Below are 72,089 nucleotides of genomic sequence, written 5' to 3' on the forward strand. Positions count from 1 at the left end.
AACACTATTATTTTGAGCATATCCTAAGAAAACGGTATCAACAGTTTTAGGTCCTATTTTCTCACGCTTAGGTTCTAAAATTGCTACATTTGCTAAACACCCCCACACTTCCAACGTTTTAAGATTAGGTACTCATTTTTTTCCATATTTCATAAGGCGTTTTATCATTATCATTCACAATTACTTTATTCAATATAACACAAGTAGTGAGTATCACTTCCCCCCACATGCTCTTCGGTAAACCAGAACTAATAAGCATTGCATTTATCATATCCATTAGAGTTTTATTTTTCTTTTCCTCTATTCCATTAGATTGTGGAGAATAAGGTGGGGCTACCTCTTGAATAATTCCATGTTCTACACAAAAAGCACTAAGAGGACTTACATTATATTCGACTCCTCTATCAGATCTAAGTTTCTTAATCTTTCTTTCTAATTGATTTTCAACTTCAACTTTATAAATTTTAAATTTACTAAACACTTCATCTTTGGTTTTAATTAAATATAAATAGCTAAACCTAGAACAATCATCTATAAAGATTACAAAGTATTTATTTCCTACTTTAGTTGGTTGTCTATTAGAATCACAAACACTACTATGTATAAGGTCTAAGAGTTGTAAATTTCTTTCTACGGATATATAAGGCTTCTTAAATTGTTTTGCTTGTACACATATTTCATATTTGCGTTTTACATCAACGGGTGATTTAGGTTGAATTCTAAATCCATCATTTTCCTAATTTTATTTAAATTCATATGTCCAAATCTTCCATGCCACAAATCACAAACTTCAAGATTCAAAACATTATGAAAAATGTTATTAACTTCAAAAGATACATTTAATTTAAATAAGCCATCAAATACAAAATCTTTTCCAATAAAAATATTATTTTTACTTATTACAATTTTATTCGATTCTATTACAACTTTGTATCTTAATTGTACTAAACATGATCTACTAATAAGATTTCTTCTAACTTTAGGAACATATCGCACATCCTTCAAAGTTAAGATCTTTCTAGAAGTCATCTTCAAATCTATATCTTCAATGCCAAGTATCGGTGCGACTGATCCATTTCCCAAAGTCACACTTCCTCCATTTGATTTCTGGAAAGTTTTAAAATAACCACAATCAAAACACACATGTATATTAGCCCCAGAATCTAACCACCAATCTTGATATTCAAATATAGAATTAATTTCAAGATTATACCTAAAAGATGTTCCGTCAATTTCCCATTTCTCCAAAATTATATTCACTTAAGTATTATGACCTTTAGTATTTTGTTTGTTATTGAATCTTGGTTTATACTCGTCGGTCTTCTTAAAAAAGCAATCCTTAGCATAGTGATTGGCTCTCCCATACACTTAACACAACTTTTTGCCACTCCCTTGTGCCTTAGAATTATTAGCATTGTCTTGGTAATTATTATGGTGTTTGGCATTTTGACCTCTAGGTTTATGCTTAAAGTTGTTCTTGAAATTTTTAACTCTGGGTTGGAAGTTGTTCTTACTATTAAAACTATTTTTATTCTCACTTTCCATCAAATTTACCTTAGGAGTTTTCTCATTTTCAGTCTCCAGATTTGATGTATGTTTTTCTTTCACCCTAAGTGTATTGATCACTTGAGTTAATGACAAATCTCCTTATTTGTGCCTAAGACACTTAGCAAAGTCATTCCAAGATGAGGCTAATTTATCAACAAGGCAAGACACTTTAAACTCCTCACTAAAAGTTGTTCCTTTATTTTCTACTCCCCTAAGTAGTTCTTGAAACTCATGTATTTGACCTCTTACAAGTTTGTTATCTTCTATTTATACCCATTAAAATTGGAGACAGTGAACCTATCAATACCAGCATCTACAGTTCCTTATTCGACCTCTAAAATTTTCCATTATTCTTTTTGCAGTCAAGGTGGTTGAGTGATATACATCATACAAATGGTCAGACTAAACACTAAGGATCTGGTTATAGCAATGAAATTTAGTTTGTTTGGTGACAACCAAGATCTAACAAAATCTTAATCTTCTATAGTAGACATAAGACCCCCCACACGGTCAACCAATATTTTGTTTGTTTTTACCATCTTTTAAAAAAAAATTCATTGAATTTTTTAGGTTTCACATTAGCAGTTTCTTCTAAATTAGCCATAAAAATAATTTGTTTAAGGTACAAGAGAGCAAACAAGTATAAAATTTGTAAGAGATAACAATCAAACAATCACTAATGTTATTAAATTAGTAATTGAAATTAACATTCAACAATTCAATAAAATACATATTGATAAAATATGATAAAGAAAAATTCTTGACGCAAGTTAAATTTGTGATATAAATATTTTATTACTATTATTTTGTATGTACAAAATTTGTAAAAATAAATTACAATTATGTAACAAATTGTAATACAAGATAATTATTATATTGTTATGATTATGATTTAAAATAATAGATTATACATATACACAACTCCAACACTGTATGAATTTCAAAGGTTCAAAAATAAATATTACAAATTTAATATTAACACAATGCAAATAATGCTAAGATAATATACCAATTGCTATTGAGAATACAATTACTCAAGTTATTATTAAATTATAAAACTAAAGGAACATGGAACAAGCAGAATACGGAAGTATTTCGAAAAAACTAGGATTTTGGAAAACTTGAAATCACGAATTAAAGAATTATTTTTTTTTATATAAATTAACGACTTTAGATTGTTGCAAGAGTTGAAGAATAATTTATCTAAATTAATTTTGCAAAATAATGATATTAAATAAAACAGATTTTGAAAATAGATTTTGTACAATTTGATAAAATTAAATATATATACACATATAATAGAATGCTAAAGAAGAAGAAGAAGAAGAAGAAAAAGAAGAAGAAGAATGTTTAGAAAATAACCTGTGTAATTTTGAGAGGTATGTCAAAGACGTTGTCCTAAAATCGTTATGTGCTCCCTCCATGCAAGTTCTAACAATCATAAACGACTCCAAAATACAACCCCAAATTCACAGGGATCTGACACAATGCACAGTTGCACCAGATAGATTTTGCCAAGTCTATATCAGTTGTCCAGAAATATAGAATATAAAAAATTACAATAGAGAGAGAGAGAGGGGGGGGGAGTAAATCAGAATACGTTGTGTATATTTTGGCTGAATTAGAGTCATATATATAAAGACTATTTGATGTCTGTTAAGAACAGACAGACCCATTGTTTTTTAATTCAAACGCTATTTGAATTATAAATAAATATGACTGTTTGAAAGAAGGAAAAAAAAACAATTAAAAATATAATAAAATAAAATAAAAAACAATAAATAAATGAAAATAAAGTTTGAAAACTTTTAAAAATAAGAAATTTCCAACACATTCTATGTTTAGTATTTATGTTCCAAACGCTACTAATATGACCTTCATTTTTGAGGTTTTATGGACTAATGATTTGGTCAATAGTCATTAAAACACCAAATCAAAATTAGGGACTGTATCAAATGATCCAAAGTCACCATCAGAGACCTTACGCCTACACACACACACACACACACACACACTATTTTGAAAAGGAAATCAATTTGGAAAATGGGGTCATTCCCATGTTTCAATGACTTGGTCTCTTTTCCCATCCCTTTCATGCATACCCCTTTTTTAATCTCTCTCTCTCTCTCTCTCTCTCTCTCTCTCTGTAACAACCCTCGTACTGTTTACTGATTTATGACCGATTGATTACCGTTAATCACCGATTACTGTTAAACGAAGCTGATAATGACTGATAACTAACTGATAATCGAACTGAATGAAATACTGAACCGACTGACTGAAATTGAAACTGAATTGACTGAGTATATGTTAGTTAATTGCATTCTATCTGTTTGATTGTATGATTATCTGTTCATGCTTATATGTTTAAACTGCTAATTGAAGGCCTTATCGGCGGCCGAACTGGGAATTGATTAATGTTTTATGATCTTCGTAATTAATGTGATTTTATGGTGTATTTACCTGAAAACTGATTAGGTATGATTAAATTAGATTAAATTAAGCTAATTAAAGAGTTGGACTTAATTACTATTTTGCCACCCTTAGTGGCCCACTCAATATAACATATTTGAGCCTCAATATACACTTAGGCAACATTTTGCTCAGCCATTTTCTTGCTCTAGCCGACCAAGAGAGGGAGAGAGTGAGAGAACTTGGAATTCATCTTGAAGAATTGCTTGGATTGAAGTGTAGATTCCACATTGAGCTTCCCTATCCTAAATACAAGACTTAAGGTAGCTCCATTGTCTTCTTGTTCATGTTTTGAGTGGATTCTTGCATGGTTCATGTCATATTGATGGAGTTTAGAGCCAATCATGGGTTAGATGTTGAATTGAAGCTTGATTGTTGCATGCATGTTGCCATTCTTGAGTTTTGAGGTTGTAAGTTCATGTTTCCTCACATGCATGTTCATAATTTTGTAATGGTCCATGATTTCATCATGTTTTGAAAAGAATTGGCTCTTTAGAACATCAAATCGAAGCTTCAAAGTGGTTTGAATTCATGCATGTTGCATGTTCATATTGTTCTTGAAAATGGTTTGAAATTGAGTTTGAATTAAACACCCTTGGGCTTTGATTTCTCAAATTGAGCTTTAAAACATGTTGTGCTATGTGTTTATAAATGTTTTCCAGAAAATGAGCCCAAGAGGATCGGTTTTGATGCATTTTAGCTTGAGTTTGAGCTTGGAGGTGCAATCTGGGTTTTCCAGATTTCGCACTTCCGCTCGAGCGGGGAAATTTACGCTCGAGCGTGGAATCCGAGCATCCAGTATCTCTGCACTGTTTTACAGTACGCTCGAGCGGAGGATTGGGCGCTCGAGCAGAATCATGTCTCACGCTCGAGCGGGAGTCGAGCGGAGATTTCACCCATCCAGTGCTTTTACAGTACGCTCGAGCGGGAAAGTTTGAGCTCGAGCGTGTACCTTTGTTTGCCTGTACGCTCGAGCGGGGAAACCTGAGCTCGAGCGGGACTCTGTTTTTCTGAAAATCCTGAAAATGCTTTTAAATGTGCATTTTTGCATCCTCATCCCATCCTAGGTATTCTTAGGCCTAGTTTAAGGCATTTAGATGAGGATATCATTGTAGAACACACCTAGGCAAATTAGGGATTAAGTTATGATATTTCCCAACTGTGTAGCTTAGTGTGTGTTCAACCTGTGAACTGTGTAGGGTTGGCAACTGGGGAGACACGCTCTAGCATACTGTAGCCCAGAACTCTGTGAGTAACAATTGTGTAAAGATATGTTCAACTGATTATCTTTCGAATACTGAACTGAACTGTTTACTGAACTGGTATTATTTACTGAATGAATGTATGTCCTTTATTTCTGAACTGTACTGTGGCATCCTTAGTACCTACTGTTTACTATTACTGTTACTGCGACAGAATTCTCTGTCGGTTCCCTCGTGGAACCACTACTGTTTACTGACTGATGGCCATCATTACTGTTCGGTCTTTCAAGACCTACTGTTACTGTTATGCTAATGGATGTACCACATATGACTGTTTACTGTACTGAACAACTGAATGACTGATTGAAATGAACTGTTTTCATACTGTAAGGACATTCATTCTAAACCCCTTTACGCTTTATGTTATTCACTGGGCTTTAGCTCACTGCTCATATATATATGTAGGTGTACAGGCACCAGATCGGAGCTAGGAGCGTCAGGGTAACTCCAGTTTTGTCAAGCCAGCCTTTGTGCCTCACCGCGAGGTTCCGAGTTGCCATGCTATGGCTTTGGGGGTGTTTTGTTTGTTTCCCCCGTCTGTCTCCATACTGTTTGGATTACTGTATAGACTGACAGTTACTAACTGTACTGTTATCAAGGGATTAGGTCCCCGTACTGTGTGACTGTAAACTTTGTATAGACCGTACTGTTTTGTACAGACGGAATGTTTCTGTACTGTTATGTAGGGTTGAGTCCCTAGTTTGAATGGATGTCAATATTGTACATACTGTTCTGTACTGTTTATGTATGAATGCATGAAAAATCTTTTTGGCATACTGACTGTCACAGCTCATTGGACATTGTTTAATTACTGTATTGGCTTCCGCCAGGCCCTGTACTCTGTTTTACTGTATTACTGTTAAGCAGGCCTTCGGTAATCTCGGATTACTGGCCGGTTACGGTGCTAAACCCATAGGGCCGGGTTTGGGCTGTGACAGAGTGGTATCAGAGCGATACTTACCACGAGTTATACCGCACACACGTGTCCAAATGAGCTATAGGGTGTCCTAGAAAAGTGATTAGGGCATCTCATGAGCATGATAAGTGTGTGGTTATGTTATGACTGAATGCATGCTAATGTGGTAAACTGTTAAACAAATGACTGTTTATGTCTGTTAAACAAATGACTGCTTATGTTTAAAACTGTTATAACTGCTTATAGCGAAATGGACAATGCAAATGAACCTGAATCCTCGTCTACCGAGGCAAGAATGGAAAGAATGGAAAGAATGATAGAACTGATAACTGCTAGACTTGAACAACAGAACCAACCTCCTCCTCCTCCGGTTCAGCCGGAACCTAATGTGAATGTGAATGATGGGGATATAATTGCTCTTACCCAGAAGTTCAGCAAAATGAAACCGCCATCCTTCCAGGGAGGCCTTGAACCGTTAAAAGCTGAAGCTTGGGTTCTGGAAACAGAGAAACTATTTGAAGTGTTTCCGTGCTCTGAAGCGAATAAAGTACTGTTAGCTACCTTCACCCTCCAAGAAGAAGCTAGAAGGTGGTGGATGTTAATCCGTGAAACAAACACTGTTATGACTTGGGCTCAGTTCAAGGAGTCCTTCTTTGAAAAATACTTCCCTCAGTGTGTCAGGGATAGAAAAGTGACTGAATTTGAACAGCTGAAGCAGGGCACAATGTCCGTTGCAGAATATGAAACCAAATTTACTGAACTTGCCCGTTATGCACCGCATATGGTGGATACTGAGTATAAGAAGGCCAGAAAATTTGAAGGTGGCCTTAATGTGGCAATACTTGACCGGATAAATGTTTTGAAGTTACCGACTTTTGTGGGTGTTCTCGACCGGGCATTGATGGCCGAGTCGAACATTGCAGCGGTGAAACAATCTGAAACACCAACAACTGAATGGCATGGTAAAAGGCAGGGTTTCAAATTTAAGAAGGGCAAGCACAACCCAGCCAACAAGAAACAGAATACGGGGTCAACGACTAGCCCCAGCCAAGGGAGTGGGTTCATTCCACCCTGCTCTGTATGTGGTAACAAGCATAAAGGGACTTGTCACAAATTATCTGGAGCCTGTTACAGGTGTGGCAAGGTGGGCCACATGGTTAAAGATTGCCCTTCTGCTCCTCAGGGCAATAGCAAAGCTGCAGCCAGCGGCGCAGCATCAAATGCTCCACCAAAACCGAACCCTAAAGCTACCGGGAAAGAGCCTATGAGGCAGGGCCGAGTGTTCGCCCTAGTACCCGGAGACGTCCAGAATACCGAGACCGTTGTGTCAGGTATTCTCTCTATTTGTACCCAGAATGCTTATGTATTAATTGATTCGGGGTCTACGCATTCTTATGTATCGCATGCTTTCTCACGGAAATTGGATAGACCCTTAGAACCCATGAACTATCTGCTAGCCGTATCATCACCCGTAGGGGGATCCATGACATGTGATTATATGTACCCCGCATGTGAAATTATTGTTGGGGATATGCATCTGTTTATTGATTTACTGCCATTGAACATTGATCATTTTGACGTAATATTGGGGATGGATTGGTTACAAAAATATCATGCCACTATTGACTGTGTGACCAAGCAAGTTGTTTTCCGTCCACCTGGTTTGCCTGAATTTGTGTTTAATGGGAGTGGAGTAGTACCTCCTCCGTATTTGATTTCGTCAGTGAAAGCTGTTAAATTAATTAGAAAGGGGTGTAAAGGATATCTGTGTTCTGTACTGACTGTGTCTACTGATGATAGTGTTAAAACTGATGTGAATTGTATTCCTATAGTCAGGGAATTTCCAGATGTTTTTCCAGATAATCTTCCAGGAGATTTGACTGATAGGGAGATTGAATTTACCGTTGATGTGATTCCCGGAACACAACCAGTTTCTAAAGCTCCTTACAGAATGGCTCCAACTGAACTGAAGGAACTGAAAGTGCAATTGCAAGAACTGTTAGATAAAAAGTTCATCAGACCTAGCACTTCGCCATGGGGTGCTCCTGTTTTGTTTGTCAAGAAGAAAGATGGCTCACTGAGACTGTGCATTGACTACCGTGAATTGAACAAGGTAACTGTAAAGAATAAATACCCATTACCGCGCATTGATGATTTATTTGATCAGTTACAGGGTGCACAAGTATTTTCCAAAATTGATCTCAGATCCGGATACCATCAGTTGAAAGTTAAACCAGATGACATTGATAAAACTGCTTTTAGAACAAGGTATGGCCATTATGAATTTTTAGTTATGCCATTCGGAGTCACGAATGCCCCTGCTGCATTTATGGACCTTATGAACAGAATTTTTAAACCATACCTTGATGACTTTATCGTTGTATTTATCGATGACATATTGATTTACTCCAAAAGTGTAGAACAACATGAACATCATCTGAGACTTGTCCTGCAAACCTTAAGAGAACAGAAACTGTATGCTAAACTGTCTAAATGTGAATTTTGGCTTGACCATGTTATGTTTTTGGGGCATGTTGTTAGCACAGATGGAATTTCTGTTGATCCACAGAAAATTGAAGCTGTAGTGAACTGGCCTAGACCAACAAATGTGACTGAAGTCCGAAGCTTTTTGGGATTGGCTGGATATTACAGAAGATTTGTCAAAGATTTCTCCAAAATTGCCCTACCACTGACACAGTTAACACAAAAGGGGACATCATTTGACTGGACTGACCAAAGGAAATCTGCCTTCCAGGAGTTGAAAACTCGATTAGTGACCGCACCAGTTCTTACCTTACCTTCAGGTACGGATGGTTATACTGTATTTAGTGATGCTTCTCATAAGGGTCTGGGGTGTGTTTTAATGCAGAATGGGAAAGTTATTGCTTATGCTTCCCGACAACTGAGACCACATGAAAAGAACTACCCAACCCATGATCTGGAACTTGCTGCAGTAGTATTTGCACTGAAAATCTGGCGTCACTATCTGTATGGGGTGACATGTGAAGTGTACACCGACCACAAGAGCTTAAAGTATTTCTTCACACAGAAAGAACTGAACATGAGACAGCGGAGATGGCTGGAACTGATTAAAGATTATGACCTACAGATACTGTATCATCCGGGAAAAGCCAATACCGTTGCCGATGCATTGAGCCGGAAATCGATCGGAAACTTAGCATGTTTGCTTACCGGACAGAAAGAGTTGCTTTGTGACCTTGAAAAATCTGAAATAGAAATTGTTTTGAGAGAACGAGGTGGAACCTTAGCTGTTATTTCTGCTCAACCAGCACTGATTGAAGAGATTAAAGAGAAACAGCAACTGGATGATTTCTTGAAGAAGATCATCGAGGAAAGAGAATCTAAACCGAGACCGGGATTCAAATTCGAGAACAATGTGCTGAAATTTCAAGAAAGACTGTGTGTACCAAATGATACTGAACTGAAAAGAAGAGTCCTGCAAGAAGGCCACAATTCGAAATTGTCTATCCACCCGGGGAACACGAAAATGTACCAAGATCTGAAACAGAATTTCTGGTGGCCGGGAATGAAGAAAGAAATTGCTGATTTTGTATCCAAATGTCTTCATTGCCAACAGGTCAAAGCTGAACATCAGCGACCTGCCGGATTATTGCAACCCCTACCCATACCAGAGTGGAAATGGGAGCATATCACGATGGATTTTATCGTCGGATTACCTCGCTCCAGAAAAGGTATGGATTCAATTTGGGTGATTGTTGATAGACTAACCAAATCTGCTCACTTCTTACCTGTCAAGACGATTTATAATGCGGACAAATTGGCTGTTATTTATATTGATGAAATTGTAAGACTGCATGGAGTGCCTGTGTCTATTGTTTCTGACAGGGATTCGAAGTTTACATCGAGGTTTTGGCAAAGCCTACAAACTGCACTGGGTACTGAACTGAGACTGAGTAGTGCCTATCATCCTCAGACAGATGGCCAAACAGAAAGGACCATCCAAACTCTGGAGGATCTACTGAGAATGTGCGTCCTTGATTTTCAAGGAAACTGGGAAAGCCATTTGCCCTTAGTTGAATTCGCCTACAACAATAGCTACCATTCGAGTATTGGTATGGCGCCTTTCGAGGCATTGTATGGCAGAAAATGTAGATCTCCAATTTGCTGGGCAGAAGTTGGAGATGGGCCTTTGCTTGGGCCCGAGATTGTGTATGAAACAACTGAAAAAGTGAAACTGATACAGCAAAGACTGAAAACTGCACAGAGTAGACAGAAAAGTTATGCAGATGTCAGAAGACGGGACAGAGAGTATGAAGTGGGTGATCACGTTTTTGTGAAAGTGACACCAATGAAAGGCCAGACTCGTTTTGGAGTCAAAGGCAAGTTAGCACCGAGATACGTCGGACCATATGAGATCATTGAGAAAATCAATCCGGTGGCGTATCAAGTTGCGCTCCCTCCTGAAATGGAGCATATGCATAACGTCTTCCACATCTCTATGTTGAGAGACTACCTTCGGGATCCTTTCCATGTAATAGAGCCTACTCGTGTAGTGCTGAGTGATGACTACACTTACGAGGAACGGCCTATACAGATTGTTAACAGACGGATCAAGAAACTGAGGAACAAAGAGATCCCGCTAGTGAAAGTTGACTGGCAGAACCATGGTGGTGTGTATGCCACTTGGGAAAGGGAAGATGACATGGCCAAACGATATCCTGAACTGTTTCCACTGAATCCTGTTTTCTTCCAGAATGAAGGTAACTCGAGTTTAGAGGACTAAACTCTTTATAAGGAGGGGAGACTGTAACAACCCTCGTACTGTTTACTGATTTATGACCGATTGATTACCGTTAATCACCGATTACTGTTAAACGAAGCTGATAATGACTGATAACTAACTGATAATCGAACTGAATGAAATACTGAACCGACTGACTGAAATTGAAACTGAATTGACTGAGTATATGTTAGTTAATTGCATTCTATCTGTTTGATTGTATGATTATCTGTTCATGCTTATATGTTTAAACTGCTAATTGAAGGCCTTATCGGCGGCCGAACTGGGAATTGATTAATGTTTTATGATCTTCGTAATTAATGTGATTTTATGGTGTATTTACCTGAAAACTGATTAGGTATGATTAAATTAGATTAAATTAAGCTAATTAAAGAGTTGGACTTAATTACTATTTTGCCACCCTTAGTGGCCCACTCAATATAACATATTTGAGCCTCAATATACACTTAGGCAACATTTTGCTCAGCCATTTTCTTGCTCTAGCCGACCAAGAGAGGGAGAGAGTGAGAGAACTTGGAATTCATCTTGAAGAATTGCTTGGATTGAAGTGTAGATTCCACATTGAGCTTCCCTATCCTAAATACAAGACTTAAGGTAGCTCCATTGTCTTCTTGTTCATGTTTTGAGTGGATTCTTGCATGGTTCATGTCATATTGATGGAGTTTAGAGCCAATCATGGGTTAGATGTTGAATTGAAGCTTGATTGTTGCATGCATGTTGCCATTCTTGAGTTTTGAGGTTGTAAGTTCATGTTTCCTCACATGCATGTTCATAATTTTGTAATGGTCCATGATTTCATCATGTTTTGAAAAGAATTGGCTCTTTAGAACATCAAATCGAAGCTTCAAAGTGGTTTGAATTCATGCATGTTGCATGTTCATATTGTTCTTGAAAATGGTTTGAAATTGAGTTTGAATTAAACACCCTTGGGCTTTGATTTCTCAAATTGAGCTTTAAAACATGTTGTGCTATGTGTTTATAAATGTTTTCCAGAAAATGAGCCCAAGAGGATCGGTTTTGATGCATTTTAGCTTGAGTTTGAGCTTGGAGGTGCAATCTGGGTTTTCCAGATTTCGCACTTCCGCTCGAGCGGGGAAATTTACGCTCGAGCGTGGAATCCGAGCATCCAGTATCTCTGCACTGTTTTACAGTACGCTCGAGCGGAGGATTGGGCGCTCGAGCAGAATCATGTCTCACGCTCGAGCGGGAGTCGAGCGGAGATTTCACCCATCCAGTGCTTTTACAGTACGCTCGAGCGGGAAAGTTTGAGCTCGAGCGTGTACCTTTGTTTGCCTGTACGCTCGAGCGGGGAAACCTGAGCTCGAGCGGGACTCTGTTTTTCTGAAAATCCTGAAAATGCTTTTAAATGTGCATTTTTGCATCCTCATCCCATCCTAGGTATTCTTAGGCCTAGTTTAAGGCATTTAGATGAGGATATCATTGTAGAACACACCTAGGCAAATTAGGGATTAAGTTATGATATTTCCCAACTGTGTAGCTTAGTGTGTGTTCAACCTGTGAACTGTGTAGGGTTGGCAACTGGGGAGACACGCTCTAGCATACTGTAGCCCAGAACTCTGTGAGTAACAATTGTGTAAAGATATGTTCAACTGATTATCTTTCGAATACTGAACTGAACTGTTTACTGAACTGGTATTATTTACTGAATGAATGTATGTCCTTTATTTCTGAACTGTACTGTGGCATCCTTAGTACCTACTGTTTACTATTACTGTTACTGCGACAGAATTCTCTGTCGGTTCCCTCGTGGAACCACTACTGTTTACTGACTGATGGCCATCATTACTGTTCGGTCTTTCAAGACCTACTGTTACTGTTATGCTAATGGATGTACCACATATGACTGTTTACTGTACTGAACAACTGAATGACTGATTGAAATGAACTGTTTTCATACTGTAAGGACATTCATTCTAAACCCCTTTACGCTTTATGTTATTCACTGGGCTTTAGCTCACTGCTCATATATATATGTAGGTGTACAGGCACCAGATCGGAGCTAGGAGCGTCAGGGTAACTCCAGTTTTGTCAAGCCAGCCTTTGTGCCTCACCGCGAGGTTCCGAGTTGCCATGCTATGGCTTTGGGGGTGTTTTGTTTGTTTCCCCCGTCTGTCTCCATACTGTTTGGATTACTGTATAGACTGACAGTTACTAACTGTACTGTTATCAAGGGATTAGGTCCCCGTACTGTGTGACTGTAAACTTTGTATAGACCGTACTGTTTTGTACAGACGGAATGTTTCTGTACTGTTATGTAGGGTTGAGTCCCTAGTTTGAATGGATGTCAATATTGTACATACTGTTCTGTACTGTTTATGTATGAATGCATGAAAAATCTTTTTGGCATACTGACTGTCACAGCTCATTGGACATTGTTTAATTACTGTATTGGCTTCCGCCAGGCCCTGTACTCTGTTTTACTGTATTACTGTTAAGCAGGCCTTCGGTAATCTCGGATTACTGGCCGGTTACGGTGCTAAACCCATAGGGCCGGGTTTGGGCTGTGACACTCTCTCTCTCTCTCTCTCTCTCTCTCTCTCTCTCTCTCTCTCTCTCTCTCTCCGTTTTCTTTCTTGTCATCTTGTCTTTATTACAACATTCATTTGGAAAATCTTTGGTTAGATGTTTTGGGGAAACAGCTGTGCTAGTGGATATAATTTTTTTTTTTACAGAATGTAATTTAAAATGTTTGTATTTATAATTCTGAGTATTTTGTGTCCACATCCGATGCATGCACCTAAGAGAAAAAAAAGAACTTCAAAGGTTTACTCGAGATTCAAATTAAGTTTTGAATTTTTAATTAAGAGAATTGCTATTTATTTGTTCTTTTTTTTTTTTTTTTAAAACCTTTTTATGTCACTAAAGTACATGGAAAGGTACCATTTGTTTTTATAAATTCCTTAATAGTGTTTTTATTTTTTGTCAATCGATATATAAGTTATATTGATTATCTAAATCGTCTATTTTATAGGCCTCACAATTAAAATTATCCATACAAAAAATCAACTTCATTAAACAACTATAAACATAGAAACAAATTACATTCCTCTCCATAGAACTTGAACCAGCAACCTCACACCACAAAGTATTGCTACACAACCATTAGGCCAAATATCTTAATTTAATAATTATATTCAATTAAGAGAGATAATCATAAATACTCATGGAACTAGTGATAAAAAAAACAACAATGAAAAATTAATAACAAAATATCAATCACATACAACATTTCCTTTTTAACTTTGTCAATGAAAAATTTCAATCTATGTCGTTGTCAATTCTAGTAAGGTTTATATGCATCCAACATGTTCTCATTAGAGCCTTCAATACGCTTGTGCATTAATCTCGCCCCAATTAGGTTTGCTCATTTCCTTCAATCTTCCCCTATTTTCCAACTTGAGTTTTCCTTCTCTATTATAAGAGCTATGGATCCAAAAAAAATTATCAAAAATTATATACAACACTCATATGGGTGTGGAACTCACACTCATATAAGTATTGTGTAAAATTTTTGAAGTCTCCAACATTTCTGCTCTTGAAATGACCACATTTTGAATGTAGTGCGTGGCTACCTTAAAGCTTCTCCAATGTGACCCATATGACTTGCTATTGTTTTGCTTTATAGTTTCAAAATTTTCACTCCAATAGTAAGATATAAGACTTGTTATATATCACTTATAGCTAAACCATGCTTCAAATATAGCACAAGGTTTTTGGGTAAGTAAATTAACTTTTGGGTAAGTTAGCACAAGGTTTAGTTATAGATAATTTTCTAGTGTCTACATCTTTCTTCTTGGAACCCACATATAACATTTTTATTTGACATTTTGTGAGAAAATTAAATTTTTTTTTTTTTTTTGCATTACATCGTTGGAGCAACATTGTTAAAATAAAGTAATAATACAACTTCAAATTAGCTGTGTTCCATAGCCGAGGTATGGCTTTGCCATCTAAATCTTCCAGACGGTATGTCCCTTTGCCTGCCAGACCGGTTATCTTGTAAGGCCCTTCCCAATTTGCCCCTAGCTTTCCTTCACTCAGCACTAGAGTGTTGCCCATCACCTTCCGCAAAACCCAATCCCCAACCTTGAATTTTTTGGGGTGAACTGCCTTGTTGTACTTCTTGAAAATTCTTGCTGGTATGCCGCGGTGTGGATTAGTGCCTTCATCATGTGTTCTTCTGCAAGGTCTAACTCAAGGGCAATGGCTTTTACGTTTAAGCCCGAGTCAAAATTTTCACTTCGGATGGTGGGCATGCCGATCTCTACCCCAAAATATGAACACATACTTTAGACCTAACAGAACAAAATCTTAACTATATACCATTTAACAATTTCAAAATACCAACAAACAATATATATCTATACTATATATAAAATGAACACTTTTTATGGTGTCTTAAAACCTTGGTTTTTTATGCTACAATGTGTCCACTTTTTTATTTATAATAAAAAAAAAAAAAAAAAGAAAGAAAGAAAGAAAGAAAGATAGATAGATAGATAGATAGATGAGAAAAAAGGACTTGAACCTTGAACTTATGTTAAGTGAAGAAATCTCTTACCCCTTGAGTAGCATACTATATATAATAAATATTTTATTTTATTTTTACTTATTTGAATTGTACACGCATCGCGTGTGCCAACCGCTAGTATATATATATATATATATATATCTAGTATCTACTTCTAAACTTTTCATCAACCTCTGCATGGCTATGGCTCATGAGATTTTCTTCCTCACCATCATAAACCTGATATAATCAAACAATGAAAAATTAAAATTCAAAATTATAGAGTTAAATAGTATATAAAATTGTAAATTCTCACCCCCGTGTTTCATCGGTTTCTTTGTCGATTTCGTTCATGACATCCCAAACCGTCATCCGCGGCAACCAATGAAAAGGGTACTTGTAGCGGGCAACATCCAATATCAAAAGCATGTCTCTGCCTTGGTGATATGCAGCCATTGGTGGAAAAATGACCATCACCCGTCTAAATTTCAAAAAATAATAATAATAAATTTAATTTACTATATTATAACAAAAGTCATAATATCATAAAAATAATTAAATCAATATTCAAATCTAAAACAAAATAAATCAGTAAATTACCTAATTGACCGTCTTCCTAGAGTAGGACAGAATCATATACAACTCTTCTGTTGAAGTCGTTTGGATCACACAGTTTGTAAATTGCTCTAAAGAGCTATGTTGAGCCTTGAATGCTTCAATGTTGACATGTTTCCTAGCAAGTTCAACAAAACCGTCAAATGTGATTCCTTTTTTCTGGACATTCCCCATGATCTCTGAATCCCCGATCATGGGATTCTCAAACCAACACCACGGACCTACAACAAAAAAATAAAATAAAATAATAAAAAATGAAGGAATGAGCATTGAGGCAAAACATAACAAGCATTAATTATTGGAGCATGAGAGAACGAAAGGGCAACAGGAAAGCAAATCAGATATGAGAGCAACGAGCCCCTGGGATGCAGTGTGGTTGCTCTGCCCTTTGCATAGCAGCCACTGCTGTGAGATGTAATAAGGCTCACTTCAGGTCCTATCTCAATGATCCAAATCACTCATTTTTTAGTGTACATCAATTAGTATATTCTCGTAAAAAATTAAGTCAATCAGATATCGATAGCCTCCTAATCAGAACAAATTTATATTCACTTTTATACTAAAAAATACACCAAGCGTTTATTTTTGTAGATACAAATTTGCCCTAAACATAAGTCGATTAATGTCCAATCAATTTGATTTTTTTCAAGAATGTTCTACTCGACGTACCCTAAGAAATAAACGGTTCGGATTATTAAGGAGTAACCCAAAGTGAGCCCTATTACGCTCACAACAGTGGCCACACTGCATCCCCTGCTTATGCCCCTTTCATTTCATTGGCCACCTCATCATTAGTGATGCCATAGTAATTTAGATTTAATAATGTCACATTGAAATATACATGGTAACAAATTCAATTACAAAAATCAATATAACAATCTTTCCTAAATAATTACAAGTTTAACAAATAGAAACTCTAAGACTAAACTGAACTTTTTTAAACACATTGAAACAAGTTTTATACTGAAAATTGAAACAAAATTTAGCAACCTCTTCAGATAAAAAGGGAATTTATTGAAGGAAAACACATTAGGAAAACTAAACCCAACCGCTTTTTTATTAGATCTGAAGGTGGCCCAATGAAATGAAGAGGGGATAGAAGGGGATACTGTTATCAATTTTTTTTCCCCCTCACAACTATCTATACAACCAAAAAAATTATTGCAAATATACTACCCAAAAATTATTGCAAATATACTAACATTTCTCATTGCATAAAAAAGTCAAAAAATAAAAAATCACTAAAAAAATTAAGTTGTAAAACTCACACTCAAATTCATCAAAAATCTGTCAAAAGAAGAGGAAAACAACAAAACCCTACTTGCAACATAAATCAAAAAATTGTTTTAGGACAAATCAACAATAAGTTACCATTCTATGTTTTTTACTTTTCGCACATTTTTTTAATAAAAATTGAAAAAGTTATTCTCAAACACCTTTTATACTTTTACAACATATTTTAATCAAAACCCAAAAAATCACTAGAAAAACACTTCCTAAACGAACCCCTAATCGAAAAACCAATCCAGCCTCAATGGATTGAATACTAGAAAATGAGGCTTTAGACAGAACTTTTAGTGACGGTTTAAAAATCACAAAAAGCTTAAAAAACTGTCGCGAACTTATTTTTTTGCCGACGACATTTGATTTTCGCAAAAAAGACACCGACTAAATATCACTATTAGAGACAGAAAATTCAAGACTGTGCCAAAAAGTAATATTGTACACGACGGTACGTTGCCCATCGTTTTTTTTTTTTTTTTTTTTTTGTGACGCCCTTGGTTAATCCATCGCAAAAGATTTTTTTTTTACTCATTAGTGACAGTCCTTAAACCTGTCACAAAAACTTAATCCTTAATTACCCACACGCCCTCCCCCTCCAACACCCACCCCCACCCCTACCCCCTTTCCCTCTCAGCTCTAAACTTTGGTAATTCATGTTGCAAGACTACTTTACATTTGGAAGTTCAATAAGTTTTGATTATTCACACTACTACAATAATGCTTAAAGATCGCACAAGAAAAATTAAAAATATCTCACTTTTATTATAAGTGTAATTAAAAAAATTAAAATAATATTTCAATCATAGTTAATTTAGTTGAGTGAGATAATATTTATTTTTAATCTCAACATCCAAGTGTGATTATATAATTTTTTTTAATCACAATTTCTATATAAGTGTGATTGTGTATATATTTTTAATTTTATTTTTATATTTATATAATTAGGCATGAGGGTTTTTGAATTTGTCCTAAGGAAAAATATTATAGGTACCAAATTTTCTACCAAACAAATGATTAAATGCCTCACATAAATGTGAGGTCTATAAAATTACGAAGCCACATTTAATCATTTATTTAATATAAAATTTGATATTCCTAACATTACCTTATCCTAAGTGATAAGAAATTGTCTTAGAAATACATTTATAACCAACTATTCAGATCAATATCAAAATCTAAGGGCCAAATATATAACATTGCCTGCCTCTTTGGATTCCTGCTCATGAATACCAATCACACCTCCCCCTATCTTTCACAAACGTCCTCCACTCTCTCTCTCTCTTCTTGGTTTTACCTATGGCAACTTTGTTGAAATTCGAGTGCACTATTTGATCAAATACAAGGTAGATCGGTCGACACAACCAGCGAGAAAGAGAAAGCGCCATCAAGATCGGTATCCTCTTCAAATTTTTCCTCCCTTTCCTTGGCATAGCTAGTGTTTCTTAGTTCATTGTTTGTTTATTTTTTTGTCGATTTTTCTTTTTGGGCATTTTTGTTTTGTGTGTCTCTTTGTATGCATACACTATGTTCTGTAAAATGCCTCACATGTCTCTACATTTTTTTTTCTAAAATGGGTCTCCAAAATGCCTCAATTTTTATTTGGGTTTTCGTTGGGTGTCTAACATATGCGACATGAGAGTGTAATTTTTTAGGGGGTAATCCAATGGCCCCATCAGCATGAGACTCAGGAACAGAATGTTTACAAAAGAGATTAAAATTTGAATTATCAAAGCCCGTGTTTTCAGAAATAGAAGTATGGAAACTATTTCTTTCTCGTTGTAATCTACTGATTGAAAATTCGTCCTGATTACTATTTCTTTTGTTGGGTGGGTGGGTGGGAAGGGGGATTCAATTTTCAAGATATTAGTCTCCTTTCCTTTTTGTTCTTTTTGGTGAATGATTGGTTAAGGCCGTTGATCTAATTACTGAACACGCATGCTGTCACCCCATCTGCAAAAATATGGGCTGATCTTATATTGAAGCAGCCAATTAAAATGTTGATCTAATGCTTCATACCACTCCTTACTTCCTCAAATCTTCAATTAGAGTATCAGATATCTAAATACAATTAAGGAAGTCTGCACTCATCTACTTATACTGACAGAATGGACTCTCAAATCTCTAATATTGTAATAAAAAAAAAAACCATAAAATTCTTAATTCAGCATAACATTCTTTTAAAGTGTTCACATCCAAAAAACTATTTCTGAATTAATAAATTTATTGTAGCATATTCATACTAGTATATTACAGTCTCTCCTTGAGCAATCAATGTCAAGGTATGACATGTGATCGCTCAGATTTTACCAAAATATTAAGCAAACTTAATGGAAAAGTCTATATTTGGGGGAAATTATTAAGAACTGGACCAATTTGTAATAATTCTCTACAACTCTTTTTGTACGAAACTTTGTGTTTGCATGATGTTATGCTATTACATGATCAAACATGACAACAAATTTTGTTTATGGACTTGTTTAAATGAATTTACTCAACAAGTAGATTTATCTGCATCATGCCTCTTCATTCATAAGTATCTCAACCTTAAGTGGTGTTATGACCACCTTGAAAGGTAACTACAAGCTTTTTGGAATATAATGTGCCTATTACTACCAAAACATAAATAGAACATGTACTAGAAAATGTCTCTAGCTCTGTCAGCAAAGCTTGTTAGAGATGGAATAGAGACTTGGGTTCTAGTCAAGTCACCCTTTGAGCTTGAACATCATCTCATGAACTGAGTTTATGTTGGCCTTCTATGACCTGAGTTTCTGGATCAGATATAGGGGGTTCTGAAATGGACAGTAGGAGAATTACTACCAGTCCTTGGCTGTGATGACCGAGAAAGGTTTGATTGTGTTTCTCATTTATATTATGTAATTTGTTTCTCATTTACAGTGTAAATTGTTTCTCATTTACTTCTCACAACCAAGAATATTGCCTCAATTAAAATTTGTCTCTTTCCCCCTCTATATTTTGTGTCTTCATGCATACACCATGTTAGGTAAAAGCCTTAATTAAAATAGTTTATTTTCTTTTGGTTAAACCAGTTGTTTATATAATTCTACTTTTTTGTTGTTCAAATAGTGAGTGAATCTATTATAACGGACCAAGTAAATTACCAAACAACCTTTCCAAAATGTAGTGTGTGGTGGTAAGTTTAGCAAAAATAGAGGTATATTCAAATGGGTAATGCAAACAGTGGGAGTTGGATATTATTTTTAGTAGGCAATTTTTAGGGAGTTGATTTTGGATAATGGATAATGGAGCTTGCTTACTTATATTTTCTATTCTTTGGAATAACATAGGCACGAATTTATTAAGATCATTTGAAACTTTCATTTGCCTCTAAGATTAAAAATTTAAAACTTCCACTCTCTCTATGTGATGCTTTTAATTTTATTTTTGGAGATGTAGGCCCCCAAAGTTCATCAAGGACCAAGGTTGAGAGCTGTGAGTTTTCTCTATTCCAACTGCGCCTTCCAGTAAGTTTCTCCTTTATTCCCAATTTTACTACCTTTAAATTAAGTTCCATTTGGGTACTCTCTCTCATGCTTTTGTGTTTTTGTGGGTATGCTTTCTTTCATATTTGTCAATTGATTTGGTAAGCAATTTCATCAAATTTTTTTTTTTGTTAACCAATGCTTTTATCAATTGATGTCATGAAATGGTTATGTAATATATCTTTTTTTGTTTCAAATTAGAAGGTACTCCCTATCATTTTATTTTTCCTTTAAAATGAGCGGTTTCTTCACTACATAGCTGTGGTGTGTCAACCTCTTAAGCAATTTCGGTGTTCATATTAATTCAAACCATGGACAATATCAATATCAACATCAATATTGAGGCCTAATTTTTACTTATTACTATATCTAATTTCTTCATAATAAAATGCTTTTGTATCATGTTTAACAGCTGGATAAACGGTAATATTAGATCCATATACCAATTTTTTATTTTATTTAATCTGCATTTTCTTAATATGAGTTGTACTACATGTAAATATGACATAACTTTCATCATTGTAGTTTTTGTATGTTTTTTTTCCTCTAAATTATCTGCCAATTGGGGTTTTGTACTAAAAAGACAATCTCCAACACTAGAAAATGTACTGATACAATGCCATCGAAGTTACAAAAACACATACACGTACCCTGCATCTGCAGCTGGTACTCTAAGCAGTTGCTTGTCTTTGGGCCCATTGTCCTATGCTACCATGGTGGTGAACTGAAGGAAGATTGGTTGCTGATGGATTATATGAGAGCTCTACAGCAACTTACCATTTTCTTTCAATGGTCGTCATCCCTGTTCCTATGCTTGTAGAGACCTCAGCTTCAGCTTTAATCTTACAAGCCTTACATCAGTTCACATTTGCAGCCTTATTAGCAACCTTAGTGACACGTGAATGTGACCCCCCCAAAAAAAAAAAAAATTGACAAGAAGTTCTGTTAGCACTTGATCTTTTCTTGTAACATGTAGCTTGAATTGTTCATATTCTTTAACATCTCTTGTGGTCAAAAGTTATGAATCTCTTGATTGCCTATTGTAATATCTCTTCACTTTCACATATACATCATGCACTTTGATCATGTAATGCAAGTAGTTTTTGTGAATATTATTTGCACATAGATTGGCAAGCATAAGTTATCGCTCTTTAAGAGTGTTGTGTTGATTTTTGATGCGTATCAAGAATATGGATATGCAAGCTTCAAAGGAATTCCTTGCTGAACTGAAGGTGTAGTATTTGATATGGATTTTGTTAACATTTAGAACCTAGAGTAATTGGAATTGATTTCATTTTTGGGAATCCTTTTTATTTTTAATCCTCCAGAATTTAACATCATATTATGGTAATTTGATGACCATTATATTTACATTGTGCCATTTACCAGCAGTTAGAGTCCTCGGGCTTTAGATGGAGTTGGGACTTGCTCTGTTTTTTCTCTGTTGGCTACTTGTACCTAACCACCACTGTACACACTAGGGAAAATGATATCAACCTTCACTTGATCAACTCACACAACACATCAAACTGGGGTTGAACTCCATTAAACACACACTCAATGATTATTATTTGTGGACTGCTTTAACTCATAAAACAGGGCACCTCAATATATAGCTACATAATAAACTTTCATGTGGTGTAAACCTTTTGCACTGTGACTTGTGGACGGACTCGTGCAATGTATTACCTGTTTAGTCTAATCTGGTTTTAAAATTACTCGACTGCACCCAAATAGCAACTCTTAAGTCTTGCTAGTAGATTATGTTGACAACACATCACCACTATGACTATTGTATTGTTCATGTGGCACAATTTGAGTGCCTTACTGAAGTAACAATGCCCAAATGGTTTCCTATAAAAATTGGTTTTTAATGTTAGTTAATTAATTTGAATCTTTCAATTGGAGTCATAGAACTTTTTACAAGATTGTATGAAGTTTCTTCGTTTTACATGGCATATTTTTCAGTGGTGATTTTTGCCTGCAGGCTGCATTCCAGTAGTGATTATTATGTGTGAATTTCAGAATTTGAAAAATACGTTCAAATTTGCTTGGGTTTCAAAATTTTGTTTTTAAATAACATGAGTTTGGTTAAAAAACTTTAATTATTGTCATTAGACTTGAATGTTCTCCAAAGTTTTCTCTTGGAAGGTCAAAACATGAAATAATCTATATCCATTAGTGTCTAGTTAAACTTTTAGTATTTTATTTCAACATTCTTATAGAGTATTTTCCTACTTTGAATCGTTTAAATGTTAGGTCGTTACCCTCAAGTAACGCGTTGCGCTTGCCTCCTGATGTTTCAAAAAGTGAGCAAGGGGCGCTGCATCGACGCTTGGGTGCGGTGAAAAACGGGCAAAGGTTTCCACGTTTTTTTGGAAGCGCAGGTAAAGAAGCTAGTTCAAGACTACAGGTTTATGGTAGCCACTTGGAATATAGGAACCTTAACTGATAAGACGGTGGAATTGGTAGATGTTATGATTAGGAGGAGAGTTAGTATAGCTTGCGTACAAGAAACTAAGTGGACGGGTGAGAAAGTTAGAGAAATTGAGGATACTGGCTTTAAACTGTATTATAGTGGTAACGACAGACGCAGGAATGTGGTAGGAATCATAATTGTCAAGGGTCTGGTGGAGAATGTAGTGGCGGTCATTAGGAAAGAGGATAGGATTATGTTAGTTAAACTAGTTATTGGAGGGAATATAGTAAACGTTATTAGTGCATACGCCCCTCAAGTAGGATTAGATGATCAGACTAACAAGGATTTTTGGGAGCAAATGGATGAAATCTTACAGGAAATGCCCGTAGGAGAAAACCTGGTTATAGGTAGAGATTTTAATGGCCATGTAGGCATAGATAAACTAGGCTATGAAAGGGCGCATGGTGGATACGATTTTGGTGACAAAAATTAGGTAGAGATTTTAATGGCCATGTAGGCATAGATAAACTAGGCTATGAAAGGGCGCATGGTGGATACGGTTTTGGTGACAAAAATGAGGCTGGAGAGAGTATCTTAGATTTTGCGTTGGCTTCTGACATGGTGGTGGCCAATACTATGTATAAGAAAAGGGAGGAGCATTTGATAACTTTTAAGAGTGGGTCAGTTAAGAGCTAAATAGATTATTTCTTAGTGAGAAAAGTAGACCGCCTAAAATGCAATGATTGTAAGGTGATTCCTGGAGAGAGCCTGACCTCTCAACATAGGATTTTGGTACTAAATTTATGTTTTAGAGGGCAATACCAAGATAGGAAGGATGGTGGGCGTCGTAGGACGAGATGGTGGGACCTAAAAAGGGATAAATTAGAAATATTTAAGAATAGAATGGATAAGGAAGGTACTTGGGACTTGGAAGATGATGCTAACACTATATGGAACTTGATGGCTAATTGTATGAGGAGAATCTCAAGAGAAGTGCTTGGAGAGTCGAAAGGGACGGGACCCAACGCCGGGGGAACTTGGTGGTGGAGGGAAGAGGTTCAAGCGGTAGTTAAGGCAAAGAAGGAGTGCTTTAAAAAGTGGTAGAAGGATAGAACTGAGGAAAACCTTAAGAGCTATAGATTGGCTAGTAAGTCAGTCAAAAAAGTAGTGAGAGAGGCTAAGTTGAAAACTTATGATGACCTATACACTAAACTAGATAGTAAAGGAGAGAAGAGAGTAAACAAACTTGCTAAGATACGAGAAAGGAAAACAAGAGATTTTAATCAAGTTAGGTGCATCAAGAGTGAGAATTCTAAGATTTTGGTGAAGGAAAGATGGAAGAACTATTTTGAAAAACTATTTAATGGGGAATATGGAGGTACGACAGTAGGGGAAGAAATAGCTAGTAATACGATAAACCAAGACTAGGTTTTATCGCAGGATTAGAAACTTTGAAATGGAGATTGCACTTAAGAAGATGAAATCAAATAAGGCTTTAGGACCCGATGATATCTCTATTGAAACTTGGAAGTGCTTGGGTAAAAAAGAGGTTGCTTGATTGACTAGATTGTTTAGCAAAATTTTGTTAACTAGGAACATACCAGATGAGTGGAGGAAGAGTATTTTAGTGCCAATATATAAGAACAAAGGAGATGTCCAGAATTGCAACAACTATAGAGAAATCAAGCTAATGTGTCATATAATGAAAGTGTGGGAGAGGGTGATGGAACACCGATTGCGAGATATAACAGAGGTGTCAGAGAATCAATTTGGGTTTATGCCCGTCAGGTCAACAATGGAAACGATTTATCTTTTGAGGAGAGTAATAGAAAAGTATAGAGAAAAGAAAAGAGACATTCAAATTGTGTTTATTGACCTTGAGAAAACATATGATAGAGTGTCCCGAGATATAATATGGTGGGTGTTAGAGAAAAAAAGGGTGACAAAAGGCTACATTAATGTGATTAGGGACATGTATGAAGGGGTGGTGACCACTATTAGATCGTCTGTTGGAGAGACAAATGAATTTTCTATTACTGTTGGATTACACCAAGGATCTACCTTAAGCCCTTATCTTTTTGCTTTAGTTATGGATGAGTTGACGAGAAATATTCAGGATGACGTGCCATGGTGTATGCTTTTTGCAGACGATATCGTGTTAGTGGATGAGACTAGAGGAGTTAATACAAAGTTGGAGATTTGGAGAAGAGCTCTTGAATCTAAAGGTTTCCGGATAAGCAGAAATAAGACAGAGTACATGGAGTGTAAATTTAGCAACAGTAATAATGAAGCAGAGGAGAAGTGAAGATTGAGAACCAAGAATTGCCTAAGAGTGAATATTTTCGTTATTTAGGGTCGATTATCACAACAACGAGGGAGATTGATGTGGATGTGGCCTATAGGATTAAAGCGAAATGGTGTAAGTGGAGAAGTGCGTCTGGGGTATTGTGCGATAAACGAATACCCACTAGACTCAAAGGTAAGTTCTATAAAATGGCTATTAGACCAGCGATGTTGTATGGGACGGAGTGTTGGGCAACCAAGAAACATGTAGATAAGATGAGTGGCTGAGATGAGGATGTTAAGGTGGATGTGTGGCAAGACTAGACAAGACAGAATTAGGAATGTGTATTCGGGAATGGGTAAGAGTAGCACCGATAGAAGATAAGTTCAGAGAGAATCGGTTGAGATGGTTTGGTCACATTCAACGGAGACCAACAGAGGCAGTAGTGAAAAGATGCGATGCTGTAACAATAGAGGGGAGTGTTAGGGGACGGGGTAGGCCTAGATTAATGTTGGCTAACGTTGTAAATAGATATATGGATCTACTTAATTTGACTAACGCAATGTTGTCAAAGGCGCGCCTAGGCGCAGGGCGAGTCGAGGCGCACCATCTGCGCCTATCGAGGTACCAGGCGAGGCGACTTCATCCAGGCGAGCGCCTTAGACGCGACTGGATCAAGGCGCGAGAGGCGCAAGGCGATTGCCTATGCGCGACTGAGTGTTCAAGTCGTTGATCCCATCTAACGACTCAGATGAACCTAATCGACCTAATCGAAGGCCTCGTAATCATAAAGGATTACGATTCATGGACTATATGAGCCAAATAGGGCTCAGATAACCCTAATCGAAGTCGCCTCTTCCTGTCTTCCTCTTCCTCCGCGACTACGATCAACTTCGATCAACTTCGCACGTTCGATTAGGGTTCGCAGGTTCGATTCGCAGGTTCTACTTCGATCAACTTCGCAGATTGACTTCAGCTCTGTGATTCGCAGGTTCGACTCTCTCCCCTTCCCCTTCTTCTTCGTCTTCGATCTGGACTTCACTCTCTGATTTAATTTTTTTTTTCTTTTATTTTTTTTTTGAACTGTTTTGCTTTTATTTATTTTTTTTTTCTTTTATTTTTTTTTTCAACTGTTTTGCTTTTATTTATTTATTTTTTCTTTTTTTTTTTCAACTGTTTTGCTTTAATGTTTTATTTTTTTATTTTTTTTTCAATTATTTGAGTTGAGTCTGAAAAAAAATAGGAAGCCTAAAATTGATTATGATAAATAAATAAATAAATTAATTCATAAATAAATAAATAAATTAATTGATTATGATAAATTAATTAATTCATAAATAAATAAATAAATAAATTGATTATGATAAATAAATAAATAATTTTTTTTTCAATTATTTGACTTTCGTAACCCTGATTATTACATAAACAAATAAATAAATTAATTAATTCATACATAAATACATAAATAAAAAAATAGATATATTACATTCATTATGATTATACTGAAATTGATTCATCATTATACTGAAATTAATTAATTCACCTTTAATTAAAAAAATAGAAAATTTATTCATAACATTAATTAATTCATACATTACATACATTACAAGAAAATTAAATGTAACATAAGAATGAATGTAATGGAATGTAATGTACATTAATTAATTAATTCATCATTAATTAAAAAAATAGAAAATTGATTCATACATTACATACATTAATTAATTCATCACATAACATGTATTACATTCATTATACTGAAATTATTTTTTTATTATTTATTTTTTGTGTTGTGTAGCAAGTACTAAGTAAAAAATGACATCGGAAAGTAATAGAAAAGATCCGGCGTGGCAATATGCCCATTTGGTGGAGGAGAATAATTTAAACAAGTTTGAGTGTAATTTTTGTGGTAAAGTATCAAATGGAGGTGTTTATCGGGTGAAACAACACCTTGCGGGAGGTTATACAAATGTCACTGTTTGCCCGAAGTGTCCTTCTCATGTAAGAGAAGAGATTAGAGAGTTCATGTCCAAAAAAAAGACACAAAAAGAAGAAATGAACATGTTGCCTGATTTCGATGACATGGACATGGAAGATGAAGATGATGATGTCGTTGAAATCAATGTCAATCAACACCGCAAGTTGACAAGTAGTAGCCAAGGTTCATCCAAATCCAAATCCAAATCAAAAACGCCAAAGAGAAAAGGGCTTATGGATGTTTACTTCACACCCAATCCTGAATCAGTGGTGAAAAATCGAAAAGACCAAGCAAAAGGGAAACAAACCAAAATTGATGCAAATGACCCTTATAAAAAAAAAATGAGAGCTCGGGCACTACAAAGATTTGCAAGGTGGATGTATGATGCTGGCATCCCTTTTAATGCAGTAAATTATGAGAGTTTTGGACCAATGATTGAAGCCATTGGCCAATATGGTCCTGGTATGAAGCCACCGACATACCATGAAGTGCGGGTTACCCAACTCAAAAAAGAAGTGAAACATACTGAAGATTTGATGAAGTATCATAAAGAGGATTGTGCAAAATACGGGTGTTCCATAATGGCAGATGGTTGGACTGATAAGAGAGGAAGGACATTGATTAATTTTTTAGTTAATTGTCTAAGAGGAACCATGTTTGTTGAGTCGGTTGATGCTTCTAGCTATTCAAAGGATGGGCAAAAGCTATTTGAATTACTAGACAAGTTTGTGGAGAAAGTTGGAAAAGAGAATGTGGTGCAAGTTATCACTGATAGTGCTGCAGCTAATGTGTTGGCGGGTAAGAATATTTCCTCATTTCTTACATCAAAATTGTTTACTCATAGTTTGTTTTGTATTTAAAATTTAAAAACTTGAAAATAATAATTCTTCATTATTGTTACATTATAGGGAGGTTTTTGGAAGCTAAGTATGAACACTTGTATTAGACACCATGTGCTGCTCATTGTTTGGACTTGATGTTAGAAGACATTTTCAAGATACCTAGACTGAAAAAGACATTTGAAAGGGGTATTGCAGTACATGGCTACATTTACAATCGGCCTACGTTGCTAAACATGATGAGGCGCTTTACAAATTTGAAGAATTTGATCAGGCCTGCAAAAACTAGATTTGCAACCGCCTTTTTGACTTTGTCTAGGATGCATCAACAAAAAAACAATTTGAGAAAGATGGTCACCTCCGAAGACTGGACCTCAAGCAAATGGGCAAAGGAGCCACAAGGTAAAAGAATGGCACAAACTTTGTTGATGCCTTCATTTTGGAATACTGTTGTGTTTGCCCTTAAGGTCTCGGGTCCTCTTGTCAAAGTGCTTAGATTGGTTGATACTGAGAAGAAACCTCCCATGGGATACATTTATGAGGCAATGGATAGGGCAAAAGAATGCATTGCAAGTTCATTTGATCATAAAGAAGAGAAGTATAATGAAATTTTCGAAATCATTGACAAAAGATGGGATGTTCAATTGCATCGACCTTTACATGCAGCTGCACATTTTCGTAACCCAGAATTCTTTTACCCAAAAGCGTTGGAGGTGCAAAGAGATCATGAAGTGATGAATGGGTTTTATGAATGCATGCAAAGGTTGGTCCCGGATGTCACTGTTCAAGATCTGATCACTAATGAGATGAGTATTTATATGAAGGCTGAGAGTCTTTTTGGCAAGTCTGTTGCGATTAGGCAAAGAAATACAAGAGCACCAGGTAATATATTATAGACTCATAGAGTTTATTTTTAGTAATACTTTTAGTAAAACTCAATACTTGGTAACAATTATTTCTAACTAGTGGATTATCGCAGCTGATTGGTGGGCATCATGTGGTTCTTATACTCCAAACTTGCAAACTTTTGCCATAAAAGTCCTTAGCCTAACATGTAGTTCATCGGGTTGTGAACGAAATTGGAGTGTATTCGAACATGTGAGTATTTAACATTCTAACTAATTTTTTGTTCAATTCAAATATTTTTTATTCTCATTATATAGAATTTAATATCTTTTTAATAATTGCAGCTTCATAGCAAGAAAAGAAATAGATTGGAACAACAACGTCTCAATGATTTAGTGTATGTCAAATACAATAGAACATTGAGATTTAGGTATGACATGCGCAACACTCTTGATCCCATATCTTTGCAAAATATTGATGAAAGCAATGAGTGGTTGCTTGGGAGGATGGATGGAGAATCAGATGAAGATAATGAGCCTGTGTTTGATGATGATGATGGCTTGACGTGGGCCACTGTTGCTAGAGCTTCTGGAGTAGAAGAAAGTAGCCATGCAAGTAGAGCAACAAGTTCACGCTCAAAGGCACAACCGAGGATATCTAAATCATCAACATTGACTCCACTTCAATTAATAGATGAAGAGGAAGCGGGCTCAGATGACACAGAGGAGGAAGATGTTGAGGGATACAAATCAACTGATGAAGAAGAAGATGATAGTTTGCTTGCCATTGATGTTGAGGATGATGATTGACTGACACCGACCTAACCTACCCTTTCTTTTGATATTGATGTTTTTAAGTGTTAAGACATATATTAGTATTTGTTGGATATTTATGTTTTAGATGTTTAGTGTTTATGTTTTTATTTTATTGAATGTGGATTATTTGATCTTTGAAAATTGAAATGTTATGTAATATGCACTTTCATAGCTTTGAGAATTATTCTATATTTTGTCTTGAATCTTGATTACTTTTTATTTTTTAAAAAATTGTAATAGTACTATGAATGATTAGTCTATATTAATTTTTCTATTTTTTACGAATACTGTGCGCCTTACTTCAATAAAGCCCGCGCCTCGCCTTGCGCCTTGCGCCTAGGCTCCAAGAGACCTTCGGCGCCTTAGTGCGCCTTGAGCCTTTAAAAACACTGGACTAACGAAATGGCCTTTGATAGGGCAGCGTGGAGAAGGAGGATTCATGTAGCCGACCCCATTTGATGGGACTTAGTGCTTGGTTTGGTTTGGTTTGATTTATTCTTATAGAGTTTTTACTGTAGCTGAACATACTCAAACCTGCATTAAATTTGCAGTTTGGCATTGACAGGAAGGGACTAATTGACCTTAATATTTTTGCTTTGACATGAACTAACACATGGGATAGATTTGAGTTCCGTGTCCACAAGCAAGTGATTGATCTCTTCAGCTCCTCAAATGTGGTTAAGCAGATCACCTCTATCACTATTGAAACTGGTGTTGAGGTTGAGGTTAAAATTGCTGATTCTTAAAAAATAGTTAGTGTTATGTGAACCTTTTTCTTTGATGTTTAACATGGGATCAAGATTTGTAGTAGCAACTTACTTGGTCAGAGTTTTTATCAATTACAATTTTGAAGTTTAAAAGTTAAAGTTTGATGTGACATACACCTTGTGATGTTATGTTTTTATTTTTAAGAAATTCAAATGCATGCTATTTTTTTATATTTTTGATCCGCTGATGGTTGGGAAACTCTCTTGGGGTATTGATATCTGGAGATTGGTTTGTGTTTGAATATTGTGCATTAGGTGAAAACTAGTTACATAGACTGGTTGTTAATGGTGTTTTTGTTGGTTTGTCTGTCACTTTACCAGTTATTTTTAAATTTTTTGTTGGTTTGTGTATTATGTTTTTTTTCTTTGTACTCTCGATACTTTTCTTTTGTTTTAGATACAAATTTGAGTTTTAAATTATTAAAAATTATTAATATTGTTGAAGGATGTTTTATATAATTTTGTAAAGAATGTTTGGTTGACACTGTATTGTTATAGGGTACATATATATTATTATTCGTATATATGATTTTATGAACGTGAATGTGTGTGGATGCGGATGCGGATGCATTTTATTGTAGAAAATATTAATAATTTGTATAGGGAATAAATTAATGAAATATATATATTTATTTTATGAAAATATTTTTTTTTGTGACAGTAATAAACCGTCGCTAACGCAATCATTATTTCTTTGCATTTTGTTAGCAACGGGTTAACCTGTCACAAATATTATCTTTAGTGACGGTTTAACTGATGCGAACATATTATTGATTTAATTTTATTTTTTTGCAACATTTAAGACCGTTGCTAATAATACTTTTTGCGACGTCAATTACCATCTCTAAAAAAGTTTTTGGTGACAGCATCCTAAACCATTGCTAAAAGTGATGTTTTCCCCACTTTTTTGTGTCAAGTTATAACGTTGCAAAAATCATTGATTTATTGTTGCTACAAGAAAGCAACGGTTTGTAACCGTCGCAAATATTTTTTGTCACGCTCCCTTTCGCTACCCTCCATTTTCTGTCGCTATTCCGTCGTAAAAAGTCTTTTACGACATGTGAACCTTTTGCTACAACGACATGTGGATCTTTTACGACGTTTGAGACCATCGCAAAAAATTCGATTTTTAGTAGTGTGCCGAACTAATAATCTACTGAACCTCACATATGGAGGCGATTAAGCATGAACCTTAGACACATAATTGACCCATATTATAACAAGACTAAACTAAACTAACCCAATCCATAAAAATTAAGTCGAGTTCCTTCATTTTTAGGATCTTTTGAACACTAGGGATAAGCTAATAAAGATAAAAAATCAAAAAATTATTAAAAAAGTTAAAAATCCTCTACTATTCAAAGGTAGCTTGTGGAGAAAGCCACTAGGGCAAAATGAATTCAACTATCTAAAAAGTCAAAAAATTAAAAGTCAACGAGTCAAAAGGGTGAAATGGTCATTTTGATTTTACTACAATATTTTATTACACATTTTTCGTAAAAAGTCAAAAAGTTATTCTAAACATACATATATATTTTTTTTCTCTATTTTTTTAGCTAAAAAGTCAAAAAGCGCATTTATATAGTACATCCCAAACAACCACCTAATTTGAATCATTTTAGGTTGATAAAATACTCAATATTGATTCAGGACATTCCAAACAGGACCTTAAAGCCAAAAAACTATTCTTAAATAAAAATTTCAACAAATATACTCCTTCCGTCCCAAAATATTAATCATTTATTCTATTTTTTTATTGTTCCAAAATATTAATCTCTTTTCAAAAATCACCTAATTTGAATCATTTTAGGTTGATAAAATACTCAATATTGATTCAGGACATTCCAAACAGGACCTTAAAGCCAAAAAACTATTCTTAAATAAAAATTTCAACAAATATACTCCTTCCGTCCCAAAATATTAATCATTTATTCTATTTTTTATTGTTCCAAAATATTAATCTCTTTTCAAAAATCAAGTACAAAAATAATATAAATTTCCTATTTTGTCCGTTTAAATTTATTAACAACATAAAAAGTACAATTATGACATTGATATTTTTCAAAAAATATACTATCAAAGGGTAATTTTGAAAAATTAATTTTTTTTAAAGTAAAAATATACTATCAAAGGGTAATTTTAAAAAATCAATTTTTTTTAAAGTTTAATAATTGTACTATCAAAAAAGTTAAATTTTTCAAAACGGACTATTATTTTAAAACGGAAGTACTTTTTTAAATCATTGATGATAACTAACTTTACTCCTACAGAAGGTGAATCAAAGTCAAAGACCAAGGAAATCATTGAAAACTGATGGTTTTGAATTCTCACAAATTGGCAATCTAATTTGAGAGAATGATTTAAGCTTGATGGATTTATTTTGAAATCGATTTCAATAATTTAAATTATTCATTTTTTATGATTCATTGATTAGAATATCCATATAAAAAATTAAAATAATTGAAAATGGGTAATTACATGTTCGAATTACATTTTTGTTACAAAAAATAAATGATTATTCTGAAAATTATATTTATTGTCCATTTTACTACCGATATCTAATCATTTTAAATTTTTTCACAAATATACTACTTAACAAATCTTAAAAGGTAACTATTCAAATAATGAAAATCAATCCCAAAATTAATCCATCAAACCCAAATTATTCTCTCAAGTTGAATGGGTACTTGAATCCAATCACAAAAGCAAACAAAACCCGCCAACCGCCCGCCCCCGCCCCCCTCCTCTCTCTCTCTCTCTCACACACACACACACATATGTGAGTACCTGATAATTCTCTCAAGTTCTCACACACACACATGTGAGTACCTGATAATTCTCTCAAGTTCATTGTCATGGAGCAAAACCCACCAAGTTCAAAAACGTTGGTGGAGCAAAACCCATCCACCAACGTTTCTAAAAAGCCAATGATTTTGTTTCTCAAGTTACTTCCTTTAATCTGATAAATCCACCAAAACACCATTGTCATCGAGTTTACTTTACTTCAATTTCTCATTTACTCGATGAACGGGGAGCAAATATTCCGCGGAGCCCGTACTCCTTTCGTCCAAGCTCCTCGTTTGTCTGATCAACTGCGAGCACAACGGCGGTGAGCTATCCGGTGATGTGTGGCCGGAAAACCCCTCCGACGGTCAAGTTAGCACACACTCAGGGATAGAGAGAGAGAGGAGAGAGTTGAGTGTTTTTGGTTTATCTCACCAAATGATGTTCTCCCTCCAGCATGGGGGGCGCAGCCATGCTTATATACTTTCTGCGCTCAACTCTGCACCCATTAGTCTTTCAACACGTGGAGCTGCTCTCCCATCTGTCAGCACAAATCCAACGACCACCACCTAACCAAACCGTCAGACAACATTAGCGGGAACTCGACAGCCCGGCGACATTACCTCGGCCTTCTACGACCGTGCTGCGTAACGTGCCTGAGTGCTCCACTCGCCGAGCTCCATAACGGCCGAGCTCGGTAGCATTCCGGCAAAGTTGAGTTCAAGGCAGGTCGGCCGGTGAACAGAAGACATTCCCCGCCGAGCTACGCGTGCGTCCCATGGAACCCGGGTTGGCAGGCGGTCAGCTCGGCCAAGTAAGCTCGGTCCAAACATAGGACCTGGACCTCGGGCCTGGGCCTCGACCGAGCAAGATCAACTCCAGGGAAGCCCCAGTTAGCTCGGCCTAAACAAGGGGCCTGAGCCACGACCGAGTGAAACCCACTCGAAACAGGCCCAAATTAGCTCGGCCCAAACGTGCTCGGCCCTATCCAGTCCGGCTTCTTCCACGGCCCAAAGCCAGATTATAAATCTCCCTCTCACTCGATAATGGTTTTGAACAACTAAATATACTACGTGAATCGCAACGCGGCATAAAACGCGTTACCACCAATACCCGGCAACTTCGACACTTGGGTCTCACTTAAAAAATAGACCAAAATTTAATACCATTCTTACACATTCATCAACAAATCATTGGATATTGGATTTAACGAAATAGTAGATATATCTATATATATATATATATATATACCTTTCCAAGGTCGTTCTGGATCAACACGAAGAGCATTAAGCACAGTGCACAAAGTTGCCGGACCACAGAAATTCAAATTCCTTTGCATTCCGAAGTTTTCAATTAGCTTTAATGACCCAAAAGTTGTTCCTCCTGCTATGGCTTCACAGAACATAGCCTAAAAAATTTCATACGAATATCATGAAACTGAAACAGCTAATTTCATTGTTCAAAAAACAAAAAACAAAAAACAAAAAGCAAGAAAAAAACCCGCTAATTTCATTGTTCAAAAAACAAAAAGCATAAAAAACCCACCTCTTCTTTAGTCGAAAATGCAATAGCAAGAGGATCCAATGGCCTCGTATATTGTGTTGAGAAAACACGACGCTGGATTCTCTTTTCCTATTAAAACAAAAAATAGAGAGAAAGAACATTAATCTCAAACAAATAAATACCTAAACAAAAGTATTTGAATACAACTCGAGGTTTGCAAAATCAGATTGAGAACTCGCAACCTCAGTTTTGACATTAATACAATCAAATGACGTGGAAATCTAGCTGGTGTTGCTGAGATCAGTGACAGAGCTCCCAATAGGAGAGAGCTCACCGAGAGGTATGAATTCGTCATGTGTCGCCATTTTTAAGCGAAGATTGGGACTCAGAGAGAAACTTGAAGAAATCTAGACAGAGAGAGCCAGAGAAGGCTTTGAAGAATCTCTGGCTGGATGATTTACTATAGATGTATTCATAGGCCGTTGGTGCCCGGCTTCAATACCAACAATACCAGCATCCGTTATGGTGCCTGTTTGGTTACGGGTATTGTAAAGGAATAGTAAAGGAATAGTAAATTCAACACAATCGCCATCAGTGGCTGTCCAAGGATTGAACACAATCCCCGTCAGTGGCTGAGCCCCGAAAGGACAAGGACGTGCCCCTGGATTTTTGGGAATTTTTTTTTTTTTTGTAAATATAAAAAAATATATTTTAAATAAAAAAAATTACAAAAATATTATTAGAGTGAAATGTCAATGACATTTTAAAAATTATGAAAATAATAATAGTTGTTTTGATTAAAAATGAAGAAATATATTTTAAATAAAAAAAATTACAAAACTATTATTAGAGTGAAACGTCAATGACATTTTAAAAATTATGAAAATAATAATAGTTGTTTTGATTGAAAATGAAGAAACTATTATAAACCATATTATATATGAAAAATTTATAAAAAAATTTTTAATGTAACGATAATGTCATTATTATTGACATCAAGTATAAGTAATCTCATTATAAATATATGAAATTTATTGTATTGTTAGTTACATTTGACATGTGAGGTTCACTCTCTATGTATTTATTTACTATTAATTAGTGATATCACATACAAATGATGACATGGTATTACCGTTACATTGAATTTTTAATCAAGTTTTTGTATAATAATAATAATTTATCATTATATAGTTTATTTTAAGACTTATATCCATATTTTATTATATTGTCTATGATACACTAGTTATAAAAAACATTATTTTTTTGATATTTTTCGAAATCAATTGTAAAAACTTGTGTGAAATATTTTTTTGTAAAAATTTTCGATATTGTAATTAATAAGTACCCCCCCTAATTTAATTTTCTGGCTCTACCACTGCCAATCATGCCTGTTTGGTTATGGGTACCGGTGATGGGTTTAGTAAATGTGCACCATGTTAGAAATGGTTTTGGAAAATATGATTTTTCCTTAATTTTGGTCTAATTTTTAGGTGGAACCCATGGGTCAAATTTGGTGGGTCTAAATGGTAACGCGTTTTATGCCGCATTGTGATTCATGTGGTATATTTGGTTACTCAAAACTATTATCGGGTGAATGAAAAATTAAAGCCAAAGAGAGCTTCATGGAAATGGTATTTTTGGTGAAATTTCCTATAGGTTTGGTTTAAAGCTTGTCCCACATTGATTTTGTGGACAAGTTTTGAGTGGGTTTATAAGGCATGAGATTGTAACTTAGGGAGGACCTCAAGGGCCACCCCAAGTTTGTAGAAGGGAGATGTTATGGGCAAATTGGGCTAGACCCATTGGACCAAAAAATAAACATGCGTCGTCTGTCCGTCCGGGTGGGCTGGGCTTAGCTTGGGCGCAGGTGCGTGGTGTGAGGTTGGGCTTGTCCAGCCCAATACTAATTATTTTTTGGAATTTGAATTTCGAAAAGTAATTTCAAAATTGGCTCCAATTTTTCCCCACCTAAACAGATGTATATCTGTGTGAATTTAAACCAAACAGATTCATATCTGTTTGAAATTTAAACCCAACAGGTTCCTTACCTATTCATTCAAACCGAACAAGTATAATACTTGTTCAAACAGGTTTTGCACCTGTTTAATTCAAATCAAACAGCCACGAATTTTCCTAAATAAAGGCAGTCCCTCATTTGGATTCACTCCAATTTTCATCCCAAATTCTGCCTGCTCTCTCTGCATTTTGCTGCATAATTTTTCCTGTGAGAAAGAGTGTAAACACTAAGTGTGTTCGTTGTGCGAATAATTTGTAGTGCTGCTATTATTCGCAGTTGATCATTTTATACTGGGAGATAGATGTCCATAATCTGAAAGCACCGTGCAGAGGACGAATTTGTCTTAAGGACACAGTATTAAATACTGGACTTGATCAGATTTTTGTTCAATAAATACATAAGGTTATTAATTTATTTACTTTCTATTTTATTATTTTTCTTGGTTCAGATTTTGATTTTGATTTTGTTTTTGTAACAAAATAAAAATCTGTTTTTATTTATTTATTTTATATTCTGGTTTGATTTTTGAAATCAAACAATCTCTCTCATTTTCTTTATTTCTTCTGTTTGTTGTTAAGTACACAAACATAATTTACTCGTAATACAGTGAAGATTGTCCAACACACCAATCATGCCTGTTTGGTTATGGGTATAGTAAAGGTGCACCAGTCATGGGTAGGGCTGCAAATGAATCGAATTATTCATGAACAAGCTCGGCTCGGCTTGGTTCGTTTAGTAAATGAGCCGAGCTCGAGCTCGAATATTAGGCTCGTTTAGTAAACGAGCCAAGCTCGGCTCGTTTATCTTTATTTAAATTATGTAATAAATATATTATTTATATATTAAATAATATAAATAATATTTTTTTATTTAAATAATATAAATAATATTAAAAAAAATTATCGAGCCAAGCCGAGCCGAACCGCGCCAAGCTCAAGCTCAACAAAGTTCGCCTCGGCTCGATTCGTTTGCTACTCTAGTCATGGGTATAATAAAGGTGCACCAATCATGCCTGTTTGGTTATGGGTATAGCAAGAGTGTTTGGTTACGAGACGGTCCACTTTGTGACAGCGACTCCAAATCACCACCATTTATTATTTATATTTTATTTTTTAAAATTTCTAGTATTTATTTCATAAAAATTACACGGCCAGTTGAGGTAATGAAATTATAACATTATTTTCAATATTTTGTATTGAAATAAATATATATATATATATATATACGTATACTTATGTTACATTACACAATTATTGTCCATTCTCTTCTGAATTATCTAATTATTCACATTTTCCCACAATGTTTAGACAAAAATTATATTGATGTTTTGACCAAACTCTTATGAAATTTATATTTATAAGAGAATTTATGTTTATAAGAGTGAGAGATTGTTGTTGGCCGTGGTAGACTAATGGCGAGATCTATCTCGATGATTTCAATAATTTATCTCTTCTCTAAGTAAATTATTTATGTAAGAATTTAAATGGGTCACTTACAAGTATGTTCTATTAATTAGATTTATTTATTCAAAAGTCTTGACGAATAGATTTATCACTGTAAATTTATTCATAAAAATAAGAGAGTGATAAATTTATCACTGAATAAAAAATGAATAGAACTTAATGGTATTTAAGTCTCTTTAATGGGATTAGTTGGTAATTATCCTAATTTAAATTGGTTAGACAATTATAGTTACTAATCGGATTACATTTTGTTTTTAAAAAAGTGTAACGACTTGAATGATTGTAAAAATTGACCACCCATTATTTTGAAAATAAACTAATAGAATCATATGTGGTTATAGTTATTCAATTAATTTAAATTCTTATATAAATAATTATTTCTCAAAATTTAAAAAAATAAACGTTTCATATTATCGAGGTGAGTCATATGTTGACCCACTTAGGTCCACCAACACCATCTAATTAGAAATTTCTATTTACAGATATCTTTTTCTTAAATGGGTGCATCAATGATGGATTAAAGGAGTGTTGGGGATGATCGTAAGTCTAAAAGTTAAAATAATAATAATAAAATCTCATATTATATTATTAGTTAGTATGATAATTTTAAAATTATATGAGTTAACTCTTCAAATTTATATATTCACATACTAAAATTATATATGTGATGGAAATTTTAAAAATATAGTCAAATTGTATTAAAAATTATCTAAAATTTTAAGTCTTCAATTACTATTAATCTGTTAGCAAAAATCTGGTTAGGGCCAAATCGACAAACGAGTTTCGACAGAAAACCCAGAATTTCACAAACAACAACAAATCAAGCAATTGTGGTTTGAATGTCCTATGCCTTGATAGATTCAAGGACTTCTTTGGAAGTTGTAATGCAAAGACATAAATGTGAATAGAAGAGAAAACCATTGTTTAGAAGGTATTAAGATGTGTGCATGTATGCATATGTATATTTGCAAGGTTATTGTACATTAATACAAAGTGAAGTTTTGATAAGTGCTTTTAGAACTAGATTTTGAAGTCACGCCAACATGGTTTTTATACTCATGCACACCAAGGCGATCAAAAACTGTCTCAAAAACCCAAATGGCATAATCTCGACTATTCCAACTATAGAGAGCCTCTAAAAGCCTCTAATCCTTGCATTGGGGACAAAAGTCAAAACGAAATCGGTCCGCCTCCCCTACTTGCCTTCATAAGGAATAGTTTGGAGGAGAATGAATTGCCGTAATATGTTGGCACCAAAGCAAGGTACCATTCCATTTATCCCCACCAGAGAGGAAATTTAATCCCGACGCCCTGATGCCAATTCAATCAAAGAGACGAACACCCGTGTACGGTGTACCATACCACGATATTAAGAGTAATGCTCTCAAAAGTTTGTCCAATCAGCAATATCTTGTGGGATCTTTAGGTGCAAGCGGTTTTTTTTTTTTTTTTTAATGTTCAGTATAAAAAGAAAAGAAAAATAAAATAAAACAAAACAAAAATAAATAAATAAAGAAATAAAACAAAGAAAATAAATAGTATATCAAATGGCTAAATACCCACAACTATAATAGTTCGGCGCAACCCAAAAAATGGCATGTTGGGTTGTCATGCAAGATGAAAAGGCCGCGGTAGGTCTCTGCAGCTACAGTAGATATAATGGAGTGACAAACCATTGCACGTCTATTGCTTTTTAAAAAAAATCCCCACTAGATTGTAATTACTCTACTGATGATTTCTGGTAAAGGTTTTCAAACCAAAATGTACAAGAACCAACGGTTGGTTAACCACCAAAACCACAAAAGGAAAAATAAGAAAATACCAACCAAATTAATACATGAGCTACACAATATGTTAACCAGATTTTTTATTTTTCTCAAATAAAAAAGTTTCATCAAATTACTAAGTAAAATGCAACATTATTATAAGAGTAGAGAAACTATTGATTTAATCAAACAAAACATTAAATAAAAATAATATAAAAAACAATCTAATTAAATAAGGAAAATACACACAGGATAATGAGAAGCAAAGAATACCTTATTTTATTTTTTTTCCGACTCCACTCATGCCATCAAAACTTCCAAGTAAACAACCTATTTTATTACAAATGAAAAGAAAAAAAAATATATAAGAAACTATATACTCTTGATTCCAAGCATTGAAACCTATTAGAAAATAAAACAGTTGCACTCCAAAAGTTCTTGTTCATTAATATATAAATATAAAAAAAAAACATATATATATATGCTCTAATAAAAATAATGCACGGCAAAAAAAATAATTCAAATAGTGAACTTGAATCTAAACAAATATGAACTGAAGAAAAGAATGTAAACCCCTAAGAAGTGTTAACATGTCTAGCAATGACAATGAAGTAGAAACATTACCTGCAGACTGAGGGGGCATGTCTCTCGGCCCTTTCGAGTCTCAACCCATTAAAATGATGAAAACAAAGTGATGAAGAATGTGATCTAGTCTCTGTTTATTATGGGAGATTCTATTCCACACTCTTTTTTTTTTGTCTCTGTGTAAAAAATTAATGAAGATAAAAGTTATGACAATTTTATCATGAAGCCAAATGACCATAATGACCACAAATTCAATCTAGATTTTCTATATACACATCTTTAAAAAACAATAATTCTCAATGCACGTCTTTAAAAAAAAAAAATTAAAATTAAAACTTAGTTCCTACATTGCTTCTCTCTACCTCTATTGTTTTCCATTACTTGCTACACTCCATTGTTACACTCTATCCATTGCTTCCATAAACTACTCTGATATCAAGTACTGAGAAATTGTAAAACATTCAGCACTACAGAACCAATTTAATTTTAAAAAATCAAAATTTAAATATCAAATATTTATAAATAATTCCGAAGTATATAATTGAAAATGTACAATAATTTCGGAATATTTTTTCTGATTGGTGAGTGACTTTTGTTTCTGAATATTTTTTCTGATTGATCTTTCAGTTCCTTCGGATTTCAATGGCTGCCAACAACAGCCCCTCTGCCCTAGAAAAAGAACAGGTACTTCATACATATACAGACATTGACACTATATATGTATGCTTATGAGATAGGCAAAACTATTAACCGGAAAAGATTACTTTTTTTGATGATTTTGGGCAGATCACGAAACCTCTCTCTTTTTTTCTTGAGATCGCGAAATGGAAGAACAATAACATATTATTGCTTTTATTGTTCACAAATACTGTAGGGTTACGGTGGGATGGTTGGGGAAAGAGGAGAGAGAAATTGGGATTACCTGAAAATGCTTGGGGTTTTCGCAGCAATTGCTTTGGTTCTACTCCTCTTTATTCTCTGTATGCGGCTAGGGTTTCCCAGCATCCACTTCGTTTGCTCATATATATATATATATATATAGAGAGAGAGAGAGAGAGAGAGACAGAAGGCTTCAATCTGCAATAGTCCCTGAAATAGTTATGAAATTTAAAAGGAAGGCTCTAGATGAAGGAAAATGGGTGGCAATACATATTAGACCTCGTTTGGAAACAGATTAATTTAGTAATTTTTTGATTATTTGGTTAAAATATAAATTAAAAAAACTAGCATATTTAGGATGACTTTTTAAATTTTTATGAAAAGGTGTGTAAAAAGTAGAGAGAAAAGAGAATCTTTGATTTTTTGGTATGGGTTGTTGGCTTTTTGACTAATTTAATAATTTTTTGACCTTTTAACTAAAAAGAAGGGTTCCCAAACGAGGCCTTAGTGCCACTATAAATGATGTGGTAGTGGTCCCACTCATTGTTACAATGTCATTGTGTCTTTTTTTTTTTTCTTTTTTTAAAAAAAAATAGATGTCACATCATTAGTAATTATTTTAGAGCACCACTTTTAGTAGTCTCTATCATTAGAGCATCTCCAATGCACTAGGCATATAATACTTGTTAGTTAAAATGCCTAGTGTAATTCACTTTTTTCAATTCCAATGCACTAGGCATATGATTAGGCATTTTGCCTCAACCCATATTCACTAGCTACATGTAGCTAGCCTTCAACGCTAGGCAAAATGTATTCATTCATTAGGATCATTTCCCTCCATCTTTGTTGTTGACGTGGCATTCTATAAAATTAATAGTATTTGGATAAATAGCTAAAATAAAGAGCATGGTTGGAGTAAAAACATAAAACAGTTGATAGGCAAAATAAAATATATACTTTATAGTAATATTCAGATAGGTAAAATGCCTACAACCGTTGGAGATGCTCTCTAGATGAAATAGTTAGTATGTTATTTAATTTTTATGTTATCATTAATGTAATTTGGGTAAATTATAAATATATTTTATGAGATTTGTTAAAAGTATAAATTATTTTTTGTGATTTAGAAAATTTGAAATATCTCTTTATCAGAATTTTTATTTAACAGAATTAACAAGAAAAATAAAATTTATAATTTTTTTCGTATATAATAATGAAATTACTTAAATTATTAATTGAAATATGTTTCTAAAATTATTAAAAATTGTTAATTGACTTAATAATTTTTTAATAAAAGAAGCGATTTGTTATAAAATTAGAAATCTCAGGGGATGAAATATAATTTTTAAAACCATAAGAATGATTCATATTTTAATCAAATCTTAGGAATATATTTTTAATTTACCCAATGTATTTTTTTTATTGAAATAGATAATATTTTATATAAAAATAAATAAATAAATAAATAACTTATGATAGTATGTGAATGGTGGTACTCTTCCCCTCTCTTTCTCTCTGTACTACTCTTACCAGTTGCAGTATAATAAAAGTATTCAAGTACTGGTTGTAAGTATTTCTTTTCCATATTTCTTTTAATGTATGTCTGTTTATACTCTTGTTATATTAAATAATATATTAGCATTTCATATTGAAAGGAAAAATAATTTTCATGAAAACTTTTTATCAATTTGGCCTAATGACCCTTGGGGTCTCTTATTTCCAGAATACCATTGTAGAAGAAACTGTTCTCTACATTATTTCTGAAGATGTCCAATTGCTCAATGATCCTTGGGAAATTAAAAGGCGGTATTTGACTACTCAAAACTCTCCACCGCACTTTGATCAATACAGATACATTTTCGAGCAAATTCTTACTGAACTTGTGTCGATTGATTTTAAGCATACATTGGCTGAACCCAACTGTACTGCCAGTCCAATTAATTATAGCAAAGCTACTATCCAGAATATTTTATCCATGCATGCTTGGGGTATTCATCCCCATGTTACCCGCACAGTTGAGATCCGTAATAAGGAGTCTCGTTACAGTTACTGGGATTATATAGATGCTTTTACTCAAACATTTTATTATATGAATCCCCCTCGAAGCCATTCTCGGTTCTTTCGAGTTCTTCCCGACGTCCTTAAAAACGATCTCCCTAATTGGTTTCTCGTTTGTTTCGAGTTCTTCCCGATGTCCTTAAAAGCAATCTCCCCAATTGGTTTCTCGTTTGGTAGGATAAATTTGGTTTACAGCTCGATGCATTTCCAGAACCCATTCGTCTTGCATTCAATGAATGGCAAGCTGCTTACAGTCACCTTCCAGTCTACAAGGGCATTTCTATGTCCAAATCTATAGCCCATTTTGTTATCAGATTCGGTATCCCATGGATTTGGAAATGGGATTTCCAAAACAAAATTCCCCGTTTAAAAGGAGTTTTCTTTTATAAATGGTGGAATAAAATGGATGATCCCAAACCTCACCAGGAACTTCTCCAGAAAATTAAAGCTCACACACAGGCTTGTTGGGATATGACTCCCAAACTCATCCCAGCTGCTCCAGTACAAAACCTTTTTGTCCAGATTCAGAATGAATTAAGGCAAAAATTTCCAGGATTATCTGAGCAAGAATTAGTTATTAAAAGCATGGACTTTATGAAAGAACAATTCTTGCAGTCCTTCTCCAGAGACGATACCAGTATGAAATCTGGTTCCAGTAGCCATGGCGGCCATGATAAAGATGAACATTTTGATCCTTTTTTGGATGAAAATGAGTTTAGTATTGGCAAGTGAATCACAAGACCCTGCTGACGCAAATGCTGATGCTGATCCCAACTTTGGAGATTTTTGGGATTCTCTCACAGGCCTGATTGCTGAAAAAATGAGTCAGGACAAACAGTCAAAAGGAAATGGCAAAGCTGAATAATGCTTTGTCCCCCACGATGTTCCAGTATCTTTACAGTAGCATAAGGCGACAAATTTGCTTTCGGCAAAAGTGGATTTTTTGTCCGCCAAAATACCAGCTGGCCAGCCAGCTGTCCATCCAGTTACGTCCTACCGACATTTGAAGATAAGGGAATCACGAGGAGATAAGGAAGAACGACTCCAAGCCATTCAGGACACGCCACCTGTCTGCCTCATCCTTATCCTTTTATTTTCAGTTTCTATATAAGGGATGCCTCACCCTTGTTGAAGGCACGCTAAATTTTTCAGTTTTTACTTATATAAGTGTGTACTCTCGCCCTCTCTTTCTCTCTGTACTACTCTTACCAGTTACAGTATAATAAAAGTATTCAAGTACTGGTTATAAGTATTTCTTTTCCATATTTCTTTTAATGTATGTCTGTTTATACTCTTGTTATATTAAATGATATATTAGCATTTCATATTGAAAGGAAAAATAATTTTCTTGAAAACTTTTTATCAATTTGGCCTAATGACCCTTAGGGTCTCCAAAAATTAGAAGAAACTAATCGACAGATTAGCCAAGTCCAGTTACAAATACAAGAACAAATTTGCCTTTTGGCTGCGGCCATTAGGCCTCCTCCAGAACAGTAGATTATGAGACCATATATGGCATAATTAGAATAAAATAAAACAAAACTATGATCAATGTTATTCTTGGGTTAGTGCTTAATAATGGGTAGAAAAGTGTTAGGGTTAGTGGGACGTCACCCAAGTCGCGTAGAGTTAGACCGTTAGCAATGATTGCGGTTAGGTCATTCTCGTAAGTCATTGACAGACGTGCTAGCTTTACCTTATGTCAAGCACCATTATTGGTATTGGAGCCAAGTTTACTGTTAATCATAGTTAGTTTTATTTCATTTTAATTAACATATATGGTCACCATACATCCAGATGAGTACTGTTCCTCCAGAAGAATTGTCAAATACAGTAACCAACACAATGGCCAATACAGTAGCTTCTACATCAGAAGCCAGAGAACTTGTTGCTTATCAAGATGTTAAGGAAGCACTTGATAAGTGGACAATCCCAAAGGTCAAACCAAATACTATCTATAAGATAGGTATGCTAGACTTCTCCAGTAAAAAAATCATTAAAACTTTTGAGCATGCAGCCTCAGTCCAGAATAATGACGAACTTATGTATTTATTACATATCCAGGATCTATACCCTTTTCTACAGAAATATAAGTATGTCCACATAGGACTTGTGCAGATAGCTTTCAAGCCTTTGACTCTTTTAGGTCAAAATACCAGCATACAGTGTACACTACGAAATGGTAGATGTACTAATTGGCGAGCCTCACTTATGGAGGCCATAGAAACCAGTCTCACCCATGGTCCAGTATATTTTGACATATACCCAAACTTGAGTATAGCTCTTTCAGATCAAAATCTATCTAAGGTTTTGGAACTTAGAGTGTTATCTCATGGATATGAGTATCTTCCAGGATCCCCACCTTTTACGGTAATTTCCAGAATTTATCTAAAGGTTTTATCCACCTTAAATCCATATATCAGAAAGCAAAGTGACCAAGGTCATACAGTGCTAATTAACACTAATCTTTACAGTAGCCAAGTAGCTGTGCCAAAAATGATTGAATGGCAGAAAATAACTTTTCCAGAAAGATGGCAAATCACTAATGCTGTTCCCCCAAGACCAATTGTTCAACAGTCATTAGATGAAATAATTCAGACCGATGGAGGTAATGTTTATCTTCGTTTCCAAAGGCCACAAAGGCAATTATCTCGAAGCATGTCAACCACAAGTGTTAGATCTACTCCCTCTTTTAGAGAAGCATACAGGGTAGACTTTCCTGAATCATCTAGACATTCCACTGCTGAACCCCTAGAATCAGTTATGCAAGGAATGCCTTCCAGACCTTCTAGTAACCCTGACCAAACTCCAAATCCCATGGATCCAGTAGTTTAAGGATTACAATTTTCTGCAAATAGAATTCCACATGGTATTTATGAACCAAGGGAATCCAGTAGCAACCAGAGGCCTTACAATCCTACTGCCAGTGACATGAATTTTAAAGTTTAATGGATTTTAGTCCAGGAAGTGAAAATAGGAAAATCCTCAATCAGGATTTATACCAGGACAAGTATTCAGAATTCAGGACATGGTACTTTAGTAGCCATAGTCAGACATAATTACAAGAATTTAAAATCCAGTATTATTCTTATTTAGAAGAACATCAGATATTAAAACCTTTCCCTTTATGGTTTAAGGAAAATACTGAATATTCTAATAAGCAAATCAATGTTTTAGAAAATATCCAGAAGAGTTGGGTAACCACTGATGGTCAAAGTATTACTTCAATACACCCTCCTCCAAAATCTTTAGAATTACGACCTAGTGATTCTACTTCCAGTCAGTCGTTAATTATAACTGCATTTGTAGAACCTCCTGTAAAAAGTAATACTGCTTTGACAGCCAAAGAAATTATTCCAATTATTAAACAGAATAATTATACTAATCTTTACTGTCAAACAGTAGGAAAACAATTAACCAGGATTGAAGAAACAATTGTCCACCTCAAAAATAATTGTTCTCTTCAACCTAAAATTCCAGAAATTCATCATGTAGCTATTAAGCCTACACCTACAGTAACAAATTTTAATTTAAAATCTAAAAAACCTAATACAGAATTTATGGATACTCTTATTAATAAGATTAAAGATCTTCATATAGGAGAATCCTCTTAAGTTAATATGTTATCCAGAAATCATTTCCAGGGATTTGATGAAAATTACCAGAATTTGGATCCTCACCAAATATCTGAAATTCAGGCTAATTTTTCAGAATGAACCTTTATCTGTCAATAAAGTCCATTATGGATCTAATATTGATAGAACAGCCTTTACAGCACCCAGTAGGTACTATTACTCTAGACCTACTCCTATGGATATTCTTTACGAAGAAGATTTCCTTCATAACCAGAAATCTTACCACAATAGGACCATTTGTGAATGGAATATTGATGGTTTTTCTGAATATCAAATTTTTGAACTTTTACAGCACATGTTGATGTTTGCCACAGTTTGCAAACAAAATGAAAATACTAATCACCAAGTAGCCCGATTTATTGTCAGTGGCTTTACCGGATTACTTAAAGGTTGGTGGGATAATATTCTCACGACCATTCAAAATGATGAAATTTTAAATTCCACCAGAACTATTATAGATGCAGACACAAATCTTGAGTGCTAAGAACAAGATGCTGTGTATACTTTAGTTAATACTATTGTCCTCTATTTTATTGGTGACGTTACTGGTATTGAGGACCGTAGTAAAGAACTATTACAGAAATTAAGATGTCCATCTTTACCTTATTTTAGATGGTATAAAGATGTCTTCCTAATGAAAGTTCATAGGAGAGCTGATGCCATTTCCGATCATTGGAAAGCTAAATTTATTGATGGTCTTCCTACCCTTTTTCCCGAAAGAGTCAGAAAGAAATTAAGAGATCGTCATAATAATTTGGCTATCCCGTATAATCGATATACCTATGGCCAACTAATAGGTGTTATCACTGATGAAGGACTTGCTTTATGCAATGATTTTAAATTACAGTAACAGATGAAACAACAACATCTTACAGGAAGAAAAGAATTAGGTGAATTTTGTGAACAATTTGCCTATGACACAAAATTACAGTATCCTTAAAAACATAAGAAACATAAGAAAATTCCTAAGAATTTTTCTAAAAAATCCAGAAAGTATAAGCCCTCTAAAACTTATACACAGCTACCAATACCTTCTAATGGTAAACAAAAATATTCCAGAAAAAAATCTAAATCCACAATTAAATGTTATTGTAGACGCGCCCGCGTGGGACCCCGCTACAGTTCGGACTCAATTTGTGTCACGGTTCTTAATCTGAACCAAAGAGTCCAAATCTGGCAAATCGTTTTGAGAAAACAGATTTTTAGAAAAGAAGTGTCAAACATGGACTGCTTTGCCAGATACAGAGTCGCCACCTAAATATTTTATTTGGGGGGAATTTAGGAAACCGTGACTCGGTGCCAAAGGCCACGTGTCCGTCATCACCAAAGTTGCCTCGGCTCGGGAGCTAGGGTACGATTGGGGAAGGTCAGCTATGAGCCCCTCCTCTCGCCCGATCAAAGATCGGCCTCTACTAACCGTGATATCTTGTTTTGAAAGCATTATGTGTTCTTACCCCAGTTATTAACCTAGAATTACTATGTTATGCGCACAGCAAACAAGTACAGACCAAATCGCCTAAATTTGAACAAAACATTTCATGTTTGTTTTGAAAATGGTTTGCTACTCGTAAGTAGGCTAAAATGCAGGTTTTGCCACCCTCAAGTGGGCTTTGGAAAAGATGATTTTGCCACTATCTAGTGGGCTTTAAACTCACGGTTTTTAATGCATTATCCCAATTTAAGCAATTCGACCTTCATCCACAGGCATTCAAGCAGTTATATCACATAAGCAGCTAGCCTCATGGTAAACATGCAATTATGGCAACACTCACACGCATGCGGTATGCTAAAGCATAAAAGCTCACCTAGTACTCCAAGCTAATATAGAAACCAGTTAGTAATCACATGCATGATCCTAGTTCATGTTTTGAAATGGCTAATGTAACACATGCAAAGATGCAATCCAAACAGGCTCGGCTATCCTAAACATGGCATGTGAAATGCTGCAAATAACATGTACTCAATTTGGGATTGAAAATACGATGCAGTTAGTATGATGCGCCGAGCCCGGTGCATGCGAAACAGATGAATGAATGCAAACATGCTGTCATGCTGTTATGCTAATTTAAATATGCCCTAGTCTACCATCATAAGCAGGTAAATAAAAGGAAAGAAAGACGTGGGATTGGAAGATATGCACACACGCACCCACACTTATTACAAATTTGCCCTCGCTCGGAGGGACCAAAAGAATAATACAATCCGAATAATGAATTACCTATCCTAGCTAATTAATTATTACAGACACTCTAATTTAACAAATTAAATGTAGAATAGAGATGGCCGCAGCCCTGCCTCAGGATACGCGAATGATGCATGCTCGATCCATCTTGCCCGGAAACCCGTACCATGCCACTGCTGCCTCTGTTAATGCTGCCCTGCTCCTCTGAAAATTTCCAAAGTCTTGAAATATGTTCTCTGCACACTGTAGAACACCATCGGCTAAGGGAAATAACCACCGGCCATGGGAAATTTCCATCGGCTGCTTTCAAGTCTATCGGCCACATATTCTTTGCCGGTCGGCACTAAACACTGCCGATCGGCCACAAATTCCTGCTGGGACCTGCAGTTGACAGCAGCAGAGGGCAAAACAGTACATGGCATGGAATTTTGAGCAAATGTGAGCTTGGTCACACTCCCAATCATGCAAGAGACTCAAGGGAGCGTGACCCTCGACCTTCGGGCCATCAATTGTGCATTTTTGATGCATGAAGGCCTAAGAGGCCGAGGTTGCAATTCAATGTAAAATGCATGCAAACAAAACACATGAATACCAACACCCTATCATGTTGGAGTCAAGGGGATTGGCGACCGAGGGTTGAGGCGTGTTTTGTCACTTGAAGTACAAACACTCAATCCCCATGCCCGGTTTGACACCCCAAACCAAGCAATGCAATGCATATATACAAACTTGGCTCAAATGCACAACATGAGGTTAAAATGCAAAACATGCCAAATGTAATGCAGCCTAAACATGCAAACTAAGTTAGTGCATTCTAAATGTGCCAAGTATGGTACAATGTATATGAGATGCAACTAGATAAATGCCATGCCAACATGCAAGTATGATACAATGTAAGCATGAGGACCAAAACAATGCAACATGATCATGCAATGGTGGTGCTAAACCATGAAGGACAGACCTCAGTCCATCCCAAAACAGTGACCAAAAAGTGTCCAAAATGGTGAACAAGCACTCATGCCAACATGCAAGCCAAAGGGGCCCAAAGCCAAGGCACAAACAAGGGGCATTCTACTACAACCATCATGACCACTCATGGCATGGACTAAGCAACCAAAAATAGATGTTCAATGCAGCAAAATACACCCAAAAACCCGCTGATATGGCAGCCCCAAAATGTCTTAAACATACAAGCATGCACAATGCCCATTTCAAGGCACAAAACTACAACACCTTAAAGCATGGGAAGGGACACAAATGACAATATAAGACCACCTTACATGGACTGAAATATGATCTTAAATAATGCCAAATCATGAGGATAGTCTAAGTTAAGCATGCTAGAAGCCAAAATACTCAAGGCCTACAAGCCAAAATGCAAAGCAACTACATCAAGCATGTCAAACATGACCAAAACAGTGGCCAACAGACCTTAAGGATGACAAATCATGACCGAAAGCTTCAACAAGCTAAGCTAAATCATGCAAGCATGGAAGCCTAAATAGAAGATGCATTTCTATGCAAAAGGGAGGGATACAAAACAAGGGTATTATGCATGCAAAAGACCACAAACCCGACTAAAGATAGAGATATATTATGATCAAAAGACACCTAAAAAACCTCTGAAATAGGGCTAACATCAGTCAAGCATGCATGTTGCCCTTTAAGCCAAAAACAAGGATAAAAGAGAGACAAAGGGGAGAGGGGTGTCCCTCCCCTATGCAAGACCTCAAACCATCTTCTTCACCACTGAAAATCCACTGGATTTCAGTAGTGAAAAGAGCAATACAACAAAGTCAACAAGGCTTAAGGAAAAGGCACCAAAAGAGGCCTAAGAGGGGGAGTTTGACCCCCAATTCCAAAATGACCTCAATGAGATGTCTTAAGCAGGAAAATATAAGACTTTTTTATGTTATACTCAAAGCTTGAATCAATATGCAAGACAGGTCAAAAGCCAATGCAAGATTGGGAAAACTAAAGTGAAAATCTTACCTTTGAAGAACACTTCAAGAACAGTTGGTCCAACCACACTCTTCTGAGCAAAATCAGTCCAAAATCACAAAAAACAACCCTCAATGCCTCTCAATCTCGGAGCAAGGTGTAATGGTGTGTGTATTAGTGCAAAAGTAAGGTCAAAATGCACTTTTAGGCCAAGAAAACACACACAAGGGAGGAAAGAGAGGGAAATATAGAGAGAGAGTGTGTGTGTATAAGATGTATATGTATATAAGCTCCGGTTTTTATGTTCAAAAAAACTCCCACCCCCAACAAAGGAAGAAGAGAGGTGTTTAAATAGGCAAAGGAAAATGATTTAAGCTTCTCAAAGAAGCTAAATGAAAGGGGCAAAGGGGGCAAGGAGGTCAAGGCTTCTTGAGGAAGCTAATACAGCTGGCCAAGCTTCTTGAGGAAGCTTTGACAAAGGGTCAAGCTTCCTCAAGAAGCTTTGACCAAAAAAGGGGGCAAAAGGGGCAAAACAGCCACTTCATGCACGGGGAGGAGTGTTGGTGCATTCCAGCTGGCATAGCTGGCATGCACCAAGTCTGAAGGGTGCAAAAGGGTCACACCGGCCAGCAAAAAAAGTCATCGGCCAGAGAAAAGTGCCGGTCGGCAAAATATAGTGTCGACCGGCCATTGGTTTCAAGAAACCACTGCCGGTGGCACCAATAAACGGCCGGTGGTGTGAGGGGACAGCCGGTGCGGTGTGGGAATGGCCAACAAGCCATTCCCTGCCTCTCAAGGCAAAAACACAAGTGTTTGGTGCAAAACCAGTCACCGAAAAGTCAAGTTGAGAGATCCTGAGGCGAGGCGCGCAGCCGAGACCTCCGGGAACTCGAGACGAACACAAGCACGGATGATCACCGAGTGTTCCAACGGTGACGTCCAAGTCTTGAGGACGGTCAAAAATGGGGTGTCTACAGTTATAAATGTGGACAGGCAGGTCATTATGCTAATCGTTGTAAATTCAAAATACAACAGAAGCTTAATGAGCTATCTATAGATGATGAAATTCAACAAAAGATTCTTCAATTATTATCTGAAGATTCTAGTTCTTCTAACAATTTTACTGATGATCTTGCAGCAATTTATTCATCTGATTCTACTACTGAATCTGATAGCCCTCTAGAAATTTGTGATTGTAAAACTCATATAAATCAAATTTCAGATGAAGTCAACTATTGGAAAGCCATAGTTGAAATGAATAAACTTGATATTGGTGGTCCCAGTTATAGCGATCCCGGTATTCCCTATTGTTGTTTAACTGTAATCCGAACTCGGTTCCGTAGATTCGTTGCTGTCTTATCCTCATTTCTATCCCTTACTCTTTGTGTTAGAGTTTTGGGTTATGTTGGGCAAGTTGGGAATAAGTTGGTCGTGTTTTAAAACTTAGAATTTTTGCCCAGGTGTTGGTCTCTCCGCTCGAGCGGCGATTTGACGCTTGAGCGGGCTTTTGTTGTTGCCTCTCCGCTCGAGCGGTAGTTTGGACGCTCGAGCGTGAATTTTCTTCTCTCAACATTTTGGACGTCTGCAAAAAATTTTGGGAGAGTGCATCCGGCGCTCGAGCGGATCTTTGGACACTCGAGCGGGGTGTTATACGCTCGAGCAGACCTGTTTTTATATCAGTCCGTGAAATCACTTTTTTGATCACTTTTTGATTTCTTTTCTCTCTCTTACTTTTTCAAAACCTCCATTGGAGAGCACCTCACTCTAAAACCTAACTTCTCTCTTAGGATTGATCTAGTTAGAGTGTTTTCCTACCCTTTGGCCTTTGTAAAAGTTGTGTTGATCGTCGAGGGCTTCGTTTTGATCCGAGAAATTTGGGATTTGGAGCACTTCCGAGTTTTGCTCTTCCTCTCCTTGAGTTCTACATTTGAGGTAGGGATTTCCTTGTTCTTTTTCAATACTTCGTCTATGGATAGACATGTGGTAGTTTTGTATTGCATGAAAACCATACCTATGTTGGGTTTGTTTGAAAATCATGAGGGAACCTAGGGTTGGTTGATTAAAAATGGATTTATTGTCTTTGGTTGTTCATTAGACTATTTGTGGCGTAAAATAGCATGTTGTTGCTGAAATATAGAAAAGCCCTAATTTATATATGTCATGATAAATTAAAAGAGGGGTTTTGTTCTTTGGGCAAATACTTGTGTATTTTCGGTCTCAAATGAGGTCTTTGTTGTTTATTGTTGATGATTGAACCTTTTTGGTCAATGTTGAGAAAGAGGAAGAAAAACCCTAACTTAATAATTATGACTTAATTTGCATAATTAATTTGGAAGGTTATGAAAATAATGGAATTGATTTATGGAAAATGAGAAAAGTGTTTTTGGAATAAGTGGTGGAACATGTTGATTTGGAAAATTATGAAAGTTGATTTTGAAAGTGAAGAATGAAACTTTAACTCTATGTGAGTCATAGAAAATAAATATGGGAATTGGATTGTTGTATCATGCATGTCGAGTGCACATAGTTGGGGTAATTAATTTGTAGCTACCATGCTTGGGTTGTTGATGGGTTTGGGATCTCATGATAATTGAGTCTGTTAATAGATGTACAATATACATGCATCTAGAGGTTTTGTCCTTGGTCATCGGTGGAGGATGACGTGGTTATGTTGAATTGTCGTGTGTGCATTACACCTGTGTGTTCATCTACTTTAACACATTGCTGGTATCTTGATAGTTTATGTGTATGCAATATACATGTTGGTTATGCCCAGTTGTGCTGTGATTGTTGGTGTTATACCCTGCACTTAAAATCAAAGGTACCGTTACCTTCTAGCTAGCGCCTGGAGAACTGACTGCGCTAAAAATCGGAGGCACCATACCCTTCCAGCTAGCGCCTGGTAAACTGGCTTGTTGTTGTGAAAGGTGTATCTTTGGCTTACTATGCACATAGCTAGTAGAGCGAAGTTTTGTGGTTGTTGTTTCTGCATATCTAGGAACATCTTGGATTGTGTTCATTGTGAATTTTGGAAGGTCGGGTTGCCTCATCTGTTGATTTTATACATGTTGATGATTTGTTATCTCCCTTTTTATTCAGGGTTTGCATGTATAGATATGGTTGTGTTTTAAAGAAACCAAAACGTCTTTTTGTCTTTTGGGAATTGAAGGGAATCGAATATTTGAAATTATGTTTTGAAAAAGGTACACATGTTGTATATTTGGGAAATGGGAGAGAGTAGTGGTCTTAGTGAATTTATTTCCTAAGTAATTGTTAATGCTATGAAAGATTGGGAACGGAGATTAATGAAAGGAAAAAGGAAAGATGAATTGCCTATGGCGTTGATTGAAATGGTTGTTTTCGAGAAAAGTGCAATATTATGTATATTTTGTGTAAACTGTCACATTACTATTCTAGTATGAGATTGAGCATTCATGATCATAGCTATCTGTATGTTGTTATTGTTGAGGGCCATGTTGAGATCCCTACTGGACTATATGTTCATCCCACGTTGTTGAATCTTTTTCAGGTGTTTAGCAAGATGTGCTACAAGATTTGGATCTTCTTATTTGTTGGCCACGGGGCCTCTTTGTTGTAGGCGGAATGCCATATATGTAGAAGGGTTGTACCCTTCATTTGATTATTTAATGTTGTAAGCCTGAGGGCAACTCATTCAGAATACTCATGTTGTATTTAATTAGCATTCGAAAGAGAGAGTTGTTGTTCACTCCTTTTAGTTGAACATTTGAGTTTATTTCCGCATGTTATCTTTGAAATTGAATTAAGTTAATGAACTTGGTAATGACTTCGAGTAATAAAAAGTGGGGCGTGACACCAGTATTAATGTCCTTACTGAGGATGAACAGAATATGATTAATCTTGCTGATCATATTGCTGATCCAGAAATGAAATTTAAATTCTTAGAATTATGTTTACAGCAACAGAAGAAGGAAGAAATTCTTCCTCCTAAACATTACAGTATGAAAGAGGTTTTTAACCGACTTCAGCATGTTACTGAAGAAAAACCTTTAACAATCCAGGATTTAAAAATGGAAGTTAATACTTTAAAAGTAGAAATTAAGCATTTGTAGACTTCTAATATTGCTATTAATTCTGAAATTAAAAAGATTAATAGTAAGCTTCAGAATTCATCAAAAGGAATAACAATTCCTGAATCCAGTAATACACAAGATAATAAAAAATTTGAGCCTGATTATCTCATGCTTATGAATACAGTTACTTTCCAGAAATGGTATATCAGAATCACTTTTATGATAAAACCTAATTTTATTATAAAAGATGCCATTGCCCTTGTTAATAGTGGAGCTTATATGAATTGTATTCAGGAATGATTAATCCCTACTAAATATTTTCATAAAACAACTCAATCACTTACAAGTGCAAGTGGAAATTCATTATACATCCAGTATAAACTTCCAGAAGTTTTAATTTGTAATCAAGGATTATGTCTTCCCACTTCTTTTGTTCTTATTAAGAACATGTCTCAGGCCATAATCCTAGGAACACTTTACCTGTGTTTACTAATGCCAATTTCTAAAATTGATTCTATTGGTATCCATACAACCCTAAATAATCAAAAGATTATTTTTGAGTTTATTACAGAACCTTACACCAAAGAGTTAGATCAAATTAAAGATCTAGTTAATTTCAAAGAAAAACAAATTAATTTCTTACAAAAAGAAATTAGTTTTTTAACTACAGAACAAAGACTACAACAGTCTTCTTTCCAGCAAAAAATTAAATCACTTGAACAAGAGTTTCAAAATGAAATTTGCAGTGATGTTCCCAATGCTTTTTTAGGATAGGAAGAAACACATAGTCTCTCTTCCCTATGACCAGGTTATGATGAGCGAAAAATTCCAACTCGTGCTCGACCCAGTCAAATGAAAAAAGAGTATTTAGAACTCTGTAAGACAGAAATTAATACTCTTCTCCAGAAAAAGCTTATTCGGTCCAGTAAATCTCCTCGGAGTTGTACAGCCTTTTATGTAAATAAAAATGCAGAAATTGAAAGAGGTGTACCAAGATTAGTCATAAATTATAAACCTCTGAATGATGCCTTGCAATGGATTAGGTATCCTGTTCCGAATAAAAAAGATCTTTTAGATCGTCTCCAGGATGCAATCATATTTTCAAAATTTTATATGAAATCAGGTTATTGGCAAGTCCAAGTAGCCGAAAAAGACAGATACAAAACTGCTTTTATAGTACCCTTTGGGCATTTTGAATGGAATGTTATGCCATTTGGATTAAAAAATTGTCCATCTGAATTCTAGCATATCATGAATGATATTTTTAATCCTTATACAAAATTTTTAATTTGTTATATTGATGATGTTCTTATTTTTTCTTCATTAATTGACCAGCATATGAAACATCTTAATATATTTAAGCATGTTATTATCAGAAAGGGATTAGTCGTTTCTACATCCAAAATGAAACTTTTTCAAACAATAGTTAGATTTTTGGGCCATAACATTCATAATGGTACCATAATTCCTATTAACAGAAGCATGGAGTTTGTATCTAAATTTCCAGATGAAATAAAAGATAAAACTCAATTACAGAGATTTTTAGATAGTTTGAATTATATTCATGATTACTATCCTAACCTTGCTACTGATGCAGCAATTTTATATTCCAAACTTAGAAAAAATCCTCCACCCTGGGGTCCAGAGCATACAGCAGTTGTTCAGAAAATTAAGGCTAAAGTTAAAACTCTACCTTGTCCTTCTTTACCACATCCAGAATGGAAGAAAATTGTTGAAACAGATGCCTCTAATTTAGGTTTTGGTGGCATACTTAAACAATTTAATCCTAATAGTAAAACTGAAGAACTTTTAAGATTTTATTCAGGTATTTGGAATAAGGCAGCAAAAAATTATCCAACAATTAAACAAGAATGTTTAGCTATTGTTAAATGTGTTTTGAAATTCCAGGATGATTTATTAAATAAACATTTTTTAATAAGAGTTGATTGTTCTGCAACAAAACAAATTTTTAAAAAAGATGTTCAGAATTTAGCCCAAAAATAGATTTTTGCAGCTTGGCAAGGCCAACTTTCAGTATTTGATTTTGATATTGAATATATCAAAGGCGAAAATAATTCTCTTTCAGATTTTCTAACTCGCGAATATTTGTAACAGGGTTCTAATGCAGAATAGAGGCCGAGGCTCCGGCAGAAGGGGCCGAGGTAGGGGTAATCCCTACAATACAGACTTTCCAGGGCTTAATGCCACTTCCAGTAAAAAAGGAGAATCTAGTCGTACGGCTAAAGATGTCCTTCTAGCTCCAGAGTCATCTCATTTCCAGAATACCATTGTAGAAGAAACTGTTCTCTACATTAATTCCGAAGATGTCCAATGGCTCAATGATCCTTGGGAAATTAAAAGGCGGTATTTGACTACTCAAAACTCTCCACTGCACTTTGATCAATACAAATACATTTTCGAGCAAATTCTTACTAAACTTGCGTTGATTGATTTTAAGCATACATTGGCTGAACCCAACCGTACTGCCAGTCTAATTAATTATAGCAAAGCTACTATCTAGAATATTTTATCCATGCATGCTTGGGGTATTCATCCCCATGTTACCCGCACAGTTGAGATCCGTAATAAGGAGTCTCGTTACAGTTACTGGGATTATATAGATGCTTTTACTCAAGCATTTTATTATATGAATCCCCCTCGAAGCCATTCTTGGTTCTTTCGAGTTCTTCCCGACGTCCTTAAAAGCAATCTCCCCAACTGGTTTCTCGTTTGATGGGATAAATTTGGTTTACAGCTCGATGCATTTCCAGAACCCATTCGTCTTGCATTCAATGAATGGCAAGCTGCTTACAGTCACCTTCCAGTCTACAAGGACATTTCTATGTCCAAATCTACAGCCCATTTTGTTATCAGATTCGGTATCCCATGGATTTGGAAATGTGATTTCCAGAACAAAATTCCCCGTTTAAAAGGAGTTTTCTTTTATAAATGGTGGAATAAAATGGATGATCCCAAACCTCACCAGGAACTTCTCCAGAAAATTAAAGCTCACACACAGGCTTGTTGGGATGCGACTCCCAAACTCATCCCAGCTGCTCCAGTATAAAACCTTTTTGTCCAGATTCAGAATGAATTAAGGCAAAAATTTCCAGGATTATCTGAGCAAGAATTAGTTATTAAAAGCATGGACTTTATGAAAGAACAATTCTTGCAGTCCTTCTCCAGAGACGATACCAGTATGAAATCTGGTTACAGTAGCCATGGCGGCCATGATGAAGATGAACATTTTGATCCTTTTTTGGATGAAAATGAGTTTACAGTATTGGCAAGTGAATCACAAGACCCTGCTGACGCAAATGCTGATGCTGATCCCAACTTTGGAGATTTTTGGGATTCTCTCACAGGCCTGATTGCTGAAAAAATGAGTCAGGATAAACAGTCAAAAGGAAAAGGCAAAGCCGAATAATGCTTTGTCCCCCACGATGTTCCAGTATCTTTACAGCAGCATAAGGCGACAAATTTGCTTTTGGCAAAAGTGGATTTTTTGTCCGCCAAAATACCAGCTGGCCAGCCAGCTGTCCATCCAGTTACATCCTACCGACATTTGAAGATAAGGGAATCACGAGGAGATAAGGAAGAACAACTCCAAGCCATTCAGGACACGCCACCTGTCTGCCTCATCCTTATCCTTTTATTTTCAGTTTCTATATAAGGGATGCCTCACCCTTGTTGAAGGCACGCTAAATTTTTCAGTTTTTACTTATATAAGTGTGTATTCTCGCCCTCTCTTTCTCTCTGTACTACTCTTACCAGTTGCAGTATAACAAAAGTATTCAAGTACTGGTTGTAAGTATTTCTTTTCCATATTTCTTTTAATGTATGTCTGTTTATACTCTTGTTATATTAAATGATATATTAGCATTTCATATTGAAAGGAAAAATAATTTTCTTGAAAACTTTTTATCAATTTGGCCTAATGACCCTTGGGGTCTCCAGCAATTAGAAGAAACTAATCGACAGATTAGCCAAGTCCAGTTACAAATACAGGAACAAATTTGCCTTTTGGCTGCGGCCGTTAGGCCTCCTCCAGAACAGTAGATTATGAGACCATATATGGCATAATTAGAATAAAATAAAACAAAACTATGATTAATGTTATTCTTGGGTTAGTGCTTAATAATGGGTCGAACAGTGTTAGGGTTGGTGGGACGTCACCCAAGTCGCGTAGAGTTAGACCGTTAGCAATGATTGCGGTTAGGTTATTCTCGTAAGTCGTTGACAGATGTGCTAGCTTTACCCTGTGTCAGTAAAGCCACTGACAATAAATCGGGCTACTTGGTGATCAATATTTTCATTTTGTTTGCAAACTGTGGCAAACATCAACATGTGCTGTAAAAGTTCAAAAATTTGATATTCAGAAAAACCATCAATATTCCATTCATAAATGGTCCTACTGTGGCAAGATTTCTGGTTATGAAGGAAATCTTCTTCGTAATGACCCACTTAGGTCCACCAACACCATCTAATTAGAAATTTCTATTTACAGATATCTTGTTCTTAAATGGGTGCATCAATGATGGATTAAAGGAGTGTTGGGGATGATCGTAAGTCTAAAAGTTAAAATAATAATAATAATAATAAAATCTCATATTATATTATTAGTTAGTATGATAATTTTAAAATTATATGAGTTAACTCTTCAAATTTATATATTCACATACTAAAATTATATATGTGATGGAAATTTTAAAAATAGTTATAATCAAATTTTATTAAAAATTATCTAAAATTTTAAGTCTTCAATTACTATTAATCTGTTAGCAAAAATCTGGTTAGGGCCAAATCGACAAACGAGTTTCGACACAAAACCCAGAATTTCACAAACAACAACAAATCAAGCAATTGTGATTTGAATGTCCTATGCCTTGATAGATTCAAGGACTTCTTTGGAAGTTGTAATGCGAAGACATAAATGTGAATAAAATGAAAATCGATTGAAGAACAAGTAAACTTGCTACTTAATTATAAGAATTAAATTACAAGCTCAATGAACATGACAATCGACAGAGAGAAACTTGGCCACAGAGGCTGAATTCTACACAGACTACTCCTAAATACATAAACTATTGTTAACTAAGTTAAATTACTCCTAATTCCATATGAGTTGTGTGTTTGATTCCTCTTTCTTTCCTTTGAAATTTCAGCCTTTATGCTGCTGGCTTTCCTACTTCTCTGCTGCCACGTGTCCCATCATGGAGCAAATTTCTTCCACTTCTTGTATAACTTCCCATGATCTTTACAACTGTTGGTAACTACTCCTCTGCTGCAGCACTCTTTATCTCTGCAAATAAACCACGTATCTTACATCATCTGCGTGCCTTATCTCATGATGTAACAAACACTCACCTTATTCTTGTTATACTTGCATACATTTCTGCATGAACCTGCCTTGTTATTTTGATTTGAAGGTTTTGTCTTGCCTTGATTGCTTAAAGTTGCTTGCTTGATTTCGTTCCTCGCTTAGTGTGTGTGTGTGTGTGTGTGTGTGCGTAGCCGAGGTCATCTTGAGCTTAGTCCGCCTTTGAACCCTTGTACTTAGACTTGTTTTGGGATCTTGTCCAACCCATCTTCACCTCGGGCATTCTTTGCCGAGATGTTTTGCACTTGAACCTTGTCCTTGGGCAGGTATGGCCTAGGCCGAGATGTGGCACACCCCGGCCAAGGTGTGGCACAGCTTAGTCAAGTGTCGTCCTCCCTAGCCGATGTTTTTCTATCCCGTCGCTGGATCCTTGTTTTGAGCCGATGTCATCTCTTTGCCGATGTGTCTTACCCGAGCTTGCTGCATACGATTTGTCAGAGGCTGTCTTGTCCATCAATCACCTTTTTGGAGCTGAACCATCCCGGTAACGCCACGTGTCCGAGTTGATTGTTAAGGCAGCCGACAGACCTTGAAACAAATCATTTCTTACCTCAAATCTTTGTTTTAGAGAGAGAAGCTCTAGAGAAGAGGAAGAAGAGTTCTTGAGTGAGAGTAGTCTTCCAAGCTTGATCTTTGTGGCTTGAGCCGTTAGATCCGAGTTTTGAGGTTAGAATCTTGATCTTCTTTGGTTGTTCTTGCTGAATACCTAGCTGCATTGCACGATCGGATTTGTTTTGCATGTCATGCATCGTTTTGAAGTTGGTTTTGGAAAGAGAAAACGGTTTTCTATGTGTTCTTGAAAAAGGTCTCATCTTGATCGAAAAGTTTGGAACGAAAATCATGTTTTGTGTTTGTTCTTGCATGCCTTTCTTTGATGGGTACCCAGGTCCATATATTTTGAACTCTTGGCATGAAAACTCAGATTTTTGTAACAAGTTGTGAGCTGCATCCATCTTTCAATGATCATGTTCTTCATATTCTTCAAAGGAAAACCCAGGTTTTTCCTGACTTTGTATAACGGGACCTCGGCTTAGTCCTGGGTGGTACCCAGTGTGTTTTCGAGAAACGGGAGCAGTGTTTAAGCTCCCAGCTTGTTTTGTTTTGTCTTTGACTTGGATCTGGCAAGAATGCCGAGATCATTTGCATGTATATATATAGAGCTTGCTTTGAGAATGTGACTTGCCATGTGATTGTAGGTCCTTGATATTTGCTTGAGTCTACACCTGAAGAACTAGGTGAGTGGTATTTCTAATAAAGCTATGTTACACCTGCTTTTGATAAATCTTGTTTTGTTTGTTTTGACGTGGTATTTGCTAAGCATGAATAAATGGCCTTGTTTGATTGTTAACCCCGGAAAGTCCCTTGTGCTGGAGGACTCTAAACTTTCGCAGTGCTAAGTATAAAAGGATACGGTCCTTGTTAAATCGGGCTACGGGCCTAAGTAACACAAGTCCCTTGTGCTGGAGGACTCTAAACTTTCGCAGTACTATGTGTAAAGGATACGGTCCCTATTAAATCGGGCTACGGGCCTAAGTAACACAAGTCCCTTGTATTGGAGGACTTTAAACTTTCGCAATACTTTTGACCAAACGATTACGGATCGTACAGCCTTATGATACTTGAATGATGAATACGGTTCATCCCTTGCTTTGCCGATGTTATGATACTTGAATGATGAATACGGTTCATCCCTTGCTTTGCCGATGTTATGATACTTGAATGATGAATACGGTTCATCCCTTGCTTCGCCGATGTTATGATACTTGAATGATGAATACGGTTCATCCCTTGTTTTGCCTATGTCAGTAAACATCTTTGGATACTTGTAATAATTGATTGATGAATACGGTTCATCCTCTGTCTTGTTAAAGTTTTGATGTGTTTCGTTTTGAAGGACTCCGGCTTTATTCATGCAAACCTTTATTTTTAGTACCATTCACTGAGTTTTGTACTCACCCCTCTATGTATATGTAGGTGATGAGCAGGATGGCGGTGACGCCTAGACCGTTTTGGATGCTTGTTTTGGATTTGTGCTTACGTCGTCTTTACTGTTGTATTTACGTCGGCGATGCCCTGTTTTGCATGTCGGCAAATCTTGAAAATCATGCTTCTTGACTTGTAATTGCTGTATTTTGTATATGTCGGCTCGAGAAGCCTTTTGATCAAGATGTAACCTGTATATTTTTTTGTCTTGATGTATCTAAGTTGCAAGTTAATTGGAATGTTTGGCATTGCTTTGATCTACGCACAGCTCTTATGGACCATTTGCAACTGATTTATTGCTTCCGCATTTGTGAGCCCCCTATATTCATACTCTGATTGTGTTAAGTTTTGAAAAGTTGGCCTTCGGTAATTACGGATTACTGGCCATCACGGCACCAAACTTCTAGGGGCGGTTTGGGGTCGTGACAGAGTGGTATCAGACCACAAGTTCCTCGGTGTACGCTATTCACACACTTTGAGTCCTGAAGAGCATAAGATTTCCCTTAGAAAGATGTTAGGATTGCATCATGGTATTTGTTGCTTGAGTGAAGTGTGCATTGTCTTGATATACTTATTTGCTATTGCCTATGTGGTTATTTGCTTAATTGTTTTAAAGTCATACCTTGCATACTCCTAGCATCATGAGGAGAGGTAGACCACTGCTTGGCCGAGATCAGCCCGAAGATAGAATGGACAGATTGGAAAGATTAGTTGAAGGTTTGGCCCGCGAGTTGAGGCAAACCAGACAACAGTTCGCGAGTGCTACGTCGACTCAGGCCGAGCAGACCAACGGCCGAAATGTAGTTCCACCTCCTCCAGTGCCGCAAATTCCCCCACAACCAGCCTTATATGGGGATGGCACGATAGCTTTGATTAGGGAGTTCAAGAAAATGAGACCACCGAGGTTCTCTGGGGGTATAGAGCCGATGAAGGCTGAGGCATGGGTTTTGGAAATGGAAAAGTTGTTCGAGATCTTCCCTAGTACTGACGCCCAGAAAGTGACGTTGGCAGCATTCACATTAGATGATGACGCCCGCAGGTGGTGGATGATGGTTAGAGGGAGCAACCCAGATTTGACCTGGACTCGATTCTTAGAGTTGTTCTACAAGAAACATTTCCCCCTAAGTGTACGAAACCGCAAGGCTACCGAATTTCATACTCTGACGCAAGGCAACAGAACGGTGGCCGAATATGACCGCGCTTTTACTGAATTGGTAAGGTTTGTACCTCACATGACCAACGATGAATATATGAAGGCCAGGAAGTTCGAGTGTGGGCTTCGTGGACCGATTCAAGACCGGGTCAACTTGCTTGATATGCCGACCTATGCCGAAGTATTGGACAAAGCCATTCAGGCCGAAGCTAATCTGAACCGATACCAGAGCTCGGGAGAAAACCAGTGAAAGAGGCAGAACTATGACAATCGCCGAGGACAGCTGGGCACAAAGAAGAGAACGAACATGGGCAGTACTAGTAACGTAAGGCAGAAAGGGAGTGCTAAACCGGTGTGTTCGGATTGTGGGAAACAGCATTTCAGGATCTGTCGACGAACGTCTGGAGCCTGTTATGAATGTGGCGAGATGGGCCATTATGTGAGGGATTGCCCCAAAACAAAGGCTGATAACAACAAGAAAGGAGAGAATACCTCGGGTTCCGTTCAGAAGGGAAATGCTGGGAAAGGACAGATGAGACAGGGCAGAGTGTTTGCATTAGTACCAGGAGACACTCAGAATGCTGAGGCAGTAGTGTCAGGTATACTTCTAATTTGCTCCCAAGATGCTTATGTGTTGATTGATTCGGGTTCTACTCACTCGTTTATATCTACTAAGTTTGCCGAGAAAATTAATAGAGAACTAGAGCCCCTTGGTTATGTGTTGTCTGTATCTACTCCATCTGGGAGATCTATGTTTGTTACATCCATTTACAGAGCATGTGTTGTTGTGATTGAGAATGTTGAATTGCTAATAGATCTTATGCCTCTAGACCTAGCTCATTTTGATGTTATACTGGGAATGGACTGGTTAGTTGCAAACGATGCATCTATTAATTGTGTTTCGAAAAGTGTCACACTGAGACCCCCAAACCTAGCCGAGGTTATTTTCCAGGGTAAAGGGATAGTGCCCCCACCATACTTGATTACATCCATTAAGGCCTGTAAGTTAATTCAGAAGGGGTGTCGAGGTTACTTGTGTAGTATACTGAGTGATCAGAATGGAAATGTTAACTTAGCCGACATCCCGATTGTTAGTGATTTCCCCGACGTCTTTCCGGATGAATTGCCTGGCCACCTGACCGATAGAGAAATAGAGTTTACTGTTGATATTATATCGGGAACGCAACCGATCTCTAAAACACCTTATAGGATGGCCCCCGCTGAACTTAGAGAATTGAAATTGCAATTGCAAGAGTTGTTAGATAAGGGATTTATTAGGCCGAGCACTTCACCATGGGGAGCACCTGTCTTATTTGTTAAGAAGAAGGATGGCACGCTCCGTCTTTGCATTGACTATAGGGAACTTAACAAGGTCACCATTAAGAACAAGTACCCGCTACCTAGAATTGACGATTTGCTTGATCAGTTACAAGGAGCACGAGTCTTTTCTAAGATCGACCTTCGGTCTGGTTACCATCAGCTTAAAGTTAAAGCCGAAGATGTTGAGAAGACTGCCTTTCGAACAAGGTACGGCCACTACGAGTTTTTAGTAATGCCTTTTGGAGTGACCAATGCCCCTGTTGCATTTATGGATTTAATGAACAGAATCTTCAAACCGTACTTAGATGAATTTGTAGTTGTTTTCATTGATGATATATTGATCTATTCCAAGAGTGATGTTGAACATGAAAACCATTTGAGACTTGCCTTACAGATTTTGAGAGAACGGAAATTGTATGCGAAGTTTAACAAGTGTGAGTTTTGGATTTCTACCATCTCATTTTTGGGTCATGTGATTAATGAAGAGGGTATTTCAGTAGATCCTAGCAAAGTTGAAGCCGTAGTAAATTGGCCGAGGCCGACTAATGTGTCCGAGATTCGTAGTTTTCTGGGTTTGGCAGGTTATTACAGAAAGTTTGTGAAAGATTTCTCAAGGATTGCAATTCCGTTAACGCAATTGACTAAGAAGGGAGCACTGTACGAATGGACTAAAGATCGGGAGTCAGCCTTCCAGGAACTGAAGACGAGGTTAATTACAGCACCAGTACTTGTACTACCATCAGGTAACGAAGAGTTCCATGTCTATAGTGATGCATCGCATAAGGGTTTGGGTTGTGTATTAATGCAAAAGGGTAAGGTTATAGCTTATGCATCTCGTCAGTTGAAACCTCATGAGAAAAACTATCCTACCCATGACTTAGAATTGGCGGCCGTAGTATTTGCTTTAAAGATTTGGCGTCACTATTTGTATGGAGCAACTTGTCAGGTTTATTCAGATCATAAGAGCTTAAAGTATCTATTCACTCAGAAGGAATTGAATTTGAGACAGAGACGGTGGCTTGAGTTGTTGAAGGACTACGATATGCAAATTCAATATCACCCCGGGAAAGCCAACAGTGTAGCCGACGCTTTGAGCAGGAAGTCAGATGGAAATTTGGCATGTTTAACCGTGATGTCAGCAGAGCCGACTATTGTTAATGAAGTAAAGACAAGTCAGATGGAGGATAACTTCCTCAAGAAAATAGCCGAGGAGATTGACACAAGGCCGAGACCAGGATACACCATCGAGAACCAAATACTCAGGTTTAAAGGAAGGTTATGCGTGGCCGACATTCCAGAGCTGAAGAAAAAGATTTTGCAGGAAGCTCATGGTTCTAAGTTTGCTGTCCACCCAGGGAACACCAAAATGTATCAAGATGTGAAGCAGACCTTCTGGTGGCCAAATATGAAGAGAGAAATAGCCGAATTCGTGTCCCAGTGTTTACATTGTCAGCAAGTGAAAGCAGAACATCAAAGACCAGCAGGACTTCTTCAACCTTTGCCGATTCCTGAGTGGAAATGGGAGCACATCTCCATGGATTTTGTGATTGGTTTTCCGAAAACACCTAAGGGTATGGATTCAATTTGGGTTGTTGTGGATAGGTTAACTAAGTCAGCACACTTTCTACCTGTTAATACTACCTTCAGCGCCAATCAACTTGCCTTGCTATACGTGAACGAGATTGTCAGACTTCATGGAGTGCCGATGTCAATTGTTTCAGACCGAGATCCTAAATTTGTTTCTAGATTTTGGCAGAGTCTACAGAGGGCTTTCGGAGCCGAGCTGAGATTTAGCACAGCTTTTCATCCCCAGAAAATGGGCAAATTGAGAGGACAATCCAGACGCTTGAAGATATGCTTAGACTTTGTGTGTTGGACTTCCAAGGAAGTTGGGGAACACATTTGCCCTTAGTAGAATTCGCTTACAATAACAGTTATCAAGCTAGCATTGGCATGGCACCGTATGAAGCCTTGTACGGAAGAAAATGTAGGTCGCCGATATGTTGGACCGAAGTCGGAGACAGAGCTCTACTTGGTCCCGAATTGATTCAAGTGACAACAGAAAAGATTAAACTTATCCAACAGAGGATTAGAACTGCCCAGAGCCGACAAAAGAGCTACGCTGATCAGAGAAGGAATGAGATTGAGTTCGAAGTTGGGAATCACGTATTCCTGAAGGTCTCACCAATGAAAGGGGTTTCCAGATTTGGGAGGAAAGGTAAGTTAGCACCTCGCTATATCGGACCATTCGAAATTCTTGAGAGAATTAACCCCGTTGCCTACAGACTTGCTTTGCCGCTAGATTTGAGCCAAGTCCATAATGTGTTTCATGTTTCGATGTTGAGAAAATACATCCGAGATCTGCTGCATGTAATCGATCATTCCGAGATCACAGTTAATGAGGATTTGGGCTACGAGGAGAAGCCAATGAGGATTATTGACCGACAAGTGAGGCAATTGAGGAACAGATCGATACCGATGGTAAAGGTCGAATGGAAGGAGCATTATGGCACAGGAGCCACGTGGGAAAAGGAAGGAGATATGAGAATCCGTTATCCGGAGTTGTTCTGGGAACAAGGTAATTCAAGTTTGGGGACCAAACTTCTTTAAGGGGGGTAGGATGTAACAAACACTCACCTTATTCTTGTCATACTTGCATACATTTCTGCATGAACCTGCCTTGTTATTTTGATTTGAAGGTTTTGTCTTGCCTTGATTGCTTAAAGTTGCTTGCTTGATTTCGTTCCTCGCTTAGTGTGTGTGTGTGTGTGTGTGTGTGTGTGTGCGTAGCCGAGGTCATCTTGAGCTTAGTCCGCCTTTGAACCCTTGTACTTAGACTTGTTTTGGGATCTTGTCCAACCCATCTTCACCTCGGGCATTCTTTGCCGAGATGTTTTGCACTTGAACCTTGTCCTTGGGCAGGTATGGCCTAGGCCGAGATGTGGCACACCCCGGCCAAGGTGTGGCACAGCTTAGTCAAGTGTCGTCCTCCCTAGCCGATGTTTTTCTATCCCGTCGCTGGATCCTTGTTTTGAGCCGATGTCATCTCTTTGCCGATGTGTCTTACCCGAGCTTGCTGCATACGATTTGTCAGAGGCTGTCTTGTCCATCAATCACCTTTTTGGAGCTGAACCATCCCGGTAACGCCACGTGTCCGAGTTGATTGTTAAGGCAGCCGACAGACCTTGAAACAAATCATTTCTTACCTCAAATCTTTGTTTTAGAGAGAGAAGCTCTAGAGAAGAGGAAGAAGAGTTCTTGAGTGAGAGTAGTCTTCCAAGCTTGATCTTTGTGGCTTGAGCCGTTAGATCCGAGTTTTGAGGTTAGAATCTTGATCTTCTTTGGTTGTTCTTGCTGAATACCTAGCTGCATTGCACGATCGGATTTGTTTTGCATGTCATGCATCGTTTTGAAGTTGGTTTTGGAAAGAGAAAACGGTTTTCTATGTGTTCTTGAAAAAGGTCTCATCTTGATCGAAAAGTTTGGAACGAAAATCATGTTTTGTGTTTGTTCTTGCATGCCTTTCTTTGATGGGTACCCAGGTCCATATATTTTGAACTCTTGGCATGAAAACTCAGATTTTTGTAACAAGTTGTGAGCTGCATCCATCTTTCAATGATCATGTTCTTCATATTCTTCAAAGGAAAACCCAGGTTTTTCCTGACTTTGTATAACGGGACCTCGGCTTAGTCCTGGGTGGTACCCAGTGTGTTTTCGAGAAACGGGAGCAGTGTTTAAGCTCCCAGCTTGTTTTGTTTTGTCTTTGACTTGGATCTGGCAAGAATGCCGAGATCATTTGCATGTATATATATAGAGCTTGCTTTGAGAATGTGACTTGCCATGTGATTGTAGGTCCTTGATATTTGCTTGAGTCTACACCTGAAGAACTAGGTGAGTGGTATTTCTAATAAAGCTATGTTACACCTGCTTTTGATAAATCTTGTTTTGTTTGTTTTGACGTGGTATTTGCTAAGCATGAATAAATGGCCTTGTTTGATTGTTAACCCCGGAAAGTCCCTTGTGCTGGAGGACTCTAAACTTTCGCAGTGCTAAGTATAAAAGGATACGGTCCTTGTTAAATCGGGCTACGGGCCTAAGTAACACAAGTCCCTTGTGCTGGAGGACTCTAAACTTTCGCAGTACTATGTGTAAAGGATACGGTCCCTGTTAAATCGGGCTACGGGCCTAAGTAACACAAGTCCCTTGTATTGGAGGACTTTAAACTTTCGCAATACTTTTGACCAAACGATTACGGATCGTACAGCCTTATGATACTTGAATGATGAATACGGTTCATCCCTTGCTTTGCCGATGTTATGATACTTGAATGATGAATACGGTTCATCCCTTGCTTTGCCGATGTTATGATACTTGAATGATGAATACGGTTCATCCCTTGCTTCGCCGATGTTATGATACTTGAATGATGAATACGGTTCATCCCTTGTTTTGCCTATGTCAGTAAACATCTTTGGATACTTGTAATAATTGATTGATGAATACGGTTCATCCTCTGTCTTGTTAAAGTTTTGATGTGTTTCGTTTTGAAGGACTCCGGCTTTATTCATGCAAACCTTTATTTTTAGTACCATTCACTGAGTTTTGTACTCACCCCTCTATGTATATGTAGGTGATGAGCAGGATGGCGGTGACGCCTAGACCGTTTTGGATGCTTGTTTTGGATTTGTGCTTACGTCGTCTTTACTGTTGTATTTACATCGGCGATGCCCTGTTTTGCATGTCGGCAAATCTTGAAAATCATGCTTCTTGACTTGTAATTGCTGTATTTTGTATATGTCGGCTCGAGAAGCCTTTTGATCAAGATGTAACCTGTATATTTTTTTGTCTTGATGTATCTAAGTTGCAAGTTAATTGGAATGTTTGGCATTGCTTTGATCTACGCACAGCTCTTATGGACCATTTGCAACTGATTTATTGCTTCCGCATTTGTGAGCCCCCTATATTCATACTCTGATTGTGTTAAGTTTTGAAAAGTTGGCCTTCGGTAATTACGGATTACTGGCCATCACGGCACCAAACTTCTAGGGGCGGTTTGGGGTCGTGACACATGACTTGACACCTGGACCACGTTTGGCCCCATCTCATCGTGTTATTAGAGGAATCGACAGAAGAAACTGAATTTGCCACATCTGTCCCTTTAATTGCGTCACTTAGCTCTATATTCTGGGGTCCATCTCTCACTGGAAACTTATGCTTTTCACCTCTAGCATCTCTTGGATCAACTCTCTGTATTTACTGTAGCTATTCGACAGAGATGATAAATTTTAGTGCCAACAATGCCCCCCTCATTCAAGACAAAAAGATGTTTTTGCTTTGAATGAATGTCAGACAGGACAAAATAAAGCTTGGACATTTATATATTTGGGCGATGCATTTAGGCTTATAAAAACTAGACCACAAATCGAAGCCCAAATATTTAAAGTAACATCCAGATGTTAAAATAATCGTGAATTCAAAAAGGCCTAACCATCAAGCCCAATTGTAAGTGACAGGCCCAAACTTAATTAAGAGGGTCCACTATAGGCTATATGAACATCAGAATTCAAATCATCACTTCGCCATTCTCATGCCTTCTGCTTTACTCTGCTCTTCGCCTTCCTCTTTGAAAACCCTTTTCATTGCTTGTACATTCCAATGGCACCGAAGCGAGCTCAGGCCAAAGGAAAGAAACAAGCAGAGATGCCATCTGCGCAGCGCTTTCCAACTAAGTTCCAACCAATACTTCGCCAACATATTTTTAACAGCTGCATTATTCCTAGTAGCAACACGTCTGCCCAAGGGGAATTAGGTCCAACCTTGTTTGCCAAATCCCTGATGAACTTAGCCTATATTATCCCATTGCAGATACTGAAGTGATGCTTTTCAAAAAAGAAAAACTAGCCTGGAACCAGTGGCATTCAAGCCCTAACCCCTTACGTTCGTGGCAAAAACCAAGCCCTAATTGGAGATTATGGGTTCATTGCATGATGGTTTACGATATTGACCTTTGGAGAGCTCTTGGCATTTATGATGCCACTCGACTGTCAACATTAGCCCTAGATATGGACAAATGGGCTATGGGCGTTACAGTTTGTTTTTGGTCTCTATCCTATAACTCTCTCATTTTAAAGTTTGGTATGATCTCTCCCACCATTGTTGATATTGTACATTTGACTAACCTCCCTATTACTGGCCAACATATAAGTGCCCTTTTAACTGCTCAATCAGTAGTCCCACTTGACACCGATCTTAATTATGGAAAGTTCCAAATAAAATGTCAACAATTCTCTAGTGAACCCACCAAAAAAGAAAGGACAACTTTTTACTTGTTGTGGCTCTCCCAACATTTTCTATGTGTCCCAGGTCTCAAAATTACCAAAGAGTATTTGGCCCTGGCAACTTGTATCCAAAAAGGCACACAATTGGCCTTTGCCCTTTTTCTTTTGGGCACATTATATAGGGGTCTTTTCTCTTTAGTCGATAAAGAGATAGATCATAATGGTGGAGGTCCTTTTTGGCTCTTTCA

General features: G+C 36.6%; 2 protein-coding genes and 2 long non-coding RNA genes across 7 annotated transcripts; 3 read left to right on the forward strand and 1 right to left on the reverse strand.

Annotated features, from left to right (window-relative positions):
* Positions 1 to 14,827: 14,827 nt before the first annotated feature.
* LOC145798686 (uncharacterized) lies at positions 14,828 to 42,067 on the reverse strand. 4 transcript variants are annotated; one of them, XR_014340089.1, is made up of 9 exons: positions 41,903 to 42,067; positions 41,020 to 41,156; positions 40,669 to 40,725; positions 35,192 to 35,278; positions 34,898 to 35,054; positions 16,113 to 16,348; positions 15,829 to 15,993; positions 15,705 to 15,752; positions 14,828 to 15,266 (listed from the first exon to the last, which is right to left on the reverse strand). It is a non-coding gene; the product is annotated as an uncharacterized LOC145798686 (long non-coding RNA). The 4 variants fall into 4 exon arrangements; XR_014340090.1 differs by lacking the exon at positions 14,828 to 15,266 and adding an exon at positions 41,343 to 41,422 and having other exon boundaries at positions 15,509 to 15,752; positions 41,903 to 41,920; XR_014340091.1 differs by lacking the exon at positions 15,705 to 15,752.
* On the forward strand, positions 18,665 to 21,642 carry LOC114272202 (uncharacterized). Its single transcript, XR_003632597.2, has 3 exons — positions 18,665 to 18,804; positions 20,829 to 20,896; positions 21,515 to 21,642. It is a non-coding gene; the product is annotated as an uncharacterized LOC114272202 (long non-coding RNA).
* Positions 27,370 to 28,771, forward strand: LOC145798685 (uncharacterized). Its single transcript, XM_082887291.1, has 2 exons — positions 27,370 to 28,393; positions 28,504 to 28,771. Exons 1-2 carry the CDS (start codon positions 27,433 to 27,435, stop codon positions 28,539 to 28,541), a joined length of 999 nt encoding a protein of 332 aa, XP_082743417.1. The 5' UTR covers positions 27,370 to 27,432; the 3' UTR covers positions 28,542 to 28,771.
* Positions 28,572 to 30,279, forward strand: LOC145798990 (uncharacterized). Its single transcript, XM_082888501.1, has 3 exons — positions 28,572 to 29,316; positions 29,414 to 29,532; positions 29,625 to 30,279. Exons 1-3 carry the CDS (start codon positions 28,572 to 28,574, stop codon positions 30,087 to 30,089), a joined length of 1,329 nt encoding a protein of 442 aa, XP_082744627.1. The 3' UTR covers positions 30,090 to 30,279.
* Positions 42,068 to 72,089: the final 30,022 nt, after the last annotated feature.

Source organism: Camellia sinensis, chromosome 9 (genome assembly GCF_055761805.1).
Source record: "Camellia sinensis isolate YWXY chromosome 9, ASM5576180v1, whole genome shotgun sequence".
NCBI classification, from domain to species: domain Eukaryota; kingdom Viridiplantae; phylum Streptophyta; class Magnoliopsida; order Ericales; family Theaceae; genus Camellia; species Camellia sinensis.

Coding starts and splice junctions, on each gene's coding strand:
- LOC145798685 (XM_082887291.1), top strand. CDS start 27,433: ATGACATCGGAAAGTAATAGAAAAGATCCGGCGTGGCAATATGCCCAT. Junction 28,394..28,503: donor TGCAGCTAATGTGTTGGCGG/GTAAGAATATTT, acceptor GTTACATTATAG/GGAGGTTTTTGGAAGCTAAG.
- LOC145798990 (XM_082888501.1), top strand. CDS start 28,572: ATGTTAGAAGACATTTTCAAGATACCTAGACTGAAAAAGACATTTGAA. Junction 29,317..29,413: donor AAGAAATACAAGAGCACCAG/GTAATATATTAT, acceptor GGATTATCGCAG/CTGATTGGTGGGCATCATGT. Junction 29,533..29,624: donor ATTGGAGTGTATTCGAACAT/GTGAGTATTTAA, acceptor TAATAATTGCAG/CTTCATAGCAAGAAAAGAAA.